This window comes from Gopherus flavomarginatus, chromosome 4, assembly GCF_025201925.1.
Source record: "Gopherus flavomarginatus isolate rGopFla2 chromosome 4, rGopFla2.mat.asm, whole genome shotgun sequence".
Taxonomy (NCBI): Eukaryota; Metazoa; Chordata; order Testudines; family Testudinidae; genus Gopherus; species Gopherus flavomarginatus.
This window is the reverse complement of record NC_066620.1, coordinates 213,814,383-213,882,815: the sequence shown is the minus strand read 5'-3', so window position 1 is coordinate 213,882,815 and position 68,433 is coordinate 213,814,383. Positions and strand designations below refer to the sequence as shown.

At 54.3% G+C, this 68,433-nt stretch overlaps 3 protein-coding genes across 8 annotated transcripts; 2 read left to right on the top strand and 1 right to left on the bottom strand.

Moving 5' to 3' along the window:
* The first annotated feature begins 13,266 nt into the window (after positions 1-13,266).
* On the top strand, positions 13,267-29,302 carry SLC35F6 (solute carrier family 35 member F6). 3 transcript variants are annotated; one of them, XM_050948888.1, is made up of 7 exons: positions 13,267-13,429; positions 19,263-19,344; positions 23,974-24,072; positions 24,616-24,787; positions 26,675-26,887; positions 27,123-27,233; positions 27,944-29,302. In XM_050948888.1, exons 1-7 carry the CDS (start codon positions 13,353-13,355, stop codon positions 28,423-28,425), a joined length of 1,236 nt encoding a protein of 411 aa, XP_050804845.1. In that variant the 5' UTR covers positions 13,267-13,352; the 3' UTR covers positions 28,426-29,302. The 3 variants fall into 3 exon arrangements, with proteins under 3 accessions (XP_050804845.1, XP_050804846.1, XP_050804847.1); XM_050948889.1 differs by lacking the exon at positions 19,263-19,344 and having other exon boundaries at positions 13,268-13,429; positions 24,000-24,072; XM_050948890.1 differs by lacking the exon at positions 13,267-13,429 and having other exon boundaries at positions 24,000-24,072.
* A 5,104-nt stretch (positions 29,303-34,406) lies between these two features.
* On the top strand, positions 34,407-43,746 carry LOC127048847 (uncharacterized). Of its 3 annotated transcripts, none has more exons than XM_050948903.1 (5): positions 34,412-34,970; positions 39,303-39,386; positions 40,950-41,187; positions 42,262-42,468; positions 43,224-43,360. In XM_050948903.1, the coding sequence occupies exons 1-5, from the start codon at positions 34,584-34,586 to the stop codon at positions 43,259-43,261; spliced, it is 954 nt and encodes a 317-aa protein (XP_050804860.1). In that variant the 5' UTR covers positions 34,412-34,583; the 3' UTR covers positions 43,262-43,360. The 3 variants fall into 3 exon arrangements, with proteins under 3 accessions (XP_050804861.1, XP_050804860.1, XP_050804859.1); XM_050948902.1 differs by having other exon boundaries at positions 34,423-34,970; positions 43,247-43,746; XM_050948904.1 differs by lacking the exon at positions 42,262-42,468 and having other exon boundaries at positions 34,407-34,970; positions 43,247-43,746.
* Positions 43,747-44,747: 1,001 nt separating this feature from the next.
* CLU (clusterin) lies at positions 44,748-63,961 on the bottom strand. 2 transcript variants are annotated; one of them, XM_050948859.1, is made up of 9 exons: positions 63,957-63,961; positions 55,474-55,597; positions 53,945-54,093; positions 53,399-53,569; positions 52,401-52,854; positions 48,849-48,962; positions 47,717-47,943; positions 46,559-46,740; positions 44,748-44,983 (listed from the first exon to the last, which is right to left on the bottom strand). In XM_050948859.1, exons 2-9 carry the CDS (start codon positions 55,553-55,555, stop codon positions 44,977-44,979), a joined length of 1,386 nt encoding a protein of 461 aa, XP_050804816.1. In that variant the 5' UTR covers positions 55,556-55,597; positions 63,957-63,961; the 3' UTR covers positions 44,748-44,976. The 2 variants fall into 2 exon arrangements, with proteins under 2 accessions (XP_050804816.1, XP_050804815.1); XM_050948858.1 differs by lacking the exon at positions 63,957-63,961 and adding an exon at positions 61,136-61,224 and having other exon boundaries at positions 55,474-55,595.
* Between the last annotated feature and the right edge of the window lie 4,472 nt (positions 63,962-68,433).

Sequence of the window (68,433 nt, the reverse complement as noted above, 5' to 3'; positions counted from 1 at the left end):
GGGAGATCACAGTGCAGATCCCTCTCAGGACACGGACTCAGTGGTGAGGCTGCACCCAACTGTGATGCAGCACAAGGACCGGGCCTGCCCCAGAAACACCCTAGGGCCTTGTCCCTCCATGCCAGGTGCACCAGGTGTGGGCAGGATCCAAATATGGAGGGGCTTAGTGTGGGTTGATAGGGTTCTGTATCAGGCAATCTGGGTGTGAGCAGCTCAGTGGGGAATCCGGGGGGGATATGGATGCACAAGGGTATGTTGGGAGGTTCTGGATGTAACAGTAATGAGACTCTGCAAGGGGGGTCGAGGTGAAAGTGGGTGGGGGTCTGGATGTGGGGAGCTCAGTGGGGGGTCCAGATATTGGGGGAGTGGGACTCAGTGGGGTGGGGATCCAGGTGAAGCTGGTTGGGGCTTGGTGGGGTGGGGATCCTGGTGTGGGTGGCTTGGAGTGGTCCAGTTTCAGGGGGTGTGGGGCTCATTAGGGGGGTTCTGAGTGCGGAGGCAGGAGGTGAGGCTTGGCAGGAGGATCTGGGGATGAGGGGGTCTGGATGCATGGGGGTTGGTCAGATGTGGGAGCAGCTTCCTGTACAGGGATCCCTTCCCCTGCAGCTGAGGAGTGATGGGTGCAGGAAGTGGGCAGGGGAGTTTGCAGAGCTACCTGCAGCCGGGGGAGAAATCTGGGTGTGGGTCTGACCCAGCCCCGGATGCCGTGCAGGGGAAGAGGAAATTGTGTCCTTCCCAGCCCAGCTGGGACTAACAGCTAAGCCCAGCGCAGGGTAGGAGCCACCAGTTGGGTCTTCCCCAGTCCTGCCCCTGCTCCACAGTGATTTACCTCTCTGCCAGCTGCCCTGGGCACCCAAAACATACTGCTGGGGAGGGTCGCATGACTGCTCTTGTGGCTTCCCTTTGCTTCCCCATCTGAAAGTCATTTTTCTGCGGGGAAGCAAAGAAATCTGCGGGGGACATAAACTCTGTCCATGCACAGTGGCACAGCATTCCCCCAGGAGTACAATATGGGGTACAGCTGTTGTAAGTGAGAGGAATTCAGGCAGCTGCTGACAAGCATTCAATAAAGTCTAAACACTAAAAACATTTTTATATTTCTACCACTTGTTTTAAGACAAGTGAGCCAGACTGACTCAGCTAGGTATCTGTCAGTGCTCCACTGAGCTTGTGGCATGAGCTGGCACCTGGTCTGTCAGCATCACAGCTACCAACAGTCAGAGATGTTAAGGTAAGCGACAGTGTTGACAAAGCCTAAGACTCAGTTGTCACTTTTTTGTCCCCTACTGTTGCCCCTTTGAACTTTCAGGCAGCAGCAGGGACCAGATCTTGCATCCTCCTGCCCCCAAAGCACATAGTTTAGCTCAAGGGAAATCTCTGTTAGCAGTATAGGGCATATGACACACAGCCGAGCAGTGCCGAATCTCTGTAGTAGAAGGAAGTGGTAACACACACGCAGGGGCCAGTTCATCAGGGTATTTTTAGCAGCTGCTTTCCCTCACAGATGGCTGCTCTGTATTTTTATAGCTCGCGCAAGACAAACAGTGGAAGCTATAAATAAACACTAGCTGCCCGGGTTGCTGGAAAGCTGCTAACCATGTGGCGCAACTGCACACACATTCCTGTAGCTAACAAAACCATTGACCTTTCTGCCTCTCATTCCGGTCTGGCCCACCGGCTTCTTGCAAGAGACCATCCCCACGGGAGCGCCCTGCTCTGTTTTCTCCAGCTCAGCTGGTGCTGACTGAGGCAGGAATCTGTACAGGTGCCACAGTATGTGGCTAGGATACCAAAACCCAGGCTGGACGGCTCGGCTACCTAAGGTCTCCTACCTGGCACTGCCAATGGATCCTCAGTGCCTATCAACCCCTAGTGGCTAGGGCCAAAGGTTTACATCACCGAGCTAGAACATAGCATCTAAGCATTGTGTCGGTTCTCCTACCCAGCCCCTATCCCCCCCGAGCTTTAGAAGAAGCAAAGCTGAGCGCACCAGGTGGCAGAGCACCCCACTCAGCGCTAGAACGGCAGCTTCTGGGTTCCTATATCATCCTCTGTTTATGCATTTTCTAAATAGAGCCACGCTGCCACTTCTGGGCTATAAAAACCAGGGCTTATGCAGTGCTTTCCACACTCAAAGCACCTTGCAACCATCAACATGACCCGCCTCCCGTCCCGGAGCCAGTCGTAATTAATTAACGCATTCACATTTTCATACGTGGTGAAAATTCACCCCAACCTAAGAAAATCCATCTCCTGTTACGGTGAACGTCCTCCACTACCTAGTCTCTAGCCAGACTGTGTGGAATAAACTGAGGCGAGTGTGTGTTACTATTGGAATAAATCAAATCTGCCCAGCTGTGTTTCATATGCCCTGTACTGCTGATCCCAAGTCAGACCCTGAAGAAGGCTCCGGACTTGGAGACTGGGATTCAGCTCTTGGCTTTGCCACTGACTGTGCGTGTGGGATCAAGGGTAAGGCCAGGCCTGGGTTTTCCCTCTGCAAAAGAGAGATGCGAGCACCAACCTCCCTCAGCGGGGTGCTCTGCGGCTCGGTTCGTTAATGTTTTTGAGGAATTCAGACACTGCGGTGGCAGAGAGATGGATGCCCACGTGCCAGCAGGGTCTGTGCTTCTGGGACAGGGGGGCCTGATCTCTCACTGTGAAGTTCCACACACAGCAACGTGACAGCCGTGAAACCCCACAGGCCACAGCTTTGGGATTTCCCCTGCCTTTCCCAGAGAAGACGAACCGGGGGACCCAAGTCAGGCGACTCATGCCCCCTTGGACATCGATCGGGTCCAGCATCGGCTCCACCCCAGCTGCACGAAATCCCATCCCTCTCGCTATCTGAGAAGCAGGTTTTAATCAAGTTGGAGCTAATGAAATCCCTGTGCAAACATGTAGCTAGCTCCACCTGACACAGAGCAAACAGCCATGCTTTGCCTACCAGACCTTCCCTCTCCCTGAGTGCTTCATCTGCGGCTGGCTCCCCCCACCCCCCTATGGATAGCGGAGGGACCAGGGCTGATCTTATCAGCCTGTTATTTTCCACTGGTTATAAATCTCTAAACCCGCTTGTCTGTGTGTTTGTCTTTCTGTCTCGAGTGAGGGATTATGAAAAATGAGTGTGCACTCGGTGTCACCAAAGAAGGAGAAATCAATGAGGCTACAGGGCCAGGGAGCAGCCGCGAGCTGGAGTGGGGGGGAGGACACCATGCATTTTGACTGGTTTTTATTTCATTTTCACTTTCCTTTAATCCACACACTGGGATGCGGCTGGCTCTGGGGGCAACTGTCAGAGCCCCATGTCTCGAGGGAAGCACAGGGTCAGCAGCTGGGCCTCAGAGCACCCCAGGGGCCTTGTAGATTGGATAGAGACTTGAGAAAGGAGCGGAGAACGACCCAGTTCAGCAGGAGAAAGGGGAACAGGTTCGTAGGGTTTGCCTAGAACGCCCCCACCCTGTTAGCAAAGGGTTTAGCCCAGTGGAAAAGGGTTAAATGGGTTTTGTTGACTCCCTGAGGCAAGTGGCCTGGAGGGAGGGGGAGTGGGTCTCTGAGGGAGAGAGGATCTAGGGTGTGGGCTGAGCCAGCCCGAGTGAGGAGCAGTGCAACCCAAGGAGACAGTTTCAGCTGAACTTTATGCGATTGCTACTTTCTTGGTTAATAAAACCAAACCCCAAGACCTGAGCACAAAGTTGGGCCCTACCTAGCACCTGGCTGCAGAGCAAACAGAAGAAAGGGCACCACTCAAACCAAAGCCAGGCCACTCCCGTGTGATGTCATGGCGCTGGCCCAGCAGAGCTCCATGGCTTCCCCCACAGCACTGGGGCTGGCCCATAAGAACCACGACCACGGCGGCTCTCTGCTGCTCACACAGCTCCCTTGTTTAGTAGCATGACACCTGCCGGGGCTCTCGTTTCGGAAGGCACCTCTGCTTGGCTTGAGAGCTGGAGCTCCTGGCATATTGGAAAAGGCAGCCAGGGCATGTAAGTAGGGCTGTGCAGTAGGGCCATTTAGCCTGTGAGTCCCCGGAGGCATAGTTTCCTGTGAGTTTTGTACAGCACTGAGCACCCTGCAATAAGTGGTGACTGGATGGCCGTGTGGGAACGTGTTGGTTCCGCATTGCACACACAGGATCTTGGGGTCAAGCCAGGTCCAGACGGCAGCAGTACTGTGCCACTAAGGGCTGGGGTCACTGCAAACCCTGGAAGTGGAGAGAGAGTCCTCCAATGAAAACCCAGGTGCTGCACTGGAGAGCCAGCAGGGGGTGCTCTTCACTCTGAACCAATGCCCCATCCTGATGGTAGGGGGCGCTGTGGTGTTGGAGGTGAGACATGAAACCAAAGCTGTGACTCTCTGCAGTTGTTAAACAATAATCGTATTATTTAACATTCGGATTGCAGTGGCAGCTACAGGGCCACAGCCAGGCTGGGCCCTGTTGTGCTAGGGGCTGTACAATGAAACTTGGGGCTTTTATCAAGGCGTTAGCCCTGCATCCTGGCTCACGTCTGGTGTGGCCATTGCATGCTGCCTACCAAACCTTTGCTTTCAGGTTCACCTGTATACAGTATCCTTTTTCACGTCCTGTCTTAGCCTCTTAGCCAGCGTTACTGTATGCAGGTAAACAGCTGCCGTGCTCCACCCTAGAGGTGGCCACATTTCAGTGGCAGGCAAAGCGATCCGTGTAAGTGAGCAAAGCCCGTTGGGTGATTACATTCTGCTTCCCTAAAATCTCCCCTTCACTTTCTGTCCTACACAGTCGCTGTGAGACAGCTGAGGCGCCGGTGTCCCAGCCCAGAGGTGCCAGATCCCCAGGGCCGAAGCACGGCAGGCAGAGGGGGAATACTGTGTCTCACTCGTGGGCCCGAACACGCCTACTGCAGCAGGGACCCTCACTCAGAACCTGCCATGCTGCCCTGCCAATTGCTCCTTTCGCCGCTGATGGAAGCCAGGGAATGAAAATAACCTTGGCAAAGGCTTTTTAGTGTTTTTTCCATGTTTTTCCCCCTGGCCTCCTGCAGGTCATGGCCCAGGGAGGCTGACGTCGGATGGAAAAACAATTTATCTCTGGGCTGGTGCTGTGGGGGGAGGTTGGGGGGGGGGGAGTGTAAGACAGCAGCACAGTTCCAGGGGGTTAGCTGCTTGGCTGGAAAAATCCACACCAGGTGCAAACGCAGCTTTCCCAGGCCCCGGCACATGAAATACTCTGGATCCCAGCTCCAGGGGAGTCTAGCTGGAAGCCAGGGGATGAGACTGAGCAGAGGAGAAATCTACATGGACTCGGAGCAAATGTTTCCTGGCAATGAAATCTGCTGGGGGCAGGATGCTGTCCCAGGGCGAGGGGTGAGAGCCCCAGTGCACGGGTCCTATAGAACCACACTGGGGGAGGATGAGCCGAGGGGGAACTTGGCTGTAAAAAGTAATCATGCCCCCCCCTCAGGGGAATGGGCTGGAGGGAGTGATCCTGTCCTCCCAAGGGAATAGGCTGGAGGGGGTGATCCTGACCCCCCAAGGGAATAGGCTGGAGGCGGTGACCCTGTCCCCCCAGGGGAATAGGCTGGAGGGAGTGATCCTGTCCCCACAAGGGAATAAGCTGGAGGGGGTGATTCTGACCCCCCTCATGGGAATAGGCTGGAGGGGGTGATCCTGCCCCCCAGGGGAATAGGCTGGAGGAGGTGATCCTGCCCCCACCCCAGTGGAATAGGCTGGAGGGGGCTGTTCCCCCTGCTGGCATGGATGGCAGGGGACCGGGCTGTCCTCTGCAGGCAGAAATTCTCATGCCGCCGTTTGGTAGCTTGGGGCGTACAGGTGGGCTCATTGGGGGTGTGATCCCAGCTTGCAGATGCCAGACCCAGCAGCATGGGTCAGTGTTCGGATAGGAAACCACGGAGAGAGATGCTGGTGATGCCATGGGGAGGGGCATTCCTGGCCGCTCTGAATTGACACCCGGGATGGTGCCATGTTGCAGAGATTAGTCCCGAAGGGGCCAACCTCAGATCTGGCATTAGAGCGCCGTGATTCTCCCTCTCTGGAGAACTCCTCCCCGCCCACTGAAACAGCATGCTCTTTGGCATCTGTGGAGCCCAGCAGAGCACGATGCAGCGGTGCTGTTTTATCGCAAGCCTCCTGTATCCAGTGCATTTCTTAAAATCCCAGCTTCTGGAGGCCTGGGATCAGGGCTGGCGCTACCATTTAGGCAGCCTAGGCAATCGCCTAGGGCGCCAGGATTATTGAGGGGGCAGCATTTTGCCGGGAGGGCGGCAGGCGGCTACGGTGGAGATGCTGCAGTCGTGCCTGAGGATGGTCAGCTGCTCCCGCGGCTCCGGTGGACCTCCCGCAGGCAGCACTGCGGCAGCTCCACCGGAACCGCGGGATCAGCGCGGGGGACGGCGAAATGGCCATGCGCCTAGGGCGCGAGAAACCCTGGCGCCGGTCCTGCCTGGGATTATGGTAGAATCTCAGCTTTCATTTTAAAGCAAATTCCTAACCCTCCTGGTTGCATGGGGAAAACCTAGAAAAACACACACACACACACACACACAAAGGCAGAAACAAGAAAGCAAATAAATAGAACCTATGGTTATTCTTTAAAAAAAAAATCTCACGATTTTTAAGCCAATCTCACAATATTTTGGCAGAGGCAGGGAGAGGGGATGGGTTGATTTGTGGTTTGCGAATGCGATACTCATTACTCCTTTTCCTGGCAGCCCAGATCCTGAGCAGCCAGCTCTACAAAGCAAAAGGGGCTTTGCTGCTGTCTTCTCTCCAGCCAGCAAGCAAGGAAATAATGATTTCACAGCAGCAGGAGAAAGAGATCAGCTCTGGACCGCAGGGCCGGCTGCTCCCAAAGCCACTGCAGCAGTGCCATCTGCTGGGGTAGAGAACCCCAGAGAGCAGAGAGCACAGGGGTGGAGGAGAAGCCAGCCAGGGCCTTAAAAACCTCCATGGATGGAGATTCGACTACCTCTCTAGGTAACCCATTCCAGTGCTTCACCACCCTGCTAGTGAAATAGTGTTTCCTAATATCCAACCTAGACCTCCCCCACTGCAACTTGAGACCATTGCTCCTTGTTCTGTCATCTGCCACCACTGAGAACAGCCGAGCTCCATCCTCTTTGGAACCCCCCTTCACGTAGTTGAAGGCTGCTATCAAATCCCCCCTCATTCTTCTCTTCTGCAGACTAAACAAGCCCGGTCCCCTCAGCCTCTCCTCATAAGTCATGTGCTCCAGCCCCCTGATCATTTTTGTTGCCCTCCGCTGGACTCTCTCCAATTTGTACACATCCTTCTGTAGTGCGGGGCCCAAAACTGGACTCAGTGCTCCAGATGTGGCCTCACCAGTGTTGAATAGAGGAGAATAATCACTTCCTTCAATCTGCTGGCAACGCTCCTGCTAATGCAGCCCAATGTGCTGTTCGCCTTCTTGGAAACAAGGGCACTCTCCATCCAGATGCCCCTGCATTAAGCCCAAAGGGAGGCTCAGGCCAAGCTGTGTGTCACAGGCAGATGAGGGAGGTGACCAAGCGGGTACCAACACCCCGGTCCCCTGCAAGGGCAGGTGAGACATGCTGGGATCAGGCGATCCATGCTCCGTGTTGTAGAGGAAGATGAACCCCCTCCAGCACTCCTGCCAGTCTGGCCTGAAGAAAATTTCCTTCCTAGCTGCATGTGTGTTTTTAGCCCTGGAGCAGGTGAGCGAGATCCACCAGCCAGGCATTGAGAACTAGTGCCCAGCACACGGCACAGAACAAGCCGCTGACCAGGAGGGCAAATTGAGGATGAGATAACTGGCTCTGTGGATATGGGGAAAGCGGTGGATGTGATATATCTTGACTTTAGCAAAGCTTTTGATCTGGTCTGCCACAGTATTCTTGCCAGCAAGTTAAAAAAGTATGGGCTGGATGAATGGACTATAACAATTGTCGGCAACCTTTCAGAAGTGCTGTGCTGAGTCTTCATTTATTCACTCTAATTTAAGGTTTCATGTGCCGGTCATACATTTTAACATTTTTAGAAGGTCTCTTTCTCTAAGTCTATAATATAGAACTAAACTATTGTTGTATGTAAAGTAAATAAGGGTTTTAAAATGTTTAAAAAGCTTCATTTAAAATTAAATTAAAATGCAGAGACTCCAGACCGGTGGCCAGGACCTGGGCAATGTGAGTTCCACTGAAAACCAGCTCGCATGCTGCCTTTGGCACACGTGTCAGGGGTTGCCTATCCCTGGACTATAAGGTGGATAGAAATCTGGCTAGATCGTCAGGCTCAGCGGGTAGTGATCAACAGCTCCATGTCTAGTTGGTAGCCGGTATCAAGCGGAGTGTCCCAAGGGTCGGTCCTGGGGCCAGTTTTGTTCACTATCTTCATTAGTGATCTGGAGGATGGGATGGACTGCACCCTCAGCAAGCTCACGGGTGACACTAAGCTGGGGAGAGAGGTAGAAGCTGCACGGTGCGGTTAGCAGGGGGTTGAGATCTGGGGCTGTGTCCTGGAGTTGGTTCCCAAGAACTTCCTTTTGGAGCCAGTTCATACAGTGAAACTTGAGTCCTGCTTAGCTTTACCTTAACCCATCTTTTTGCTAAAATATTACTCAACAATTTTTTAACCAGTCCTAACATATTGTAAAGCAATTCTTTAACCAATCCGACCCCACCACCTTAATTAATTTACACCTAACAAAACTAAACTAATTATGTAACAGACAGAAACAATCGAAGAACCAGACAGAGACCAAACAGATAAACAATAGAGAAGTGGGGACCATACAGACAAAGCAAGAAAGAAATGAGGATGTCACAACCATTGAGAAGTGATTCCTTGCCAGACTGGATGCCATCAAACTAAGTTTTCTTTAACCATCATAAGATCAGTTTCTTTATCTGGTGAGGGTGGGGTGACAAGGCACCTTCTCAGTCTCACCAGCCTACACAGCATTTAGCCCTGGTGAGACAGGTTTGGGTAAAACAGTCCCTCCTGGTTGCACAGGTGAAGTCCGTCCCTTCTCTCCACCAGTCTTGTGGACTTGTTTTTCTCCCTTATGGGAAGGAATGTGGCCTCCCCTCCTGGTGAGGCTCACTGCTCCTAGCCTACTGGCAGCATGACTCCTTCCTTCCTTCCTTCCTTCCTTCCTTTTTTTTTCTTTTTTTTTTCTTTCTTTCTTTCTCTCTCTCTCTCTCTCTCTCTCTCTCTTTCCCCCCCCCCTTCACCCAGTAGGGGAGGGTTTAAAAAGGTCTCAGGCAGCCCTTAGTTGGAATCAGCTGATCCTAAGTGACCTCAGGTAACTACCTCTCAGCTGATCCTAATTGATTCTCTGGTAACCTCTTCTCAGCTGAACCTGATTGACCTGCAGTTACCCCTCCTCAGGTTTGTTTTGTTTTCACAAGTTCATGTATTTAAATATACCAAAGCTCTATACATGAGGGTGTAACATAAAAACTAGCTGAGGGTGAAGGACACAGAAGTGGGGCTAGGGAGTAATCAGTCAGTCTGTTTTCAAGTAACAAGGATTTGAGGCAAGACTGTGGAGGGTGTAATCCTTGAGGAGCAGTCAGGGGAGATGGGGGTGGCTTCAGAAATCCACACAGGGCAGAGAGATGACCAGCTCCCCGCGCTGTGTTCTGGGTCTAAAGGCAAAGGAGCACATGGATTTTTGGCACTTGAGGTCTTCGGCTTCGTGTAACTTAGATGGAAGGGGAAGTTCTCACCACATCACACCTCTGCCTTTCGATAAGGCTGGGATGTTTAGAAAAGGTCACCAAGACAGTAACTAAGGGCGCCTCTGGGCTGATGTGTATGTTCCATTCAGAGGTGGATCATTTGATCCAAGACACAGATCTCTGGAGAGCTGACAGCTCACAGAAGTGCTCTGCTTGGCTGCCCCTCTTTGGTTAATCGGGAGAACGCCCATTTGACCTTCTGGGACTGTTTCCTACCCCCTCCCTCCCACCCTTGCAGCTATTTGTTCTGAGTTCATCACAGTGGGTACCAGCAGGACAGGAGAGTCTCCATCATGGCCCAACATTACATTGTTTGAATGCAATTTAGATGGAATCTGAGGATGTAACTTTCTGCTTCTTGCCTGATAGCTGCTGCTCTCTAATGGCTGCAGACAAAGGTCTCAGGCCTTACAATATGGCTGCAGGAAAAGGCCTTACCCTTCCAGCACCCCATTGTGCTAGGCACTGTACAAGCACAGGACAAAAGGACAATCCCTGGCCCCAAAGAGCTGGCAGTGACAGTATAAGATGAGGCATCAGGTGGAGACAGACAGATGGAGGAGTACAAGGAAGCAATGAGACACTATCAATCCCACGACAGGCCGTGATCTGGGCCCAGCAGCGGGCTGTCAAGACGTTTTCTGCAGGTATTGCAGCCCAGGAGAGTTCTGCGGTGGAGGAGTAGAGTGAGGTCATTTTGTGGGTGTTTGTGGGGAGCTTGTCCCAAAGGCGAGGAGCGGCAGGGGAGAACACACAAAAGTGCTCGTATGAAAACTGAACAAGTGGGCAGTGGACCCTGGCATCATGGGCTAATTGGAGGTAAGAACATAAGAACGGCCACACCAATGGTCCACCCAGCCAATGCCACGCCAAAGGTCCAGCCAGCCCAGTAGCCTGTCTTCCAACAGCAGCCAATGCCCAGTGCTTCAGAGGAAATGAACAGAACAGACAATCATCAAGTGATCCATCCCCTGTCGTCCAGTCCCAGCTTCTGGTGAACAGAGGCTCGGGACACAGAGCATGGGGCTGCATCTCTGCCCATCCTGTCTAATAGCCATTGATGTTCCTATCCTCCGTGAACTGATCTAGTTCTTTTTTTAATCCTGTTATAGTCTTGGCCTTTACAAAATCCTCTGGCAAGGAGTTCCACAGGTTGACTGTGCGTTGTGTGAAGAAATACTTCCTTTTGTTTGTTTTAAACTTGCTGCCTATTCATTTCATTAGGTGACCCCTAGTTCTTGTGTTATGAGAAGGAGTAAATAACACTTCCCTATTCACTTTCTCCACCCCAGTCACGATTTTATAGACCTCTGGCATATCCTCCCTTAGTTGTCTCTTTTCCAAGCTGAAAAGTTCCAGTCTTATGACCTCCTCAGATGGAAACTGTTCCATAACTCTAATCGTTTTTGTGGCCCTTTTCTGAATCTAGCTGGGAGTCAATATCTCAGCAGTGAATGAGAAAAGAGGTAGGTGAGGATTGACTGTGAAGATATGCTAGAGAAAGGGGAGCCAATGGAGGGCTGCAGAGCGATGGGCTGGGGGGAAATGATTTTGGCAGCAGTATTCTGAATGGACCTCAGTAGGGCAAGCTCGTCTGTCAAGACCGGAGAGGAGGATGTTGCAGCAATCTAGGTGCAAGAGGATGATCTGGGATGAGAGCAGTAGCTGTGGGCATGGATAGGAAAGGCCAAACCTTAGAGATGTAATGCACAAAAAAACCCAGCAAGATTTAGAGATAGTCTGGCTGAGGACCTACAGAAAGATAGGAGCCAAAGATGGCAGCCAGGTTACAGGACCATGATGGTCATTGGAACACACAAAGGAAGTTTGATGTCTTCATATCAAGACTGAATGCCTTTCTGGAAGTTATTTCCGGATAAATTGCTTCCAAGAGTTTTCAGAGAGCTGGCTGAGGAGCTCACTAGGCCATGAATGATGATTTCCAGTAAGTCCTGGAACACTGGGAAAGTTCCAGAAGACTGCGAGGAAGCTAATGTTGTGCCAATATTTTATAAGGGTAAATAGGATGACTCAGGTAGTTACAGTTTGGGTGTGTCAGCCTGACACTGATCCTAGACAAGACAATGGACCAGCTGATATGGAACTCAGTTGCTAAATAATTAAAGGCGGGTGATGTAATTAACGACAATCAATATGGGTTTATGGAAAATAGATTCTGTTAAACTAATGGGAGATCCTTCTGATGAGATTACGAGTTGATAAGGCTGATGTAATATACTTGGACTTCTGTAAGGCATTGGACTTGGTACCACACAACATTTTGATTAAAAAACTAGAATGATACCAAATTCACATGGTGCACATTACATGGATTAGAACTGGCCAAGCAATAGGTGTCAAAATACAATTGTAAATAGGTAATCATCATTGAGCTGGTGTGTTTCTAGAGGGGTCCTGCAGGGATCAGTTCTTGACCCTGTAACATTTAGCATTTTTATCAATGAATGGGAAGAAAGCGTGAAATCATCACTAGTAAAGTCTGCAGATGACACAAAGATTGGGAAAGTGGTAAATAATGAAGAGAAGAGGTCGCTGATACAGCGAGATCTGGATCATTTGGTAAGCTGCTAAATGTAAACATGTACATCTGGGAACAAAGACTGCAGGCCGCACTTACAGGATTGGGGACTCGATCCTGGGAAGCAGGGACTGAAAAAGATTGGGGGGGGTCATGGTCAGATTTAGGATAGTCAGCTAAACCTGAGTTTCCAGTGTGAGGCTGTGACCAAAAGAGCTAATGAGATCCCGGGAAGCATTAACAGTGGGATCTTGAACAGAGAGGTTATTCTGTCTGTGTTTGGCACTGGTGCAACTGCTGCTGGAATCCTGTGTCCAGTGCTGGATGTCCATAATTCAAGAAGGCCGTTTATTAATTGGAGACAGTTCAGAGAACAGCCCTGAGAATGATTAAAGGACTGGAAAACCTGCCTTGTAATGACAGCATCAAGGAGCTTAGCAAAGAGGTTACAGAGTGACTCGCTCTCTGTCCGTATTTACCTACATGGGGAACATGTATTTGTGCTAAGAAAGCTCAAGCTCTTCAGTCTAGCAGAGAAATGGCTACCACGAGCCAATGGCTGCAGCTGGCCAAATTCAGAGGCAAATCCTGCAAGGTGTAAGTTTGTCAGAGGGGGAGTATTTACCCACTGGAACATGTTAGAGTCTCCACCACTGGCAAGTTTTAGAATCAAGACTGGCTGTTTTCCTAAAAGATCAGCTGCTGTAGGGATTATTCGGGGGAAAGTTTCTGGCCTGCGTTGGCCCCCAGTGGGGCCTCGCTCCTCGGCTCAGGGCCCCCCAGGCTCTGCCTGCTGTCCTGCCCCCCAGAGAGCAGCCAGGAGGCGAGCCTGCCCCGGCGCAGCCCAGGGCCCATGGCTGGGTACCCCCAGCCCCGCTGCTCTGGGGGTCCGGGCGCGGCAGCCGGATCGGGGCCCTGGGGGTGGGGAGTGCGGGCTGGGCGGGGTCTCTCAGCTGACTGCGGTCATGTGACCTCCCTTCGTCCTCCTCCTCTTCCTGCAGCCCGGGGCTCGCTCCTCCCTCCCTCCCGAGCGCTGCGGCCGGGCCCGGTGGGTGCAGAGCGAGCCCGGCCCCGGGGCAGCGAGCCCGGCCCCGAGCATGGCCTGGACCAAGTACCAGCTCTTCCTGGCCGGCCTGATGCTGCTCACCGGCTCCATCAACACCCTCTCGGCCAAGTCAGTCGGCTGGGGGGCTGCACCCGGGGAGCAACGCGGGGGGCGCTGCTGGGAGGGGGGGCTGCACCCGGGTCCCGGGGAGCAACGCGGGGGGCGCTGCTGGGAGGGGGGGCTGCACCCGGGTCCCGGGGAGCAACGCGGGGGGCGCTGCTGGGAGGGGGGGCTGCACCCGGGTCCCGGGGAGCAACGCGGGGGGCGCTGCTGGTGGGGGGGGCTGCACCCGGGGGTCCCGGGGAGCAACGCGGGGGCGCTGCTGCTGTGGGGGCTGCACCTGGATCCAGGGGAGCAACGCGGGGGGCGCTGCTGGAGGGGGGGCTGCACCCGGGTCCCGGGGAGCAACGCGGGGGGCTCTGTTGGGAGGGGGGGCTGCACCCGGGTCCTGGGGAGCAACGTGGGGCGCGCTGCTGGTGGGGGGGGGGGCTGCACCTGGATCCCGGGGAGTAACGCGGGGGGCGCTGCTGGAGGGGGGGCTGCATCCTGGCGGCAATGTGGGGGGCGCTGCTGGGGGGGTCTGCACCCGGGTCCCGGGGAGCAACGCAGGGGGCGCTGCTGGAGGGGGGGCTGCATCCTGGCGGCAATGTGGGGGGCGCTGCTGGGGGGGTCTGCACCCGGGTCCCGGGGAACAACGTGGCGGCGTTGCTGGAGGCGGGGGGGGGCTGCACCCAGATTCTGGGGAACAACGCGGGGTGATAAGCGCTGGGGGGTGCTTCCTGTGGGCTGCCTCCCCCTGGGTCTGGTGACTGGGGGTGGGGGTTAGGAGATGGGCTCTGATCTGGGCCCTCTGTCTCCTTCCAGCCCTCAGTGAATGGCGGGGGGAGGCTGGATGTCGAAGGGACCCTATTTCTCCTGGGAACAGAGTTGGGGGAGCTGGAGGAATGGCCCTCCCTTCCCATGGGGGGGGCTGCGGTGGGATGGGCCCTTTTCTCCATGTTGAGGGGGGATTGTGCCCCTGTAATTACCCTGGCTGCCATGCGTGTGGACACGGCCCCTTCCGTGCCTCAGTTCTCCACCTGCTGCACCATGTCTGGCCGGTGCTTAGCCCGCTGGCATGTGTGTGGTGTGTTCAGCTCCACAGCCAGAAGGCTTGGGGGCGGGGGGCGGGGATGGTTCTGGGCCTGGAGAAACCTGCCTGCACTTAGCCATGCCTTTGATGCGGAGATAATGCTCCAAAGGTCGGCCCAGAACAGCCCCCTGCCAGGCACAGCAAAGTGAGTTAACCGGTTGCTGAGTTCGAATCCTGACTGGGTTGGGGTTCTCCTTGCGTAAGAAGGCTCGACGTGAGGAGTAGCACCCGCAAACAGAACAGTCCCTCCTCTGAGGGTGGCTGATGCCCTGGTCTGCAAGGGAAGCGGTGCTATCCCAGGAGGGGAGATTTCTTCTAGCCATTTCTCTGCCTGCCCCCAAAATGCCAGGCCACTGCTAATCAGGTGTGCGCTGAGATCTCCCAGCCCGGGCTGCACACCTCCTCCTGTTCGACTCTACAGCTACGACTTACGCAGAAAAGCAGGAGACTGAAAGAGCCTCGTCTGTCCGTGGGCTGGTCCCAGCTGTGGGGTTTGACTCTTCACCAAGCCGGAGTTCATTCCCGCCGTGGCGCCGTGTGTAAACTCGCTGTTAAGTCGATTCTGGTCCCTAGGCCTTGCAAAGGGTGCAGTGCTCTAAAGCCAAGGATATGCAGTAGGTTGGAAATGGGACTTCCTTTCCCTCTGCAGCTAGTGACAGAGCTGAGAGTGGGGACTCGACCACTTCCCTTCCTGCAAAGCCTGCATGCGGAGGGAGATAGGAAGCCAGCTCTGATCTCCCGGCTTCTTTTGCCCTCATGCAAGCAGGGGGGCGGAGCGCTAGCTCTGAGCGTCGTCTAGCTGCTCATCTTTGCCCCATCTTGTTGTATCCGAGCTCTTTGCCACAATTAATGAAATATCAGATGGGGAAACTGAGTCACAGGGAAATTAAAGCAACTTGCCCAAGGGGGCCCAGGAAGCAACCTGAGTCCCTGCCTTGGCAAAGGTCTCAACAGAAACCACTGATTAGCCCCTTTTTTTTTTAAATGCCTCTTGCAAAATGCAGAGCTGAGTCAGTGTGGTGGTCAGCTGGGCTGGGTTGTTGGTGTGTCTAGTCACGTGGCAGGTGAGGTCAGGCTCTGCCCTGACTTGTGCAGAAATTCTGCTGACTTAGCGTGAAAGACACGAGCAAATTCAAGAAAGCAGCTTCTGCTCTGTGACGTATCGGGATGCCTTCGGTCGCATGCCCCCTGCCCTACTTCAGGACTGTCTGGGCTGTGACCTCCGCTCCCTCTAGGTTTTCTTGCTGAGCTTTGAGGCTGAATTTTACATGTTCCCAACACATCCTTCCTGGTGCCCAAAGCACGAAGCAGATCCTACCTACTTTCATGGTGCAAGATGCAACCGCTGCTCTCTGCTTCTCCCACAAAACATCTTTGCCTCTCCTGATTTCCCTGCCCTGGTTAGAAGTGACCTCAAATCCAAGGGCAATTTAATTTGCATGGTAGATTTTTAAATTCAGGTTGGTGGCACACACATCCTGCACAATGGGAATTCCAAAATATTTCCACATGGGAGCAGTGAAACCCGCTTTGGATCACTTTCACTTTCATATAAAACTATAAGAGAAAGCCTCAAATATCGAGACTGTCCCTATAAAATCAGGACATCTGGTCACCCTAAACAGGTTTGACTTTTTCCTGTTTGGGAAACTTAGTTGAAATCCCCCTGTTTCTGTGCTGTACAGCGGATGCTGGTTAGTTGCCACAGCTCCGTTCCCAGCAAAGCATTGTTAGCCGGAGGTTGCCAAGGAGTGAAAGGCCCCTACCTGGGACAGCAGATTGGGGTGACAGGGGGCCTGCCACCTGCACGGGAGGTAACGCAGGAGTCCTGTCACTACGGAGTGGGAGGGGAGGCCAGGGGCGTGGGGGGCTGCAGCCTTGATACTGGGGCTTTCTACTGGGGACAGGGGTGCTGGGGAACGTGGGACTGCATGGTACCTCTGTCATAACCTATTCCCAGATTTGGACCTTAGCATCCAAAATATGGGTGTTAGCATGAAAACCTCCAAGCTTAGTTACCAGCTTGGACCTGGTAAAGCTGCCACCACCCAAAAAATTATAGTGTTTTGGGGCACTCTGGTCCCCCCAACAACCTTCCCTGGGGACCCCAAGACCCAAATTCCTTGAGTCTTATAACAAAGGGTAATAAACCATTTCCCTTCCCTTCTCCCCTCCAGGTGTTCCCTCCCTGGGTTCCTGGAGAGATACACAGAAGCAAGCTCCGTGAATCTAAACAGAGGGACTCCGCCCTCCCCGTTCCCAGTCCTGGAGAACAGAATTACTGAGAGCTAATCTCTCTTCCCCCCTCACCCAGAGGGAATGCAAAGTCAGGCTAGTAAATCTAACACACCCAGATTTCCCCCTGACTTCTTCCTCCCACCAATTCCCTGGTGAGCACAGACTCAATTCCCTGGAGTTCCCCACTAAAGAAAAACTCCAACAGGTCTTAAAAAGAAAGCTTTATGTAAAAAGAAAGAAAAAGTACATAAAAATGGTCTTTCTGTATTAAGGTGACAAATACAGGGTCAGTTGCTTAAAAGAAATATGAATAAACAGCCTTATTCAAAAAGAATACAATTCAAAACACTCCAGCAACTACACCATGTAAATACAAAAGAAAAAACAATAACCTCTATTGTTTTATGATCTCTGTACTCACAACTTGGAAACAGAAGATTAGAAAAGCAGGAAACAGAAATCCTCCCATAGCCGAGAGAGAGACAAGCAGAAGACAAGAACAAAGGACTCACACACAAACTTCCCTCCACCCAGACCTGGAAAAGTCTGGTGTCCTGATTGGTCCTCTGGTCAGGTGTTTCAGGTACTTCTTTCCAGGTGAAAGAGACGTTAACCCTTAGCTATCTGTTCATGACACCCTCTCCTTGTTATCTCTGGGCTGTGCCCTGCCCTGGCACCTGGCTGCCTGGGCTTGGCCTGTTCCAGAGCTTCCTTCCCTGCCTGCAGCCCTACAAACCTGCCTGCAGCTGGGGCTTTCAGTGGGGAAGGGGGCCCGCGGCCCTGCATGGCACCTCTCCCTGCTCCAAACCGGTGCTAATATCTGACTCCTGTTAAAGTCCGTGGGACGGGATCAGTTGCTACTAGCAGAAAGCTGTCTTCATCAGCATTGCCAGCGTAAGGCTGGCACATCAGGTGCCCACTCATGGCAAAGCCCCAGGCCTCACTGAACGCTGACAAATGCAGAGCTGGAGGCCAGGTTGATTTACTTGTCTGTTACCCAAAGTGACTGTGTTTGGTTTATAAAGTTCCTGAAAACTAGCGGGATGTTAGCTGTGTTCATAGGCGCCAACTTCCTCTCTACCCAGGGAGTGCTCCCCCTCTTCCCGCCACCTCCCTACACACCACAGAACAGCTGATTGCAGCAGGTGCGGTAGGGGAGGTGGGGAGCTTGGCTGCTGGGGGGTGTTAAGCCCCTGCTTATTTTTGTGTGCGGGGGGGTGTGTAACAGTGACAGAACCTGGTCGTCGGCAGGTGAGATCGAACCTGGGACTTTTGGAGCTAAATGCGTGAACCTCTACTGCGTGAGCTAAAAGCCCCCTGGCTCTTAGCTAAGGCTGTAGCAGACTCATTAACCTCTCTCTAAGTCGTCTCGGTGCCACCAGTTGGGACAGGACACCACACCCAGCAGGTGTGTGGGTTGCTGGTGCTCAGAGTCAGTGCCTATGCCGGTGTTGTTTTCACGTCTCTCTCTCCCGTTATAATGGCGCAGCAAACATTTCCACGGAAGGTACCCCTGTCACTAAGGCTGTGTCTACACTGGCAATTGAACAACCAAACTCTTGTCTTTCAGAGGTGTTAAACCCCCGAAAGACAAAAGTTTTGCCACGACAAATGCCAGTGTGAACAGCGTGTGGTCGGCAAGAGAGCCGACAAACACCGGCTCCGTTGCATGAGTGGCTCGACCACAGCCATCTCCGTGTCGCAAAAAGCTGTGTAGTGTGGACATCCTCTGAATCTCTCAAAGGAGAGAGAAACCTTGAGATGCAAATGAAGAACTTTAATGGAAATGTCACTTTCAAAGCACGTGGCCATTGTGTGTGATGATTGGAGATAAGACGCTAGATGCATTTCTCACTCTCCTTCCTCAGAGCCCACCTGTCTGGCGGCTTATTTTCTGGGAGAAGTGTGTATCAGGGAAAGATCCTTGTCTCTGGGCTGTTTGGATTCTAAGGGACGGCTGGAGAAGTGGGAAATTCCCAGAGTTATTCTGGGTAGCTCTGAGAGGCTTTTGGGGAATGGGCAGATTGCTACAGGTCCACTACCATTTGGAATGATAGACTCTGACTAACCTGTGCATGTATTGTACCTGCTTTAACCCCTCAGTAACTCACCTTTTCTTTGCTAATAAGCCATTAGTTAGTTAACACTGGGAGCCCGTTCTCAGGTAGTCTTTGGTGTAAGATCTGTGGTACCAAATGATGGGGGTAAGTGCCTGGTCTCTTCGGACTGGGAGCAACCTGCTGGGGTGTGGGTTTTGGTGTAAGTGACCATTGATCACGAAGGCCAGTTTGTCTGGGTGGTGAGATGGACTGGAGAGGCCGAGGGGCGTGTCTGTGACTCTGTGGTGAGACCAGTCTAGTGACCCAGGAGTTCAGATTTCCCCACACCAGTAACTAATGTGATTACAGACCACCCCACCCGTTTGGGGTGTCTGCCCTGTTTTCCGACAGTCTGCCCAGAGGTAGGCACTCGGCCGCTCCAGATAGCACGTAACCGGCATCCACTGCATGAGACAGCACGTGTTTTCCACAGAAACGTTTCAAGCGGCTCTGCCCCTAAAAGGGTGAAAACGTGTGTGGCGAACCTTGGGGAAGATGGGGAGGCTGGAAGCAAGGTACGGAGTGTTTGCCCTGCCACTAGCTACTACCCTTGTTTTGTGGATAAAAGGGCCTTGGTGTCTCAGGCTGGTAACTTAGCTCTTCTCAGCAGCTCAGTGATCTAAGAACAAAGCCCTGGAAATATCTCCTTTCCCCACATATCAAACCTTCCTTCCCCAGTTCAGCACTCCAGCAGGCAATGGATCCCTGAACCTCCCTGCCTCTGTGTAATAACCTGGGGGTTGACCTTGTGAAATCCTCAGCTAAACTAGCTGGGTTTATCTTGGCTCTCTGAAGTGTGAGTGTCTTGGGGGTGGAGGGGGGCTGTTAGGCGCATGTGAGAACTAATTAAACTGCTGGAAAGACAGATCCATCCCTAGACCCATCACCCACCTCTCCTGGTCTCTATAGTCTAGGAACAGACTGGGAGTCCCGCAGAGGCAGGCCCTAAAGCACATCAGATCACAGGATAGAAAGTTAGTTGCTGAGACTTGGGTCTGAATTGCAGCCACCTCTGGGGTGGAGGTGGTTGTGCCAGTGTTGGAGGGGCAAGGGAGACCATCAGCTTGAAGCAGCCTCCTCCACGGAACAGGTAGAGCCTCAAACATAAGACCGGCTCAGCCCTGCATCTTTCCAAGGCAGAGACGTCGCAGCAGCCAGGATTCTGATCTGTCGCATGGGGCATGGCTGAAATCCAGAGCTGGTGCCTAGATCCCATACCTGTTCCCTCTCTAGTTTGGTGTAACTGGATGCTGGGCCGGCAGCTCCCACTGAGCAGCGCCTGCTGGCAAGGGAGGCTGCAGCTGAGTGTGGACGTGGCATAGAATGAACGTGCTCGGGGAAGGAAGCTAATCATGGGCCCTTGTCTCTCCCTGCTCGGCATCTGTGTAACATGGGTGTGACCGCGCAGGGCAGGGGGAATCGGGCCCAGAATCAGCCTCCACCCATCTCGCATCCCGCGGCAGAGGCAGTGCTGTTTCATAGGGGAAGAACGCTCTCCCCTTCCTGGTCCCTGCCCGCAGCTGATGCAAACCTCCCGGGCAGCCGATGGTGCGGTTCTGAAAGCTGCCCTTGGGCAAGCAGTGCTGGGCTGGGGCTGGCCACCCCAGGGCAGAGGAGTGGCCCCTCGAGCTCTCTAGCCTGTCTCTGCTGGATGCAGAAACCTGCCTCCAGATGGGTTAATGTTTGGGGGGAAGGGGTGGGGAGGTGGTGGCACCCCCTTCACCTCCCAAAGGGCAACCCTGCCATTCCTGCTCCCCCATCTCTGTGTGCACAGGATCGCCTGTCTGCAAAGGGGGTGCTGCTCCCTGATTCGCGGGCTCCCCCGGCTCTCACTCAACATCTCTCTTTCCCGCAACCACGACTGATCTAGTGAAGATTAATGCCGGGCTGACATCTGAGTCCCAGGAGTCGAGGCTCCCTAACTCTGTCTGTTACATAGAGGTGTCAGGTTCGCCTCACTGTCACTCCCGGCCAGGGAGGGGCTGGAATCGGTGCCAAGAAACCGAAAGCTTTGTGCTCACCACTGGGCTTGCAGGCAAGTCTGTGCAGCGACTGGCCAAGTGACAGCACTTGTGTCTGCAGGGCCCTTTGAAAGCAGCCTTTTCCTTCCTGGGAAGTATCTGCTGCTGGGGTGGTCTCCAAAGAGCACTTTACCTTGGCTGCATGTCAGGAGTTTTGTAAACTGTAACACTGCCTGGGAAATCTTTGACAAATCCCTTTTTGTCCCAAAAAAATGCTAATTTATCAAAGCAGAAAAGGTTCACAAGACGGGGCCAGTTTGGACAAATCTCCCAACTTGGGAAAAAAGTTGCAGAAAAGTTTGGGAATTGTTCCTTTCGGTGGCAACAAGTTTCCCAGTTCAAAGTGACTGTTTCAAAACGTAAGCTCGGTAGGCTGAAAAGAAAAAAGAGGGACGATCAAAATGAAACACTTGGCTTGACCCAAACAAAAATCTTCTGATGATTCGTTCGGCCACAGACGTTGTCAAGATTTTTGTTTCGGTTCCAATTCGGGATGGTAAAGAAAATTAAAGCTCTTGAAAATATTCCCGGGGTGGGGAAAGCGTTCCCTGCTGAGTGTGAACTGTGAGACACCTGCTCCCTAAGGCAATGGCTGCAAATCAGCAGCCCCTCTGCCAGCTTGCCCCAAGGGAGGGCTGGAGTGGACAGCCCAGCTGTGGTCAGTCTCAAAAGCACCAACAGCAGCATAGGAACTTGGGGCACTGTGTTGCCCACTGCTGGGAGGTGGCCCTGTTATTGGGTGTCACGGCCGTGGGGGATTTGAACCCGTGACTCTGCTCAAACAGTGTGCTGTGGCTCATCTCCACTGCTAGAGCTTGGACAGCGTCTCAGAACAAGGCTCTTCCCTTCTTTCCCCACCGGACTGAGCACACTGCTGCTCCTAACCGCTTCCCCAAATCTGCAAGCCCCTGCAGCTTGCCCAAGGGCTCCCATTGAAGAGAGCTCTGAGCGTCACTGGCCCAGACTAACTAGAACAGAAATCTGGGCAGCCAAGGTGGCTGGAGTGAGACAAACGCAGTCCCATTCTGTTCTGATTCATTGTCCGTCTAGTCCCGGTGACGTACTAGGCTAGATAAAGCAGCAGTATGTGTCCAGTAGCCCAGGCCCTGTGTATTCTGCGGCAAACTCCTCAGTTGCAAAATCTATCCTTTGCTCCAGAATTGCGAGTGGCTGGTATTTATAGCTGTCAAGTAAACCTTCCAAATGCAAATAGATGCAGTGTCATCTTGCTGGGGTGGCAGCCAGGCTGAAACACCCCCTAAGGGAGGGGTGGATTGCCCCCTTCAGCTGGATGTGTTAACTCTGAAACCTAATGATGACAGTGCCACTTAGATTGCCGACTGTTTCACTGCTGATTGCTTAAAAGCCATCCAGCTGATGGGTTTATCTTACACTCTCAAGCCACTAAAAGCCCCAGCTGTTCCCTCCAAAAACCTCTAGCCTTCCCTCTTGCAATCTAATCTTCAGCAATGTGAGTTTTATGTTGTCAGTGCACGAACACGTAACGCACGGAGAACTTGAGTGCAGCTTAAAACACATAATGTCAAAACACCTAGTGTAAAGGACATGCACAGATTGGATTAATCCCTTTAAATTCAGTCCAAAAAAGCCCTCCCTAAAGCTGCTAGAGAACTTGCAGTGTGCTTACACCAGACTGCCGAGTGCTGGGCCTGGGACCTTGATGGCAGGCCATGATTTTGCATTTGAAGAGAGCTGGACTTGACCTGAAACACACTCCACCTGTCAGTTCTATGGGTCAGGCTGCTCAGGGTCAAGGCCGGGTTGGGTGACAGGAAGACGGCGCTTTCCCTGTCCCGGATATACCGTGATCTGTCTGGGGTGTTCGTTTATGAAATGCTGTGAAACAATCCATGACCTCAAGCACTTGTCTAAAGGGCCGTGGGTTGGGGGTAGCCCACGTGCTTGTCCAAACCTTTACAAATCTAAGAGAAGGGGTGGCAGGGGGAAGAATTCCTCCTGTCTTTCAACCAGCCCTAGGTAACCATGAATAGACAGTGAGCCAGTACAGAGCAAAGACAGTATCACTGCAGAGATCAGCCAGTGCTCTCCCTAGCTCCTGTCATCCACAGATCTCCAAATCGATAATCTCCCCTCCCAGCATCCCGGGAGGCAAATATTCCCCATCCAGCCATGAAACGGGGAATCACGGCTCTGGCTGACGGAGCAAGCTGGAACCCAGGAGTCCTGGGCCCCAGGCCCTTGCTCTAATAGCTGGACCATGCTCCCAGTAAGAAGTGGGCCGAGGTGATGCAGCTGTGCAGACAGCTGTTCGTTTTTAAAACGCAGCACTCCATTGGCGCAGTTTGCTCTGCACCTGCCCGATGGGAAAGTGTCCTCGCCTGAGTCGTGTTCCTCGGTAAATACCAGAGATTCCTCTGCTTCCGACTGCAGTACTTAGAGACTACTTTTCCTTGCGGGCCGTGGAAGAACCTCGCCCCGTTACAGCTGCGCGCCAGTTTCCCCCGCAGGCTAAAGGAATGGGGCCTGCCCATCTGCTCTGAAAAGTGACCATTCAGTAGCGCCGCTCTGGGGGATGCACGAGCGGAGTAGAATCCAGCTCGCACTGCCAGCACTGCTCTGGGCTGTTGGGAGTGAGTGTTGCTAGACTCGGAGCGGACCTGGTCGCGCAGAAGGGCCTGTCTCCCGATTGTAGCTACACGCAAGAGCCTCCGGCTGCAGCCTTCCCGCTGTTAACCCTCAGAACGCTGGTGTTTTCCAGCCCGCCAGCCAAAGCAGGACTTAGCCCAGAGGTCCCCAGTCGGGGAGGGAGGCATCTCTATGGAGGAACATTTGAAAGGCCGCAGCTGGAGCCTAGGCCAGCCCCCCACGGGTGCAGGGAGGGAGCACTCCTAGCTCCAATCCTGGACCCGGTCCCTGCTGCTGGCCCCATGCCCAAGATCTCGGCTGCCGGCCTCAGTCCCTCTAGCTATGACCCTTGCCCCTGTCTGTGTCCCCCTACTCCTGGCCCTGGCTTGGGGGGGCGTGAGGTAAAAGCTGGGGGACCCTGGCTTAGCGGTAGCTGGGGTCACTAGCACGTCCCCGGTTCTTTGAAGAAAGGCGAAGAGTCGGGTTTCACTGTCTGCTGGTTTCCTATTCTAACAGCAACCCCCACTCTGTCTCGGTTCCAGATGGGCTGACAACTTCACCGCGGGGGGCTGCGGCGGGAGTGCAGAGCACAGCTTCCAGCATCCCTTCCTCCAGGTACAGCCGGCGCCCAGCGGGGCTGTGGGTGGGAATGGGATCAGAGAGTGCATGCACCCCCCTCTCGTGGCGGATCTCTCCTCCCGGCCCCCTGCCGGGGGGAAGGCAGATGAACCCAGCTCTACAGAGCCCCAGGCCAGCGTGTTGCCCATACTTCCTTCCTGGCATGCCCTGACGGCAGTGCCTTTTGGGGAGCAGAGGGGATTATTCTGGGGAAGAGGGGTGTCGTGTCCTCTCCCCATCTCTCCACCCTTCCCGGATCAGCAGGTTTGCATAGCAGATTGTATAAGATTTTACGCTCTGGCCTGTCCTGCCTTCCAGCGGCTCTGGGATCCACTGGCCCAGCTGGAGGGGAGGCTACAGTTTGGAACTGAGGGGCGCAGCTGGAGCTGTGGGGTGGCAGAGCTTCCTGGGTCTGCCTCGCTCCAGGGAACAGACACTGGGTGAGGAGCTGCGGTTGCCCCCTGAGATACCAGCACCCAGCCTCTACCGAGCTGCCTCCCCAAGCACTGTCGTTACAGAGCGGCTGTGTCCGTGTTTCAGGCTGTGGGAATGTTCCTGGGCGAATTCTCCTGCCTGGCTGCCTTCTACATCCTGGTCTGCAGGGACCGGCAGAGAGCAGAGCCCAGCCTGGCCCCCGCACAGCCCTTCAACCCGCTGCTCTTCCTGCCCCCGGCGCTGTGTGACATGACCGGGACCAGCATCATGTATGTGGGTAAGTGCTGGGGGCTCTGATGCAGCTCCAGGCTTGGGGGGCGAATGGGGGCACCTGATACACAAGGGGCAAGTGGAGTTGTCTTTAAAACTGTGAAACGTCACAACTTTTTTTGCAGGTGGTCCTTCCTGGGGGGTTAACCCCCCACAGTTTGGTTTTTTAAAGAGGCAAAGAAAACCCCAGCTTTGAACACAGGTTAAAAGTGACCCTTTTCATTTGGAAACTGCCCCCTGTTACTGAGCCAACCAAACAAAATTGGCAAGGAGGGAGGGGAGGAGAAAACCCCTATTTCCTCCCCCCTGTATTGCTCATCTGTTTTGCAAAGAGAACAAACCAACAGGCCACCAAGCAATGTATGTTCCCCTGTCAACTCTCCCGGGATTGTGCCTTCTTTCGGAGTGAGGCCTGCTGCCTGTAAGGGGCGCCCTCTCCTGGTGGGCAGAAACCGAAGTTATCTTAAGTACGTATCTGACCCCTTTACTGTAGTGTCTGAGCACCTCACACTCTGGAATGCAGCTTTTCTTGCAACCCCTCTGTGAGGCAGAGCTAGTCGCTCTAGTGTACAGAGGGAAACTGAGGCACAGAAGGGCAGCGACTTGCTCACAGTCCCACAGGGAATCTAGTGGAGCTAGGATTTGAACCCTGGCCTCCGGATTCCCAGGGTAACCTCTTAACTTTGTCACAGTCCTTCCTCTAAGCTAGCCATCCCCCGAATCATCTGCTTTGACCATTTCCTTCCTCCAACCAGTCCAGGGGAGGCCGGAAGCCCTGTGTCCGCAAATGGCTAAGAAGCTCTGAGGTTCCAATGTCCTTTATGTTAATAATCAGTTTTAATAACCCCCCTAGAAACTCAGGGCCCGATTCCTCACTGCCCGGCACCTTGGTCATCCTCATTCACCGCCAGGCAGAGTGGGTGGGAAATGCCGTGAGGTGTGCTCGCTTTGCCCAGCTGTAGATAACACAAGGGGCAACGTGGTGGAGGAGGGGGCCACGAATCTCTTTCTGGCTACTCCTGGACCGAGTGGCGTGAGGAGATTTTTGGCCAGTGGCACTGCCCCACAGCCGCGAGAGAAGGCTGTGAAAGGGGTTCTCAATCAGCTGGTGCGGTCATGTTTTATTTCTTGATTTTCACCATCCACCACAAAATGTGAGTTGTCCTGTCCACAAGCAGAAGGGGAGGAGGGGCCCTTTCCACAAGGTCTCAGCACAGAGCTCACAGCTCCAATTAAAGTCACCCCCAAAAACTCCCTGACTGGGAGCGGCGTGGAGCCGGGGACCCCCCGTGCGCGATGGATGAACCTCAATTAATTGTGAGCACATCAGAGGAGATGTCACTCAGACTGACACTGATTAAACCCTATTTAATGACCGGTCATTGCGTTCTCTGGCCGCATTGTCCCGCAGGAGGGAGGGGGAGCGCGGGAAGCTTTGAACGCAGGCTGGGAAGGATGCCATGGCTGAAATATTCTGCCTGGGCACAGTCGCTGCCTCTATGCCTCCCAGATTTAAAATGCCTCATTGTGTTTTTCGGGGGGGGGGGGTGGAGGGGGCTAGAACCGGGACCCTCAGCTGTGATAAAGCAGAGCTCTAGTGCCTGAGTAGGAGGAGACACTCTGCAGGCTGTGCTGGTATAAAGGCTTTTACCCTCTGGTGGCTGGAAGTCCAGAAGATGAAGTAGTCACCCACCCACAAGCTACTCTGCAGGGGTACAAGTCCCTTGCTTACTGGGCTCCTAAAATGGTCGGGTCTGGAGATAGCTGGTGGGACAGGAATAGCGGGGGGCTGGGGTGCGTCTAGGGGGGAGGGGAGGAATGGACTAGCTGGGGGTCAGGACTGAGGCACATCTGGCCCGGCAGCTGCACTCACAAACACGTTATCTTGCTGTAGCCCTGAACATGACCAGTGCCTCCAGCTTCCAGATGCTGCGTGGGGCGGTGATCATCTTCACCGGGCTGCTCTCGGTCGCCTTCCTGGGCCGCAAACTGGTGCCAAGCCAGTGGCTGGGGATCCTGGTCACCATGGCCGGGCTGGTGGTGGTGGGGCTGGCGGACATGCTCGGCACCCACGATGAGACGCACAAGCTGAGCGAGGTCATTACAGGTACATGGGGGTGTCCCGGAGTAAGGCTGGGGGGAGGGGACGTCCTGGGAGGGCCACGAAGGAATCTGAGAAGGGGCCATCACTGGGATAGATTTTCCACGTGGGACTGACTGCGGGGACGCCGGTCCTGAATGCAATGGATTCCTGCTCCAGTTACGCCGCCCGGTGGGTGAGGGGTCTGGGATGGGGCTGTGTCTGGAGACCCCCACATTCTCTCTTCCCCGCCCCCCTCCAGGTGACCTGCTGATCATCATGGCCCAGGTGATCGTCGCCATTCAGATGGTGCTGGAGGAGAAGTTCATCTACAAACACGATGTGCACCCGCTGCGAGCCGTCGGCACGGAGGGTAGGTGGCAGCAGGGGGCTGGGGCTGGGTGGGGGGAACCCCATACTGGGTGCAAGGATGGGGAGGGGGAAGTGTCTCTGATGCCCTGTGGGCAACTCTGGGCTACTGACTCCGAGCAGGGAGCCTGTGGCGGCGTCACTCACGCTGGGAGATGCAGTGGGCAGCGTCCTGCATGCCAGCCTCCGAGGCTGGCGCTAGGCTGCGGGGGCTGAAGACATGGGGTCTGGGGTCTGCGCCCAGGCAGCAAGGGCAAACTGGCAGCTGGCGGGAGGGGAGCCAGGGTCTCTCTGCTGGGCACCCACCCCTCCAGTCCACGTGAATGGGGCTGGGGTTGCTGGGAAGAGCTGTCTTTAGCCAGGCTGCTTTCCGTGTGTGTGAAACAGCGTCAGGGGCGGATACTGCGGCAAGGGAGCAGAACACAGCGGCTCGAGGGGAGGCCTCCTTAAAACTCCGGGGTTCATTGCCCACCCCTGCGGCTCACTTGTGCCTGGCGGGAGGGGCGGCTGGATCCTCATGAGCCTCTGAAAAACTGCACCTTTCTCCCAAAATCCGTCCCCCAGCAAAACCCAGTTCCAGTGTTCAGGGGTCTGGAGCAGGAAATGCCACATGTTGGGGTGGGGATGGAGAACCACCTTCTGGGGAATGAGCCCCACCCAACCAGTAGCACCTGGCTTTTCTGCACCGCCACCCCCTGCCTTGTTCCCTCCCAGGTTTCTTTGGCTTCGTCATCCTGTCTCTCCTGTTGATCCCCATGTACTACATCCCGGTGGGCAGCTTCAGCAGCGGCCCGCGGCAGGTGCTGGAGGACACACTGGATGCCTTCTGCCAGATCGGCCGCCAGCCCCTCATTGCCCTGGCCCTGGCGGGCAACATCAGCAGCATTGCCTTCTTCAACTTCGCCGGCATCAGCGTCACCAAGGAGATCAGCGCCACCACCCGCATGGTGCTGGACAGCCTGCGCACCGTGGTCATCTGGGCCGTCAGCCTGGCCGTGGGCTGGGAGACCTTCCACGGCCTGGAGATCCTGGGCTTCCTCATCCTTCTGACCGGCGCTGCCCTCTACAACGGCCTGCACCAGCCCCTGCTCGCCAGGCTGCCCTGGCGCCGGCCCCCAGCAGCTGCCCTGGGCTCTGAGGCTGAGAGGGAGAATCTGCTGGGAGGGGGAAGGGCACCCATCAATGCAGACAGCTGAGGAGCCGGACCCCATGGGGCATGGACGCCAGATCCCAGCACCCCCTCATCCCCTGGCCCGGGCTGGGACACCGGAGCCCGCCTCTCTGTACTTACTGGGCCTCAGACGTTCTGGGCATGGCTCCTCTGGGATGGGAGGTGGGATCTGGAGAATGAAGGTCACTAGAGGTGCCCCCCCTCCTGATTAAAATGCCTCTGCACATCCCCAGAGGAGGCCCTGCTATGCCACCGGTGCACACGGGTTATCCACCCCTTTCTCCCAGGGGGTTGCAGTGACATCCTGTTCTGTGGGTCCCCCGTTCCCCTCCACCACCCCCCCGCTACCTGCCTGGCTGCATGACCCAGGGCTGTGCCAGGATGGGTTTCTGGACCAGCACCGATGAATGCACATCAGACCGATGCTGGGAGCTGCTGCTTCTGAAGGAGACACCTGGGCTCAGGGCCGTGCATGCAGTTCTTGGTGACTTTCATCAGGGGGCATCTTTACCTTCTCTCCTGCCCCCCAAGGAGGAGGACTTGCTCTACCCACCTAGTTCCTGCTCCACCTGCAGCGTCCAATGGTGTAACGAGGAAACCATTCTTCCAGGCTGGTGGGACAGGCCCACAACCCCTCTTCTGTCTTGCGTGCAGATGGAGCCTGGAGGAGCACTGGTTACGGCCGTAAACCCTGGAAGCTCTTTGCCTCGGCTGTCTCCTTGTGCAGAGCTGAAGCCGTCTGCAGGGTGGGGCCCTGTTTGCTGCACCCAGGGTGGCATTGGGGATTTTAATGCTGCCTGTAGCCTCCAGTGGCCCCTGGGTGCTGGGCTGCTGGGGGCTAGTGGTGCAAAGGTGGGGGGCAGGGGCGTGCTGTATCATGCGCAGCGAAGTGTGCAATTCCACACCTACATGCAAGGCCTGACCTTGTACAAACAGCGTGTGCAAGGTCACACTGGGCGCAGGGTGGAATCAGCCACAGGGCTGGGGCACGCAGTGTGCGCATAGGTGGCTGGTTCACTCCCTGCTCCCTCTGTTGATGGGACGGCCATGGGCTGTCACGCCCAGCGGGGAGCAATGGAAGCTGGTGGACCTGCATTAGCCAAGGCGGGTAAGGCAGCAACCACCCTGCAGCGGGAGATACACGGGCCTGGCCTGGCTGGGGTGGGGGTGGGGGGGCACGTGCTGCCACTCTTGCCTTGGAGCACTAAGCAGCGTCTCTTGTAACCAGTGAAGCACAGTCCCCTGGGTGCGCGTCTGCAGCAGCTGCCTGGGGTCGGGGGAGAAGCCTGGGCCTTGTCTCCCTCTTACCTGAATCGATCACCCTCCTGCTGGGGCTTCCTCGGCCTGCTGCAGCCAGGGCTGTTCTCTGTTCCCAGCCGTGCCTGGGCCTGCTGGCCAGCTTCTCCCTCCTGTCTCCTCCCAGGCAGAGATGAGCTTTACAGGGGCTCCCCGGTCCCTCCATGTGCTTGAACTGGCCCAGGGCCTTGCCTCGAGGCTCCTCCCTGTGCCCGTCCCCATTGCTTTCCCTGCCCCTTCCAGCGCAAGAGGGAGGTGGTCCCGTATCAGAGCCACGGTGCCTGTCTCCCCCCTTTGGCGAGGACACCTGCTCTCAGCCCCCGGCTCCCCAGGCTGCTGCCGCTCTGGGCTGGAGACCCCTCTCCCTCCCTGCTGGGCAGGGTTCCCTGGGTTGTACCCAGTGTGTCCAGGCTGCCCGGGCAGGCCTGCTTGCTTTCCCCTCTGAGCCAGTTCCCAGGGACTGGCATAGGTCTGGCAGCCCTACGGCAGTTCCTCTGCCGGCCTATTCTATGGTTCAGATACAGGCACCGCAGAGGAAACCATGACAAGACCCTGCATGCACAGCTCACCCCACCCCTCACATGGGCTCTGGGTCCTTCACCCCCACACTCCAGGGGTTTCCATGGGGGGTCCAGCTCGTCACAGCTTCAGCTCACACCAAGCCCCCCATCTTATGGGGCCTGGTCCTCCCACCCCTTCCCTGAGGATGGGGCTGCTGTGGACCAGAGGTCCTGTCCATGCTGACTCAGGAGGAAGGCCCCGCGTGCCTTTAAAACCAGGCTGTTTATCCAGAAAGCCTTTCTCTGGCCCCTGGAGGGTGGGGGTTGAACTTGTGTTTCTCCCCAGGGGCTGACTTCAAAGGGCTGATAACCAGAGGAACTAGGGAGCATCCCCCCTCCAGCTGCACAATTGCGCGTTTAACACAATGGACCCCATGGCATTAACCCTCCTTCGCTACTGTTTGACTCACTTCAGTAACGTGAATCTGACTGCCCCAAGGCTTGTCCAGGATACTGCAGAAGAGGGTCAGGCTGGAGGGAGCTGAACGGGTGGTGAGCCTGGGTTCTCTCTCTGCATTTCTCCTCCCAGCTCGCTAGTTCCCTCCTTCCCATGCACCCTCCCAACCTCCAATAAAATTGAGAACTTTTCTCCCTTACACAAAAGAGTAAAAGCAGCCCTCTGTCCGCTGGCATGGGCCCCTTCAGCCCATCTGCTTTCCTGTTCTGTTTGCAGGGCTCAGGCCAAGTGTGCACCACCTGGCTTCTGCCACCAGCCGAGCTGGTTGACCCTGTTGCAGTGCGTGCAGGGTGGGATCCACCACCCCCAGGCCCCAGTCAGCTCTGGCAGCTGATTTCCTTCCAGGGATCCAGCTGTGTGCAATCCCCTATGTACACCCACCAGCCCCTGCATGACAGCAGCATGGCAAGCACTGGTACCGAGATGGCTATGCCCATGTTTGGGGCTCCTATGATGGATGTTACATCCCCCAAACCTTCCATCTTCATGGACGTGCACTTCCAGCCCATCCCCAGGGCAAGGAGGGGGGTGAGCGACCTGGGACAGGAGGGGTAGAGAAGCTGCATGCAGGGCCTGCTGGGCTCCTCTGATGTGGAACTGCAGCCTGGAGAAACTAGCATCCTTGGAGCCAATGCTGAGGTAAAGCACCTTCTGGCTGGGTTGGCAGAGATGCCCCTGTTAGCCTGCAGAGGTGCCATGCCCTGCCCTGTGTATCATGGCTGGGCAGGGCAGTGGTGCTGTGGCCCCATGCCACGGCCTGGGAGTTGGCAGAGATGCCCCCCGTTAGCCTGCAGAGGTGCCATGCCCTGCCCTGTGTATCATGGCTGGGCAGGGCAGTGGTGCTGTGGCCCTATGCCACCACCTGGGAGCACTGCACATGGGGCCTGCAGCAGGCACTCAGATGTCAGGGTGATGGGCGGCTGTTGAAGATCTTAGGATAGAGGAGGCTGCAGCAGAGGATCCTGGAATGTCCCTTGCAATGCAATGCTCTGCACAGCAGTGTCTGGGCCCTTTCCCTGTAACAGGGATGCCCCTGCCCCCAATCTCCTGCAGGCGGTGCTCCCAATCCGACACCACTTTTCTCCCAGTAAGAAGCATGAGGAGGGCAGGGAGGAGGTCATGACGGAGCTGAGGGCTTGGGCTTCCTTGCAGACCTGTGGGGGAATGCACCCCTGTGTGCAATGTCTCATGTGGGGGGGGGGATTTGGCCCTGAGGAGAGGGCCAAAGGAAGGCAGATGCACAAATTAAGTCCTGCTTAGGGGGCTGCCTTGGCCTTGCACTGGCCCTCAACCCAGGGTTGAATTCCTCCCCTTCCCCACGGAGGAACCCCCGTGGCTAGGTGTAGGGGGAACTGCCCCTGCCATGCCACATGGCCCCCTTCTAGGAACGCCCTCTGCAGTGTCTGAAACTCAACAGTTCACACGTGCAGGCAGTGCAGCTTACTGGGATGGAGCTTGGAGCGTCTATCAGGATTGTGGCCTTGTTACGCTAGGTGCTGTACAGATCCTTAGGGAGAGAAAGACCCTGGCCTGAAGTGCTCATGCACTAAGTATAAGGTACGAGGCAGCAGGTGAATACAACGATCAGGATGAGCAAGGAACCCATAAGCTACTTGTGAGAGGAAGGCTGGCTGAGTGGTTTGGAAGACAGGAGTTCAAGTCCACTCTGACATAGATTCCCTGCAGACACTTGAGCTATTCTGTGCCTCAGTTTCCCCTTTGCAAAATAGGCGTGATCGCGCTCTGCATTTCAGTACAGCAAAGATTGTGCACGTGTGCTCTGGTTTAATGATCATGAGATACTCAGGTGCCATGGTGGTGGGAGCCTTATAAAATAGGTTTGGAAGGGTTAGTTTATGTCAGCAAACATCAGTTTCACCAGACTCACACAAACTGAGCAAGCAGTGTTTTCATCAATCATCAAAATTTACCCACAGTCAAAGTAAGGAAAATGCTGTTTGAAAACGTTCAATGAGAGTGAAAATCCAGTGCTGCAGAGTTTGAATTAGGCTGGTTAGGAGTGGCCATGTGAACGAACAATAAACCCAGATTTGCTTTGTTGATTTAAGGGTAGTTTTGATGTGTATTTTGACCTGTGACATTGACAGTTTGGGTTTGGAACAGTTTATACAGTTTTCACTCCTTGAATCTTGCTGTTAACTGACATTAAATAATTGCCAGCCCCTCCCCTCCCCCAATGATTTCCCACAACTATGAACATTTAAATTGATAAACATCAGAAAATAAAACAGAGATTAGCCACTGAAAATAAAAGTCTTGCTATGCCTAAGAATGTTTGTGGCATAGATGTAGCTGTGTTGGTCCCAGGATATGAGAGAGAGAAGTAGAGAGAAAATCTTTTGTTGGGCCATATATTGGGAAGTACGAGCGTCTGGCCTTCCCAGAGCTTTTGTACAGGTCTGGGGAAGGGAACAGGCGGGTCTAAGCTAAATCCAAACTGCGACAGATCGTTGGATCACACACGCTATAGGACAGGGTTCTCAACCAGGAGCCCATGACCCCCTGGAGTGGGGGTGTATGAGCTGGTTTCACAGGTCCATGGGGACTCATGGCTGAAACCTGAGCCCCAGCACCCCCATGGGGCTGAAACTGAGAGCCTTGGTGTCCCTCAGAGGGCTGAAGCCACAAGCCCTGGAGTCCCCCGTGGGGCAGAAAGCTCGAGCCCTGGTGCCCCTGTGGGTCTCAAGCCTGGAGCCATGGAGCTGAAATGAGACTCTCCGCTTCATAAGTCTAAAGCTGGGGACCCAGAGCCCTGGTGCCCTGCGAGGCAGAAACCTGGAGACCCTTTCCCCTCCGCCCCAGAAGCTGAAGCCCTGAGCCTCCAGTCCTGCAGGGCTAAAGGCCTAAGCCCGCCACCTGCTCCACAGCAGGAGTTTTTACAGCATGTTGGGAGGGTCTCAGACAGAAAACGGAGAACCCCTGCTGTAGGAGAACACAAAATTAAGTGGACAATTAAGGGTTAGATTGTGAAGATCTGGGTCCATTCGATATAGGGTCAGTCCAATGGTCCATCTAGCCCAGTCTCCTGTCTTCTGACTGTGGCCAGGCCCAGAAAATACTCAGAGGGAATGAACAAAACAGGGCAATTTCAAATGAATCATTCCCAGTCAGCCAGTCCAAGCTTCTAGCAATCAGAGGCTCTGGACAACCAGAACATGGGATTGCTCTCTGACCATCTTGGCTAACAGCCATGGACGGACTTGTCCTCCAGGAACTTCTCTAGTTCTTTTTTGAAGCTCAGTGGTTTGAGCATTGGCCTGCTAAACCCAGAGTTGTGAGTTCAATGCTTGAGGGGGCCACCTAGGGATTGGGGCCAAAAATCTGTCCAGATTGGTCCTGCTTTGAGCAGGAGGTTGGACTAAATACCTTCTGAGGTCCCTTCCAACCCTGATATTCTAGTCTATGATACTTTTGACCTTCACAACATCCCCTGGCAATGAGTTCCTCAGGTTAACTGGGTGGCAAGTGGGTGTGAAGAGCTCCCTGGTGAGATTACAATAAGCTAAACTGTCACAGTCTGGTAAAGGCTCAAACGTTTACTATCACAGGGCGACAGCTCCAGCGTCAAGCCAGGGGCGGCTCCAGGCCCAAGAATGCCAAGCGGATGCTTGGGGCGGCATGCCACGGGGGGCGCTCTGCCATGGACCACTGGAGCCGTGGGACCGGCGACCGGCAGAGCGCCCCCCGCGACAGGCGGCCCCGCTTGAGACAGCGAAATGTCGAGAGCCGCCCCTGCGCCAAGCACACCTCCGGCCTCGCAGGACTCCAGGAGCAGGCGCCTGCTGGTCTCTGCCTGAGGCTTTGCCCAGCGGAGTTTGCAGGGCGCATGGAGGGGCGGCTCTACGCGAAATGCCCGGCCGGGGGAGGAGCCGGCGGGCTGCGGAGAGCGGGGCTGGGCGCGCCGGCCCGGCTGCTTTCGCTTTCGGCTCGCAGGAAATGGCTGAGAGCGGCGACGGGGCGCGCTGCACCCCGGCGGGGGGACGGGAGGGCGCAGCGGAGTCTCCCGGCGGCGGGGCGAGCTCCGAGCCTGGGCAGCGCGCAGGGGCCAAGCTTGGGAGGGGCCGAGCGGGCCGCCGCGGGCCGGAGCTGGCGCAGGGGAGAAGCGCTGATCCGAGCCCCGCCGAGTGGAGGGGACCCGCCCTACTGGCCTGGTTACTCTCCTTAATTGCGAAGGGCCCCGAGGTGTCCAGCGGCAGGGACCGGCCCGCCGGGGAGCCGGACACCCCGAGGCCTCAGGTGAGGACACGCAGCGTGGCCCTGCCCCAGGCCCTGGTGGTGGGGCTGGAGGGGAGGGGGGACAGTGTTCGTTTCTTGTCTAAATAACTTCTGGGGATCTCCCCCACCGCTGACGCTGCCCCCTTCTAGACGATATTTGCAGTGAACGCCCATTGCTCCTGGGTTTAGTGCAGTCTGTGGCTAACCGGCAGTTGCGCTCTACCCCAGAGCTGGGTGCATTGCAGGGCGGGCTGGGAAGGCAGAGTTCGGGGACCAACCTAGCCCAAGGGTGGTGGTTCCTCTGCCAGCAGCGCTGAGATTCTATGATTCTAAGATGCTTTGTGTGATCACTGCAGCCCTGGGGCAAGAGCCCTGGAAATAGCACCGGGGTGGGGCGACCTGTTATTTGAGAGGTGGCGAGTCTGAGCTGGGAGACAGGAATAACATGAGAATGGGCTCTCCCCATCAACCCCCACCTTTCTCCTTAGTTGACTAGAACTTTAAAAAAAAAATAGCCAAGTTTAGGTACTAAGGCCCAGATCCTGGAAGATTCATAGATTCTAGGACTGGAAGGGACCTCGAGAGGTCATAGAGTCCAGTCCCCTGCCCTCATGGCAGGGCCGAATACTGTCTAGACCATCCCAGATAGACATGTATCTAACCTACTCTTAAATATCTCCAGAGATGGAGATTCCACAACCTCCCTAGGCAATTTATTCCAGTGTTTAACTACCCTGACACTTAGGAATTTTTTCCTAATGTCCAACCTAAATCTCCCTTGCTGCAGTTTAAGCCCATTGCTTCTTGTTCTATCATTAGAGGCTAAGGTGAACAGGTTTTCTCCTTCCTCCTGATGGCACCCTTTTAGATACCTGAAAACTGCTATCATGTCCCCTCTTAGTCTTCTCTTTTCCAAACTAAACAAACCCAATTCCTTCAGCCTTCCTTCATAGGTCATGTTCTCAAGACCTTTAATCATTCTCGTTGCTCTTCTCTGGACCCTCTCCAATTTCTCCACATCTTTCTTGAAATGCGGTGCCCAGAACTGGACACAATACTCCAGCTGAGGCCTAACCAGCGCAGAGTAGAGCAGAAGGACTTCTTGTGTCTTGTTTACAACACACCTGTTAATGCATCCCAGAATCACGTTTGCTTTTTTTGCAACAGTATCACACTGTTGACTCATATTAAGCTTGTGGTCCACTATAACCCCTAGATCCCTTTCTGCCGTACTCCTTCCTAGACAGTCTCTTCCCATTCTGTATGTGTGAAACTGATTGTTCCTTCCTAAGTGGAGCACTTTGCATTTGTCTTTATTAAACTTCATCCCGTTTACCTCAGACCATTTCTCCAATTTGTCCAGATCATTTTGAATTTTGACCCTGTCCTCCAAAGCAGTTGCAATCCCTCCCAGTTTGGTATCGTCTGCAAATTTAATAAGCGTACTTTCTATGCCAACATCTAAATTGTTGATGAAGATATTGAACAGAGCCGGTCCCAGAACAGACCCCTGCGGAACCCCACTTGTTATACCTTTCCAGCAGAATTGGGAGCCATTAATAACTACTCTCTGAGTACAGTTCTCCAGCCAGTTATGCATCCACCTTATAGTAGCCCCAGCTAAATTGTATTTGCCTAGTTTATCGATAAGAATATCATGTGAGACCGTATCAAATGCCTTACTAAAGTCTAGGTATACCACATCCACTGCTTCTCCCTTATCCACAAGGCTTGTTATCGTATCAAAGAAAGCTATCAGATTGGTTTGACACGATTTGTTCTTTACAAATCCATGCTGGCTGTTCCCTATCACCTTACCACCTTCCAAGTGTTTGCAGATGATTTCCTTAATTACTTGCTCCATTATCTTCCCTGACACAGAAGTTAAACTAACTGGTCTGTAGTTTCCTGGGTTGTTTTTATTTCCCTTTTTATAGATGGGCACTATATTTGCCCTTTTCCAGTCTTCCGGAATCTTTCCTGTCTCCCATGATTTTCCAAAGATAATAGCTAGAGGCTCAGATACCTCCTCTGTTAGCTCCTTGAGTATTCTAGGATGTATTTCATCAGGCCCTGGTGACTTGCAGGCCTCTAACTTTTCTAAGTGATTTTTAACTTGTTCTTTTTTAATTTTCTCTTCTAAACCTACCCCCTTCCCATTAGCATTCACTATGTTAGGCATTCCTTCAGACTTCTCGGTGAAGACCGAAACAAAGAAGTCATTAAGCATCTCTGCCATTTCCAAGTTTCCTGTTACTGTGTCTCCCTCCTCACTGAGCAGTGGGCCTACCCTGTCCTTGGTCTTCCTCTTCTAATGTATTGATTTTAGGCTCTTCCCCTCTGTTGATTTTGATGGAAGGGAGGAGCCTAAATACTTTTGAGGATTTGGGCCTAATTCCCTTGTCGTCCAGAAATCTCAAAGAACATTATTTAATTCCAAGGCCAGAAGAGCCCATTGTGATCATCTAGTCTGACACTTCCCCCTCCCCCATACCACTGGCCAGAGACCTGCCTCCAGAATAATTCCTAGAGCAGAAATTGTTGCTAATTACTCTTACCATTAAAAACTGATGCCTTATTTCCAGTATGAATTTGTCTAGTTTTAATTTCCAGGCATTGGATCATGTTACACTTTTCTCTGTGAGATTGAAGAGCCTATTATTAAATATTTGTTTCCAACGTAGGTACTTGTAGATCATGATCCAGTCACCCCATCTCCCAAAAGATACTTTGGAATTGTAACGAGTACAGAAAAGGGCAGCAAAAATGAGGGGTATGGAGCAGCTTCCAGATGAGGAGAGATTAATAAGGCTGGGACTTTCCAGCTTGGAAAAGAGACGACTAAGGGGGATATGACAGAGGTCGGTATAGTCATGCCTGGTGTAGAGGACGTAGATAAGGAAGTGTTATTTACCCCTTCTCATAACACAAGAACCAAGGGTCACCAAATGAAATGAATAGGCAGCAGGTTTAAAACAAACAAAATGAAGTATTTCTTCACACAGCGCACAGTCAACCTGTGGAACTCATTGCAGGAGGATGTTGTGAAGGCCAAGACTATAACGGGGTTCAAAAAAGAACTAAGTAAGTTCATGGAGGATAGCTCCATCAATGGCTATTAGCCAGGATGGGCAGGGATGGTGTCCCTAGCCTGTTTGCCAGAAGCTGGGAAGGGGCAACAGGGGATGGATCACTTGATGATTCCCTGTTCTGTTCATTCCCTCTGGGGCACCTGGCCTTGGCCACTGTTGGAAGACAGGACGCTGGGCTAGGTGGACCTTTGGTCTGACAGAGTATGGCCGTTCTTCTGTTTTCTTTGCTAAGATAAATAGACTCAGGGAGCTCAATCTATCACTACAAGGCAGGTTTTCTAATCCTTTAATCATTGTTGTGGCTCTTCTCTGACCCCTCTCCAGTGTATCAACATCCTTGAATTATGGGCACCAGCACTGGACCCAGTGTTCCAGCAGCGGTCGCACTAGGGCCAAATAGTGAGGTCAAATAACCTCTCTGCTCCTACTCAAGGTTCTCTGTTTATACATCCCAGGATCACTTTAGCTCTTTTGGCCACATCACACTGCGAGTTCATGGTGAGCCAAGTATCCACCACGAGCCCCAAATCTTTGTCAGAGTCGCTGCTTTCTAGGATAGAATCCCCCATCCTATAACTATGGCCTGAATGTACGTTTATACTGGGCCCGATTAAAATGCAGATTGTTTGCTTGCACCTGTCCTCTTCGTTATTTACCACTCCCCCAATTTTGGGGTCAGTTTAGGCATGTGAATTCATCGAGGATTGCCGGGAGGCAAAGGAAGTACCATAGTCCCCTGTTATAGATGGGGAAACTGAGGCAGAAAGAAGGGATGTCCACCAGTGGCAGAACCAGGAATAGGACCCTGGAGTCGTGACTCTCAGTTCTGTTCCTTAACCAGTAAATAGGCTCCCTCCTTATTCACAATAGTTAGAGACAGAAAAGATGCATTAGGTCCCTCTTGCACACCCCCGTCACTGCAGCTGTGTTCCAGGGCTGTGGGTCGTTCAGATATCTGCCCAGTGGGAGACTGTTCCACAGGTTGATTCATTGGTGCTGGAACAGTTTGTACAGTGGGGGTGCTGAGAGCCATTGAACCAGCCTGTAAATCCTGGATATGATAGAAACCACTTCAAGCCCGGGGGTGCGGCAGCCCCCCAGCACCCCTAGGTCCAACACGTGTGGGTTGACTGAGCCCTTGATTTGAAGCAATCCGCCGATGTCCCCTGAAACTCATGTGATGGCAAAGGACAAAGAGATTGAAACGAGGCCAAAACACTGGGCATTACCGCTACTGTTCAATTGTCTCTTTGTCTTTAAGCTCAACGCTAACAGTGCCCAGAGTGCAGCTGGAACAGCACACGAGCTCCGGAACACAGCGGAGAGGCTGCAGACTCAGCTGGAGGTGAGGGACTTTCTGACCATTCAGATTCACTGAGACTTCGTCGTCATGATCAAACCTACACGTGACAGCACATATTAGAGACAAACCACGGTGCACCTCTCAGAGTAAGAGACACCCAGGGTAAAGCTACATGCTGTGTCTGGGGCTCGAGCCTGTGTCCATTTGTCACTGATCCAGTGATGAGGATGACTAATAATGAGTAAATACATCTATCGTTTATTTATAATATGGTAGAGCCTGGATTGTGTTAGGTGCTGTACAAAACGGTGGTCCCTGTCCCAAAGAGCTGGTGATCGAAGGACCAGGTTGCTGGGTAGTGCGAGATCCCGTTTCTTTCCTCATCGCTGTCTGACGATTCCCGATGGTTTGTGGGATCACTTTCTCCCACTAGCCTGCACTTGGGACGCTCGGCTCAGGAAGCGTTTCTGTGTCTCATGTCTTGTCCGAGGCATATAGGAGTTGTACCACATTAACTGCTCCGGTCTGGTTCGAGTGGTACAGCGCCCCCTAGTGTGGACACAGTTATGCTTATACCGGTATAGCTAGCTCTGTTCCAGAAGGGGTTCATAGATTCCAAGGCCAGAATGGACCACTGTGATCATAGAAGCTCAGGGTTGGAAGGGACCTCTGGAGGTATCTAGTCCAACCCCCTGCTCAAAGCAGGACCAACACCAACTAAATCATCCCAGCCAGGGCTTTCTCAAGCCGGGCCTTAAAAACCTCTAAGGAAGGAGATTCCACCACCTCCCTAGGGAAGCCATTCGGGTGATCATCTTGTCTGTCCTAACACTGGCTGCAGGACTTCCTGGGATGAATTCCTGCTTGGACTGGAGCACTGCTCTGAGAAACACGTAGGCTCATAGAAATGTAGAACTGGAAGGGCCCTCGGCAGATCCTCTAGGCCAGGCCCCTGCACTGAGCCAGGACTAACTGTTATCCAGCCCAGCCCTGACAGGCGTTTGTCTGACCTTGACTTTAAATTCCCAGGGAATGAGCTCTACTGATATCTGGCACCTTTATTCCAGGTTAAGTGGGTCCACACTGGGGCTTTTATCAGCATGACTTAGTAAAGAATCAGCTCTGTGTCCCCCATAGTTCTACAGGTACAAAACCCATATGTAGGGCAGGCCTCAGTTGCTCCTGTCACATTGGTTGCCCCGTGGCTCCCCTCTGGTTTTAGACAGTACTTGCTGCCTTCCAGTTTTCATGTACCTGAGCTGCTTACCTGGCTGTGGTCCCTGAGCACCTCACAGTGTTTGATGTATTTATCCTCCCAACACCCAGCGGTTGGGACGTGCTATGATCCACATTGTACAGCTGGGGAAACTGAGGCACAGAGACACCACGGCACTGGGAGTTAGGTGCCTAAACACCTTGGAGGATCTGGGCCTGCCTGAGTGACTTGCCCTAGGTCACGCAGCGAGTCAGGGATGGAACCCAGGAGTCCTGGTCCCCAGTCCCATGGTCAGATTGGGATATTGCACCGTCTCCCTGTGTCTCTGGCTGGTAGCTGCCCCTGTGCTGGGATGTTGAATAGCAATGAGCCCCTTCCACTCCCCACAGGCTCTGAAAGGCTCCTCAGACCCCGAGACACTGGAATTCCTGCAGGCACTAGAAGCGCCCGTTAGAATCGCCAGCCGTGTGCTCACTGAGAACCAGAGGCTACGGCGGGAGTTGGAGGAGTTGAAGGGCAGGTTGGCAGCCCCACCACCCCTGGAACCAGCCAGCCAGCCTCCAGCTCACTGGGCATCATCCCCCTGGACCTCCCAGACATCGCCCCCATGGGCCACCCGGAGCACAGGTAGGCCCCGGCGCGCCCTGGGCAGGCACCTCCCCTGACCGGGTTAACATGGGGGAGCCTGGGTAGGGCTGGAATGGGGGTTCCTTTCCCTTGTGAGGAGCAGGGACCAGAGCCAGGCAAGCCGAGGGAGCAGTGGGGCTGGAGTCGCCCCATTGATTGGGGCAGCAGTGCTCCACCTTGATTGGGCTGCGGCCCCCAAAATGGCTGAAAGACCCTCCTGCAGCCCATCCTCCCCCCATGACTGTCTTTACCCACAGTCCTGTGGGGCTGAGGCAGCAGGACGACTTTCCAGCCATTGCAGGAGCTGCAGGTGGAGCAGGGGAGGGTTGGCACTGTTGGGGGGGGAGGTTGGGAGGGGATTGGTGCTGCTGGGTATGTAGGGGGGCAGGGAAGGGCTGGCGCTGCTGGGCGTGGTGGAGGAGGGCAGGTGCTGCTGGGTGTGTATGGGGGGCGGGGGAGGGCTGGCACTGCTGGGTGTGGTGGGGGGAGGGCTGGTGCTGCTGGGGGTGTATAGGGGTGGGCTGGTAGGGGGTTGGTGCTGCTGGGTGTGGGAGGGGACTGGGGGGAAAGCTGGTGCTGCTGGGCGTGGTGGGTGAGGGCTGCCACTGATGGGTGTGTATGGGGGGTGGGCTGGTGCTGGGTGTGTATGGGGGTGGGCTGGGAGGAGGTTGGTGCTGCTGGGTGTGGGAGGGGCCTGGGTGGAAGGCTAGTGCTGCTGGGTGTGATGGGGGAGGGCTGGCGCTGATGAGTGTGAATGGGGGTTGGGGGAGGGCTGGTGCTGCTGGGTGTGGGAGGGGGATGGGAGCAAACTCCTATCATAGCCCCAGCTTTCCCCACTGAACCAAACTGATACTTGAGAACAGCTGGATCGATTTGGCAGGGTTAAAACAGGCAGGCCCCCTTGGGTACCAGTCTGTGTGGCATGGGGGATTTGCCCTTACCAATAGCAGTATTAGGGCATATCCCCCTCTGGGTTTGCAGCCACTAGGGGGCAGAGTGCCCTGCACAGGACCAGGGCTGGGACTCCATCCCGCTGGCTGAGCCGTGTCTCTAACCAGCCCCGTTCCCTGCCAGCCTTGCCCCTGCAGGTCCGTGTGAGCGGGAAGACGGCTGGCTGCGAGAGGCAGTTCTTGGACCAGGTGGCCCAGCTCCTCATGGCCCAGGGCATCTCCCTGCAGGCCGGGGCGTACGAGCCACACTCCAGCCACCTGCTGCTGCTCTTCTGCCCGATCTCGTCCCGCTCAGGCACAGACATCAGCAACGCCCTGGAGGGGATCCCCGGTGAGTGGCCCTTTCACCAGCATGGGCTGAGCTGTTCTCCAGCCAGTGGCCCCTGCCACCTCCACTTCCCTTAAACTAAGTGCAAAGCCCGTTAAATGAGTGGACCCAAAGTGCCTGCCTGGTGCAGGCAACGAACGGCCAGGGACTTGCCTGGCTCGTGCACCTCAATCCCGACCCGCAGCCCCAGACTCCCCACCCCAGCTGTCCATCCTCAACCCTGCTCGTCCCTTTGTGCTCCACCTCCTAACTTAGCCACTGGGCTCACAGGCCCATGCATGGGGGGTCCAACTGTGGGGGCACCCCAGAAAAAATCCACCACGGCTAGTGGATGCCTGGAGCACTGGCTGCCAGGGCAGAGGGAGTCCCTGTACTTTGACTCCACTCTGCAGCAGCAACCAGCTCGGGTTGGGGAAAGCCCCTTCCCATGGCCTCTGGACCCTGTGCTGCAGCCACTGCTGCTGGGCTGAGGAAGCTCCCCCTCCCTGATCCCTGCCTCCAGCAGAATCACCAGGCAGGAGAAGCCCCAGTGCCCTGACCCTGCTCCCCACAGAAGCACTGGGTGGGGCAGGGGAAGCCCCAGCACCCAGACCCCCACTGCAGCTTGGGGCTGGAGATTCTCTGGTCTTGCAGCTGCAGGGGGTGGGGGAGGAATGTGGGGGACTCTGCATGGAAGAGGGGCAGAGCTGTGGGAGGGGCTGTAGGCAAAAGGGGTAGGGAGGGCCCTAGGAACCCTTAATCTGCCTCTGCCCTGACAGCTGTTCTCTCCCCTCCGGCCCAGCGGCGAGGAAGATGATCCTGGTGGTGCTGCATCACCAGCCCAACGAGCAGGCCGAGCTCTACGCCAGCAGCAAGCGGGAGGCCCAGCACCCGGGGCTCCTGCACACCGTGGACAGCTGCTTCTCCACCCGTTCCGGCTTCTACCCGTGCCAGGCCAACGCCGCTGCCGTGGCCTCCGTGTCTGCCGCCCTCCAGCAACTGGCCCTGGCTGGCCACTAGGGGGCATCCCCTGCAGGAGGCAGCAGGATCTGTGAGCTGGGACGTGGCATGTCCGTGGGGCTGCGTTATGCCCTGGTGACTGTACTGTCCTGACCTGTCCTAGCTGGGACTGCCTGGGGGGCCAGTGCTGTAGCATGTTGGACTGTTACCTGTGGGAATGATCGTCTCTGGGCTGGAGCTGTTCTTACCAACCTCTGGTCCCTCCCCTCCCGTCCCCCATCACATTTAGGGCAATGCTGTGCAGCTGCATTAGTTCCTGCCACGTTATACAGCTACCCCCCCTCCGTGCTATCTCCCCACTGCCCCCAGCCTGCCCGTGAACACTGATCAGTCCCCACAGGGATCTCGTGCGAGCAGCATGATGAGACGAGCTCTGGCTCCCTTGAGTTCTGTTACAGCTGCTTCCCCTCCCTGTGGCAGGGGCCTGGTGAGCATGGAAGCGCTTTGGGCTGGACCTGGGGGGGGCAGGGCAGTCATTATGCTGGGCACACATCACTCCTCGTGCAGTCAGGGCTGCAGCCGGAGACCAAGGGAGGCTCTGTGGCCTGGCGAACAAGCGTTATGCTCTGGTGAAGGTGCTGTCTTGGCCTGTTCTTGGCAATGGGCCGCTCCCCAGCCACAGGCCCCTCATCTTTCAGACTCCAACCTGAGCTAGCTGCCTGGACCCCAGCGGGCTGGGGGTGAGGGTGGTGTATGGCCAGATCGGTTGCAGGTTGGGGGGGGGGGGGGGGGGGGTTGGATAATTTTGATTTTCCCCTGGGGAGTTGACAACCCCTGGCTGGAGCCAGCCCCAGAGGGTGTTCAGGTGGCTAAGGGGGGGGAATTTTAGAGAGCTATCCTAGCCAGCACTCCACCCACCCCCAGCAGGGCTGCTGCAGTGCCCATGAATATGCTACTTCAAGGCTTCTCTGCCACAGGGGGGCTCCTAACTCAGCCCTAGAGGGCCCACATCTGATGATGCTGCCTGTGGTTGGAGGAGCTCTGGCACTGCAGGCTTGTGCTTTTCAAATGCACAGGCCCCATGCTGGGTTCCTGTCTGCGAGCCACCTCCAGGGAGTGCTGCATGTGGAAGATGTGATAGACCTGGGCAGAAAGCATGGCCCATATGTTGGAATATGGACCATACTGATATGGACCAGGGGGTTGGAATGCCCTCTAGAGCCCACCTCACCTGCAGCCTCCTTCAGCCACTACGGAATCACAGTGTTTCCCTCACCCACCTGCTCCTTGTGCCTTTTTGGTCACCGAGGCCAAGCCAATAAACCACACCAAGCCAGGCAGGCTTCTGTATCGGATCTAATTTTATTTCCCCTTTTGGGTCCCTACAACCCAGCAAAGTGCAGGCAGTACAGTGTTTAACCTACTAGTGCAGACAGCGAATCAGGGCTGCGTGCCAGGCCGAGGGCTCCTCCGCAGCGCTAGGGGGTCTATGCAGCATGGAGAAGGGCGGTGCTGAAGGCTATGGCTTCTCTCTTCCGAAGACGAGACCGAGGATCAGGGCAGACGAGGGCATCACTCGCTGGTGGCAAGAAGAGATGGTGCATGGAGTTTAGCACAGCACAGGTTATGGGGCAGCGGAGCGGGCTAAGGAAATCAGATGGCTGCCCTGAGGAGATCCTCCTCAGAGGAGAGCTGGCCTGGTGATAAAGGCCCTAGTCTGGGGCTCAGCCCTAAGTTTACATCCCAGTTCTGCTACAAGCTTCCTAGCTAAGCACTGAAATCAATTGCCCAGGAATAAATTGTAAAATCTCAGTCATTGGAGGGTTTTAAGAGCAGGTGCGACAGACACCTGTCAGGGACAGTCTGATAAAGCTTAGTCCTGCCATGAGTGCAGGGGGACGGGACTAGATGACGTCTCAAGGTCCCATGACTATGGGCAAGTCATTAAGTCTGCCTCAGTTTCCTCAGCTGCAAAGCAGAGTATTTCCTTCCCCCCCCTTCCCAATCTTGTGTCTGGTCTGTTCAGAGCATGAGCTCTTTAGGGTGGGGATGGTCTTAGTGGGTTTGTGCAGTGCTGAATACAAATATAAGCTAGCCTGGTACAAGTGAGTAATGGGGGAGAGTGGATCAGAGCACTTCAGGGGATGAGCAGGGTTCCTTTTGATGGCGATTGGTCATTTCTCTGGCCCTTTCCATCCCACGGTCATTTAAGAGTGTCATGGAGTCCCCGGGTGATCCTCTGGAACTGCTCCCCACAAAGCCAGTCAGGACTTTGGGGAGCCTCCTCTCCCTCAGAGCGGACTGTTTACAGGGCAAGAAGCTCCCACGGCTTCACCTCCTGGGTCTCCCCTTGGAGCATTCAGCATCCTCTGCCCCTCCGTGCGCTTTCCCCCAGCGAGCCCGCCCCAGCAGGGTCCTGGGGAAGCACTGGGTCCTGCACCCCCACTTTGCAGTCAGAAGAGACTCTCAGCCAGCCAGTAAAATGGAGGTTTATTCGATGACAGGAACAGGGTCTAAAACAGAGCTTGTAGGTACAGAGAACCAGACCCCTCAGCTGGGTCCATTCTGGGGGACAGTGAGCCAGACCCCCACGTCTGCACTTCACTCCTCATCCCCAGCCAGCTCCAGACTAACAACCCCCTCCAGCCCCTCCTCCTCTGCTCAGCTCCTTTCCCAGGCCAGGAGGTCACCTGATCTCTTTGTCTCCAACACCTTCAGTTGGCACCTTTGCAGAGGAGGGGCCCAGGCCATCAGTTACTAGGAAACAGAGTGCCAGGCCTTTATGTTCACTGGCCCTTTGCTCTGTAGCAATCAATCACACACCCTTATTCCACCACCTAGATACTTAACTGCATAGGGGACACTGAGGCACCAACACAGTATTCAGAGAAAACATTAAGAACATTCTCAGTTCGTCATAATGAACCTAACGGTTGCAAACCTCTGCCCACCTGCCACTGAAATGCAGCCATTTCTGGAGTGGAGCACAGCACTATACAACATAGGGTAGGAATGGGAGAAGCAGCTGCCTATAGCTGTTGAGACTGGGGAAAGGAGTTCAGGGGAGAGGCAGTCTGACCCTGCTTAGCTTATGAGCTCTGATGAGCCAACACCCCAAAGTGCCATGGCCTATGTGCCACGACTGCAAACTCACATGGTATTCTGCTTGTAGCGCTTCAGAGCCTCATCTGCCACCACCTCCATGAACTTGGGGTCATCCCAGGGGATCTCGCCCGGCACAGTCAGGGACAGCGGATCTGAGTCGAAGAGCTGCACAGTCACCTGAGTGTCAGAAGGTCTGGAGGAATCCTTGCGGTTGGGGGTCTTGGAAAGCACCTAGGAGAGGAAGTGGAAAGGAGCCCGTTAGCACAGACCTGGGCTTTAGGCATCCAGCACCAGGGGATGGGCAACTTGGGAGCTCTGCTGGTGCCCTTGAATCCCATCCCTGCCAGTCCAGCCCGAGCTCCACCACATCTACCAGGACCCCTCACTCCTGACCTGCAGCCTCCCTGCTTCTAGTCCAGCCTGGAGCCCCTGACGCACGGTGGGCTGTTCAGCCCCAAGTGACCCAGCTGTGCCCCTGCCCACAGCTGCTCCGTACGGCTCAAAGGCTTGTGTGAGGCTGTCAGGGCAGAGAAGCACTTTTGTCCCAGAGACAATCGCCCAATTGTACACATCCTGCTCCTGACCCACTTTGCCTCTTTCCAGCTCTCTGCTATTCTGGGGAGAAGTGGAGGGGGGGAAGCAAACGTTTGCAGCTGAGCTGAACTCAGGAGCTCCATGCCCAGCTGGATGCATGAGCATCGTGACACAGGATCCATGGGATGGGGCTGTGGGGAATGGGCCAGTCTTGGCAGCAGAGCCACTCAGATGTCTGTTTCCCAACAGGCTTTGATGCCTCATTCATTTGGGTGGCACCTGCTGGTACCATTTGGGTGGCACCCAATGCCAGGCTCCAATGAGCCACCCTGACCTTAGTCCAGAGCATGCTCCCACCCTACTCCTCCCCAGCCCATGCTGCCCCATTCCTCTCTCCCCCCTGCTCCTCTGGGCAAAGTCTCCCAGCCCCCTGCTCTGCCCCACAGCTGGTCCCTTCTGGCCATCAGCTGCCTCCAGTTCAGGCTCTTTCTGACAAAGAGCAAGTGTCACATGCCCACCAGCTCTCTGGAAACCAACAGGAAGTGCCCTATGGACCAGTGGAGGGAAATCAGTGGACAGAGTGAGAATCAGATCTTAGTAGCCCATGGCTCCATCTTGGTGCCTGCTTCCCAGGTGCCCCCCAGGCAGCGCAGGAAGGGCAGTGAGGACCCACCGTGGTGACCTGCAGCATGCCATCGCCTTTCTGCGTGAGGTTGGCCAGGCGGGACACCCAGCCGAACTGCTTGTTGAGCTGGTCCAGGAGGCTGGAGGTGTTGAGCATCTCCTCCTGGAAGGTCCTCAGCAGCTCGTCATACTTGCGAGTGAAGCGCTCTGCCAGGCGCAGGGCGTCCTCAAACTGCTCCCGCAGCTGGGCCTGGGCCGGGTCTGTCTGGGAGCAGTCTTCAACCAGGGGGAGGAGGGCATTATAAACACAATAAGGGATCCCCAAAAGCAGGAGGGCAGGACACCTGGGTCCCTGCCCACTGCCCTGACAGTGAATCTAAACCCTGTGGAGACCCCCTACAAATCCCCAAGGGATTGAGTGGGCCTCTGGTGCCTTGGCTTTGTCAGCCCTCAGTTTCTCCACCAGCAAAGCCAAACCAACTGGTGCCACTGTTGGTGTTAGGACATGAGAACATCTCCCCTACCACCACCAAGCCCTCCAGCCCTGCTGACTAGCTCGGGGTGGGGAGGTTAACAGCATGCGGTCACCTCCCAAGTCCACTCACACCTCCCTGCCCCACCACTAAACCTGTAGCCAGCCAGCCACCACCTGCTCTGAGAACCACAGGCTGCTCAGCTGATCGAGGCCTGAGAGCCTGGTGCAGGTGGTCTCCCCTTCCATTCCCCTCCATGTAACACGTGGGCGGTAACTGAGCTCTATGGCCAGCTCTGAGGTGTTATCAATTGGCCTGATTCCCATGGAGCTGTGCCAGTTTACCCCACCGAGAACCTGGTCCCGGATCCATGTGGGCCTAAATGCTGGTTACACATTGGAGCCGAAGATACTGGAGCGGTACTGAAACGTGGGATATTCTGCACCGAATCTGCCTAATCTAGGACCACAAAATACGTATTGGGGGGATGCAACACTGCCCCCTGCTGGGGGAAAAGGGGAAATCACATCTAGAGAAGACCTCATTTGTCTCACCCAAGAGGAGTGAGAAGCCCCAGTGCCAGTGAAAGGCGTTCAGCAGGCAGGGATGGAACTAGAGGACGCAGGTTCTACTCCCCCTCTGGTGTGTTTATCTATGAAACTACAGGCTGTTACCAGCCCCTGGTTATACTGGGTCTCCTTCGCTCACCTACAGACAGAATTTCCTGGCATTTTTCACACTTATCCTTCATCTTCAGGCAGCCAGCAGAATTGCGGCGGATTTCTCGGCACACCATGCGGTCGTCGCTGGAGTTGCGAGTCTCTAAGGGGTGGGGGAGGGAGGAGCATAGCTTTACTTCTCTGCACAGGCAAAACCACCCGACACTGCCAGATGCACCACCTCTCGCATTTGTACAGCACCTTGTACTCCAATACTCTTTACAAAGTACAAGTCATGTAGACAGTAAAGCCTTCCCGCCCCACTGAAATGCAGCTGCTTCTGGGGTGGAGTGTGGCAGCTGTTTGATAGAGCACAGCAAATCTGCACAACAGCTCAGGATGGGAAACAGAATTCTGCAGCCATTCAGAACCAGGCAAATATAGCAATTAACCAGACCCTGGAGTCTTAACTACCAGCTATCCCTAAGACACCTGCACAAGAATTTAAGGTTATATAGTCTGTCCTGTTATTCCTATTAAGCCTGGCAAATGATTCAAGAACTTGTCAATCACCGACTGAGGAGTGCAAATAAGCTTCATGTTCCTTTTGCCATAATTCCCTGGCTCTGACATGTATTTATTCTACAAGGCTTGAAAGTGCTCCTGCAATTGCTTTCAAGCCAAGCTGGGATGAGGCAACACGTCACCGCCTGGCTCCTGGAGGGAAAGACATATACACAATTCCAGTGGGATTGTTAATAGTCTGAAAATGAAAAGTGTTAATACATTAACTAATCAAGTCTCGCCCACTCGTGTGAGGGAGGTGAGACGACCAGCACTGCCCTCTACTGGGCAGAATTAGAACTGCCCATCTGTGTGTCCCAGGCCTTGCACTGCTACAAGTGTCCCCTTTAGCTCCAATGACCAGGGCCTGGGTTTTATCCGGAGCGTGAGGCTCTGGGTTCCAGCTTTGCTGCAAACTTCCCGAGTGCAGCATAGAGAATCTCGGAGCCCTACGCAGCCATGGATTTCTCAGAGTCAGACCCACTCTATGGCTAGGGAACATGAGGCAGAGACAAAGCGACTCGCCCAGTGCTGGAGCAGAAGCCAATGTTCTCCCCCCGCCCCCTTGCCACCCTGTGCTCGGATCACAAGAGCAAACCTCCGTCATGGAATCCGGGGGCAGCTCGTGCGGTTTCCCCGCGTGGCGCTTTGAACCAGAACGGCCACTCCACTGCTCAGCAGGAAGCTGACCAGTGTCCTTTTCATTCCATGAGAGCTGCTGCCTTGCAAAATAAATCCAGGGATCAGAGCAAGGGGGCGGGGGAGGAAAGACGGCTTCCCCCTCCTTCGTTAACAGCAGATGGGAGCTAACTTGGATGCTGCAGCTCCCCCTGCAGTTTCAGGCTGCTTTGACTATTGCTGAAAGTATAACAGGATCAGGGGGGCAAGTGACAGAAACAGGATTGGGGTCGGGGGGACTCAGTCTTGGGCTCGCTCAGTCCAGAGACTAGAGCTGAGTAGAAACCAGACATTCCATATTGCGGGAAATTCCAGGATTTCAACATTTCTTGGTTTTCCTCCAACCTGAGACAAAAACAACCCCCCTCCAACCAAAACAAAAAGAAAAAACAAACCTTTGTTTGAAGTTTCCCCTTGAAATGGAAATTTTCCAAAATAAAATTAGCTTGGGGTCAATTTAGACTTTTTGGGGTGGGGGGGGAAGACAGAATACAGAATAAACACAAATTTCAAGATGACAAGTCAAAACATCCCAACCAGAAAGCGTCAGGATGGAATGTTTCAACCAACTGCGGCAAAACTCTTCCTTGAATCTCTTCCCCCTCCCCCCACATAGTTTTTAAACAAAAAACTTTGCTGAAATCAACACAGAAAGTCCCCCCCTTGCTGAACCCAAATATTTAGTTGGAAAAGTTTACCACTAGCTCTACCTCAGGCTGTGCCAAGGCAGCCAACTGGGAGGCCAGCTATGAGAATCAGACTGTTAGTCCCCAGGGAGGAGGCCTTCTCGGGGGTGTGGGGGCCAGAGGGGGAAAGACACCACAGGTTAAGGCCAGGAAGAACCACTGTTATCACTTGTATACACAGGCCATGGGAATGCCCCGATTCATAGACTCTAGGACTGGAAGAGACCTTGAGAGGTCATCACATCCAGTCCCCTGCCCTTACAGCAGGACCAAATACTGTCTAGACCATCCCTGATAGACATTTATCTAACCTACTCTTAAATATCTCCAGAGATGGAGATTCCACAGCCTCCCTAGGCAATTTATTCCAGTATTTAACCACCCTGTTAGGAACTTTTTCCTAATGTCCAACCTAAATCTCCCTTGCTGCAGTTTAAGCCCATTGCTTCTTCTATCCTTAGAGGCTAAGGTGAACAAGTTTTCTCCCTCCTCCTGATGACACCCTTTTAGATACCTGAAAACTGCTATCATGTCCCCTCTCAGGTCTTCTCTTTCAAAACTAAAGAACCCCAATTCTTTCAGCCTTCCTTCATAGGTCATGGTCTCAAGACCTTTAATCATTCCTGTTGCTCTTCTCTGGACCCTCTCCAATTTCTCCACATCTTTCTTGAAATGCAGTGCCCAGAACTGGACACAATACTCCAGTTGAGGCCTAACCAGCGCAGAGTAGAGCGGAAGAAGGACTTCTCATGTCTTGCTCACAACACACCTGTTAATGCATCCCAGAATCACGTTTGCTTTTTTTTTTGCAACAGCATCACACTGTTGACTCATATTTAGCTTGTGGTCCACTATAACCCCTAGATCCCTTTCTGCCGTACTCCTTCCTAGACAGTCTCTTCCCATTCTGTGTGTGTGAAACTGATTGTTCCTTCCTAAGTGGAGCACTTTGCATTTGTCTTTATTAAACTTCATCCAGTTTACCTCAGACCATTTCTCCAATTTGTCCAGGTCATTTTGAATTATGATCCAGTCCTCCAAAGCAGTTGCAATCCCTCTCAGTTTGGTATCATTTGCAAACTTAATAAGCGTACTCTATGCCAATATCTAAGTCGTTGATGAAGATATTGAACAGAGCTGGTCCCAAACAGACCCCTGCAGAACCCCACTTGTTATACCTTTCCAGCAGGATTGGGAACCATTAACAACTACTCTGAGTAGTGTTCTCCAGCCAGTTATGCACCCACCTTATAGTAGCCCCATCTAAGTTGTATTTGCCTAGTTTATCGAGAAGAATACCATGCAAGACCATATCAAATGCCTTACTAAAGTCTAGGTATACCACGTCCACCGCATCTCCCTTACCCACAAGGCTCGTTATCCTATCAAAGATTTAGTTAGTTGAGTTAGTTCTGGTCTGAACTAGAGCAGATCTTTTAGAAGAACATCCCATCTTGATTTAAAAATGGCCAGTGGCGAAGAATCAGCCTGCCCCCACCCTCCTTGTTTAAAAAAATGTCTTGGGCACAAGGATAGTGCTGAATAAGTGATCTCAATTCCTTCCAGACTCCCCCTGGTGACCAGAGCCAGGGCCCAGCCCCCAGGCACATGCTAGTTATTACCACCCACCAGCTCTGCTGAATCTGCCCCAGAGGCCCCTGAATATCCCCCACCTGTGGTGAACCCTCCCAGCAGAGGGTCTTGGCTGCCTTCGAACCACTGGCCATTCTGCTCCATGGCCTTCTGGGCTCTCTCGAACATGCGCTGGGTCATCTCGAAGAGTGGCTCGAAGAGACGGTGGAAGCCATGGTGATGGGGTGGGGAGAAGAAGGGGTGCGTGTCCCGGACCACCCTGGCATTTGAGTAGGGGAAGCGGAAGCGAAAGGGGGCATGCATGGCCCTGCGGGAGCCCCCTGCGAAGGGCGAGCGGAAGAAAGGGGCCATGTGGCCATAGGCCCGCGTGCTCTCCTGGAACAGGTCATCCACGCTGTCCTCCACCAGGCTGTAGCGCTCCTCCAGGTCCTCCAGCCAGCGGCCCTGCTGCTGGTCCTCCTCCAGCAGGGAGTCGATGCGCTCGCCGTTCACCCAGATGGAGACGGGGGAGGAGCGGTTCAGGAACTCCTCCAGCTACCAGAGCAAGGCAGGGACAGGACCTGGTGAGCTGGGCAGGCTGATGCAGACCCACCCCGCCACCCACCCTACACAGAGCTGGGGCCCACGCCACTGAATCACAGGGAGATCCGCTCCCTACTGGCCTCAACTGGGCCAAGTCGGCGACTGCTATGGGCCAGAGGGAACATGTGCTGCAGACCCACGCTCCATATGGACGATGTGGTGGACAATGGTGGTCAGCTAATTCCTGCTGGCTTTCCAGCAGCTGGCAGACTATCAAGGCTAGAGCCCTCCCCCGCCCAGTGCCTTCTGTCCATCTCAGAGTTGGACCACTGAAGAAATCTACCAAGAAAGCACTGGCACATGGGTCTCCTGGTGCCACGGAGCCCTACAGGCTCCGTCCTCAGCCACATCACCTAATTCACATGCTAGCCCACTCTCCCACACAAGCCCTGCTGATCTTTCACAGCATCCCACACCCTGGCGGAAAGAGGTCCTGGCTCTCCTATACCACGATGCTGAGCACCAGTGACGGACCTAGACCAAACAGCTCACTCACCTGTCGGCCAACCAGACCTGAGCCACTCCTGCACGTCCTGGAATAGAACCTCATGCAGGTCTGCTTCAGGCAAGGCTTGCATTCCTCCCACAGGGCCAGCATGGTCTCATTGCACACATCCGGCTTCTCGGTCAGCTTCTTCTCCGTTTCCTTGGCTAGTTGCATGGCTTGCTGGAAGCGAATGCATTAAAACCAGGACTGTGAGGGGCTGGGCCACTAATGGGGATTCTCCCTTAGCTCGAAAAGCAGGAGCCTGGGTCTTTAGAGTAGGAGAATCAGAGTTCTAGCCTCATTCTTGATAGGAAGTTGCTGCTGGCTAGCATGGGAAGCCCACCACCATCACCTAGGAAACCTCAGGGGGGCTGTGGATTCATTAGAGATTTTCCCCAAGCTCCCAACGCAGAGAGGATAAATGACACAGCCATTTTGCATTGTTCCACATGAGCATCAGACCCCCCGGCCCAAATCGTGAAGAGATTCAGCAAAAAGCTTTGCAGGGACGTTCTTCCGTTGGTTCCCCGGCCTGCGTTCCTGCCATTTACTCACCTCTTTCTTCTGCTTGGTCTTCTCCAGCGTGGTCAGGATCTCCTGGTGGTCTTTGCTGGTTTTGTCCATGAGGCTTTTCATCTGCTTCACCCCGTTGATGGCATTCTCAATCTCAGTGTCTATGTATTTGCTCCCGGCTACAGACATTTCTGAAGGAGGGTGTGAGGAGGGAGGGAAGAAGTTAATTGCCTCAGGAGAGCTATGCTAAGATGGCCTTCAGCTGAGGACACCTCTTTCAAGATGGCACTCAGACTCCACAAACACCATCTTCCCCACCCAAATACTTGTGTGTCTCCAAAGCCTATTTGCCCAAAAAAAAGGGTCAAATCCAATTCAGCTGAAATTTCACACAAACTTCTTATTTGCCCAGCTCCATTCTCAGGCCTTTGAGGCCTGAACCTTGCTTAGATTTGGGCTGGGACCATGCCAGAGGGAGGCAGCCAACAACAACTGAATTTTGGTGCCAAAGATTTAGAGTAGAGTAAAGACTGATCCCACCCAGTCCCCCTGAACCCACTCCCCTCTGAGCTGCAACTTCCGCTACTCGGTGCGCCATTTTCCACAGGACTTTACCTAGCAAACCCTTAAGAGTCGATACTTTGCAGTGTCACCATGTGGGAGAAATGATCTCGTGATGCAAGCACCTGGCTTGGACCCATGACACTCCTGATGCCAGGAACTTAGGGGTGTGGGTAGTTTGTTTAGATGGGCCTGATCCGCACCACCCAGCCCCAGATCCAGATTTTCCCCACGGCTTGAGGTCCTGGCCTCAGGAGTTTGGACCACAGATTCCTAGATCCCCAGGCCAGAAGAGACCATTGTGATCTCCTATACAGCACAGGAGAGAGAACTGCCCCTCAATAATTCCCAGAGCAGAGCTTTAAGAAAAACATCCAGTCTTTTTTTTTTTTTAAATCAAATCACTGACAGAGAACCCACCACGGCTCTCAGTAAACTGACTAGGTCTGTCCCAGACCTTTTGTTTTGGTTTCTGGGGGCTCTTGAACCCGGCTTCTAAGCTCTTTCCAGCCTAATTCAAAGAGAAGCTCAGCCAAAAGCCTGGAGGTTCGCCACATTTCAGATCTAAACCCACATCAGCCTAGCTCCCTCCCCTGCTCGTCCCATACAAACACTGGGGCCCCACACCCCGATTTAGCCCCTCATACCTGCTGAGGGTACCTCCCCTCATACACATGCTGCTCCCCTGACTCTTACAGGCGGTCAGTACAATGGTGATGGAAGCCATAGACAAATAGATCTGCTTTTGAGGGAGGTCCTAGAAGCAACCCCTAGCAGCAAAGCCTGAGTAACAGTTGTGGTCAGTGGCTGGTGGGGCACCCGTCAGCTGGAGCACAGATCACAAATCAGATAAACTCATCCCTGTAACAGCCTGGCTGGCCCTGCAGCAGAGCTTCATGCAGTCCGTGGCACTGTGTAACCCGTATTACTCCGCATGTGCCGATCCCACCAGCCCCAGCCACCCGGGGAGTTTCCGCCCCGGCACACGGAGCCTCCCCAACACCACTTACGTTGCAATTCATTGGGAGGAACTAGGGCCTGGCCTTCCTCCCAGGACAGCAGGAGCCCCAGCAAGGAGAGCAGCAGCAGCATCTTCCTCACTCCGTAGCGAACTCCAAGGTCGTGTGCAGCCCTGAAAGACAGGGAGGAGGAGAAATCAGACACGTTCTCCCAGGCTGAGGGCACGTTGTACCCATGGGGCCTACAGATCTATCCACACAGGAGCTCAGGCTGTCACAAGTATGTGGACGCTCCTAGGATGTTACAATAGCCTCAAAGGACAAGTGGCGCTGGGCCAAGGAGACAGAGTGACTGAATCAATCTAAACAAAAAGGCAAGTTGATCTGATTCAAGGACAGTGTTGCAATTATGCTGGTTAGAAAACAGGACCTAGGGCCAGAAATCAGTATGTCAGAGATTAGGCCTAATTCATGGACAAAATAATGAGGGGGATGGGCTGTTCTGCTCATCACTCGCTTTTGGGGTCCTTAAAGCTTTTGTTCAGGCTTGACAAAGCCCTGGCTGGGATAGTTAGATGGGCTTGGTCCTGCTTTGAGCAGGGGGTTGGCTAGATACCTCCTGAGGTCCCTTCCAACCCTGATATTCTATGATTAAAAGAAAAATAGTTGAATGGGGAAAAGTATAAAAGAACAGACCGGCTATTCCAGCAAGCGTCCCCATCCCGACTGGCACCCCACCATCCCCTAGGCTGCCTTCAGCCTCACCCTGAGAGATGTCCTGGCCAGAACAGGCCAGAGAGAGCAACCCAGATGAGATCACCCCCTCCAGATGTGTCCCAACCACCATCTGCCATGGGAGCAATCAGCATCTGATATGGGCAAAGACTGCAGAACTGGGGGCTTTTCCATCTAAAAATGGTCTCCCGTGAAAAGGGACAAGGGACGTTGTTCATACGAAAGCCCAACTTGATACTTTATATTTCAAAGGCCTTAACGGCTTTTCTAGATCTTTAATAGAAGGTTACAAAAATACTGGTGGGTTTGCCAGGGTGTTAAGTGGGCTGACATCTCTGTATAGCAACCCCCCAGCCTGGTTTAACACTGGACGGTGACTAGTTCTGTTGACGGCTTCAGCCCCTGCGTTGCAGCTAAGTGAATACAACTGGCTGCTCCAGCCCAGCTGCCCGAGAGACAGAAACACAGTCAAGAAACAGGGCTAAAAATGGTCTGGGATTTAACAAGCGAGCCAAACTCCACCAGCCTGACCACAGGCCTGGGAGCCAGGAAGAGCTAAGCTCTAACTTCTGCTCTGACCCAGGCTCCCATCACGGCCATGGGCATGCCCCTTATCCCCACATGACAGTGGAAGGCAGAGAGTTCACCTCACACTGGTGTTTGGGAAGCACCGTGAAAGCCTCAGGCCTTTCCTAAGTGCTACACATTACAGCAGCGCATTTATCCCTCTAGTACCGTGGCTATGCCCAGCACTGACCCCGGATAAGTCCACAGATTGAAGTGATTGTTCAACCCACTGGTTCAGCATCTGATACCTCCAGGGCTGGTCCACACAGAGTCTAAGAGCCTACTACTGCTACAGCTCATGGAGTTACTCATTTAGCTCAAGGTCCACGTTTTTTGTGCTAAAGGTCCCAGGTTCTATCCTGCTAGTGACCCTTTGAGGAGGGATTTTGATACCAGCAAGCTGGAAAAATAGGATCTAGATTTGAGTGCTCAGCAGTTGAGGTGTCTGGATCCAGCGCCATCTCTAGCTTTATCTGAGCCACAGAGACTTGCTGGGGTGGGAGTCTGGACTGGGGACATGGAGTAATGCTTGGGGCTGGGGGAGCAGGGCTGTTCTGGGCTCAGGGGAGACTGCTCTTTGGCCATAGGCAGAGTAAGGTCTGCACCCCAGGAGTCCTGGATTCAAGTGAACCCACAGATCGCAAAGTTAGAGGACTGAATAAACGAGGACTGAACAGTGACTTCTCCAGCCACGAGCAAGCCATGCTGGAGCTCAGAATTAGGATGGCTTAGCAGAGCTTTGCCCCAAGAACCAAAACAAAAAACCACAGGAGAAAAAATGAGCTATGAGTCATTCTAATGACTCAGCCCCCACCAGGGTTATCTGCTTATTTATACATGCACAAGGCCCCAGTGTCCCTGCTATGACCCAAATGCCCATGAATTTCTGGCAAGGGGGCTACCGCAGCCCTGCATGCAGGCCAGGAGCGGATGCCAAGACTGGATGTCTGGGAACGTCTCTACTGTGCAGCAATCGGAAGATCTTACATAAGAGCCCCCAACCCATGTTGCGAGCAGCTAGAGGACAACCAGTTCCAGCACTGCTTTGGGTGCCAGGGGGGAGGAGGGGCTTCTTTCCCGACAGGTCAGTGAATCACAGAGCAGTTGGCATGGGCTTGGGGGAGCCTGGGGCCAGGCTGCCTCAGATTTCTCGCCCGCAGTGTTAGTGAGCAGCTCAGTCAAATCCTGCCAGAAGCTAGAGAATAAAGTAGGAGAAAAAACTGATGTGCAGAGGTCGATCTCTGCCGTCTCCAATTCACTACAGCAGTGCAGGATGAAAGCTCGGAGCATCGCTCAGCCCTCGCTTTGGTACACCCCAAATCCAGCTGGATTGCAAGCCCAGCAGCCCAGGGTGCATAACAGAACTCCTGGAGGCTAAGCAAAGCTTCCTGTGCTTTCCAGCCAGGAGAGAACATGAAATGTTTTCCTTCAGCAGCGAGAGCCCAGCTAGCGGGTTTGCCGGAACCAGGTGCCAGAAAGGTTTGCCTTCGAGAGTAGCGCCCGCTGCCGGATACAACAGGGGCAAGTGCGTCAGACACTGGAAGAGCAGAGACCGTCAGCAGAAATAAAGTGAATGGTCAGGACCCCTGATCAGCAGATCTCAAAGATGGGCTGGTAGCATGATCCCCATGCAGCTGCTGGGGAAACTGAGGCACTGGTCACCTAGCAGGTGGACAGCTGTGATAGCACAGGTCTCCTGCCTCCTAGCTCCGTGTTGTAGCCACTGAACAGCACTCGCAGGTCAGCAGGTAGCACGCACTTCACTGCGTTGTCATTGCCTCCCTGGGCTTCCCTTCCAGTCCTAGGCAGCAGGGGATGCTTTAAATTACGTCTTTGGCACAGGGGGCTTTTACAGGGGCTCGGGATTGTCACATCTGGCAACAGCTGGAATCAACACAGAGTCCCTCATCAAGCGAAATGCTGCACAGGCGACCCCATTCACCAGCAGCACTGGGGAAGGGGGGCCTAGGGTGATCAGACAGCAAGTATGAAAAATCAGGATGGGGGTGGGTGGGGTAATAGGAGCCTATATAAGAAAAAGACTCAAAAATCAGGACTGTCCCTATAAAATCAGGCCATCTGGTCACCCTAGGGGGGCAGCACCCAGACTGGGTTCAGCACCAGCTCTGCATTGGGGCTGGACCCAGCCCAAGCAAATGACGCCAAAGCGATAACAAGACACTGAATGACCTTGCCAGATCCCTCAGGCCAGAGGCAGCAGGATCGATTGGAGCTGAGCAGCAGGAGCCACATGGCAACTGAGGGGGAGGCAGAGGGAAGTGTAGGAGTCGGGGGTGAAGCTGGAAGTAGCAGCTCTCCCAGGGAAGGGGGACTGGACAGGAGGACAAGAAAAGAAACACAAAGCAAGCCAAGCAACCAGAACATGTCCGGTGCAATGGGCTCCAGGGTTATTTAGAGCTGTAGCAAGTGAAGGAATGAAGCTACCCCATTAATCCAGCCTGCAATCCCCACAGTGCTGCAGATGCCCCCCTAGTCCTGACCCACAGCCCCTCTACTCCTCCAGGCATGGCCTTCGCACACATAGCTGTGATGCTACAGTCCTGAGTGAAAGAGAGACCAACAACCCTGCTGAACTGGGAGGGGGTAGGTTTCATCTGACGTTGTCCAGCATCAAGTTGGGGTTAGGATACTCGCCTGTGATCTAAGCCCAGAGCACAACCTGACTGGAGCCCTGGGCATTACCCCGGCATTCCATGGGTCCCATGTAAATATCTTCAATATGGCTTAGGAGGGGGAACAATATTTCCTGTGGGCCCCTGTCCCCTCCCTACAGAGCAATCGCTTCACAGGCAGACAGTGGCATAGCCATACAGCATTGTGGTCAGAAAGCATTTTGCCATTACCTTGAACTCCCACTCCCCATCAGCCCAGGCTCCCCAAACCACCCGCTGCTATATGCATTCCCCACCCCCACACTAGGCAACTAGCCAGGTGCATTGTGGTTACTCCCCCCACACACATGCATTGCTCAATTGGTGAGGTGCATTGTGGTTATTTCCCCAATGTTTAAATACCATGAGTCAGAGCCCCAAGAGATTAGTTTAAAACAAAATCTGGAGATGAAAAACAACAACAAAAGCTGGATTTTTTTTTTAATTGGCCTTCCAGGCCTCTAGCAAAGGTCCCATTTTCAAGCTGCTCTGCACCTAGCAGAGCTAGAAGTGAACTCTGAAAAAAAAGCCAGGCTGTGACTTGCTGGGGTTTTGAAAGAAAACAGCAACTATCACAAGACCTGCAATAAAACAGTCAGTGGCAGCAACATGGTTTCCCTTACTGCATTGCACAAGTGGCCTAGTGCTCTATGGCTAATTTCGCCTTCCTTTGAAGCATCCAGCATTGGGAACTCCTGGAGGCCAAGTTCCCAGGCCAATGGTCTCATTACAAGGACCAACCAAATGCCAAGAGCCACTAACTGCATCACTCTCTCTGTCAGGCCTTCTCTCCCACACATTGTTTATTAGCACCTCACTTTCGTAATCAAGACATGTCAGTGAAAAACTGGAAATGGCCATGACATGGCAAATCACTAGGGCCTGTAGCCCAGTATGACATCTCCATGGGCAACCCATTCCCACCCAAGGCCCCAGAACTGGCCAAGATGTAGGAATTCCCTCCTGACCCCAGGTGGGGAGCCCTGAAGCATGAGGATTCAAAACCATTAAAGAATTCTCCTGGGTTACATACCTGCAGAGAAGGTGGAATTACAGGGGACACTGCTGCTTGCAGGGAGGCCATTGTGGGAGCTGGAAGGGGGACAGTTAAATGCCACCACCCACCAGACCAAGCTGTGCACACATCTTAGTTACCTGGGCCAACTTCATTCTTCAGCAGCAATTTGGCAGCTGGTCCTCCCCTCTGAGAGGGACTGAGGGACCCGCCACCGAATTGTCACCAAAGACCCAGACATGCCACCCCTCTCCATTGGCTGCTTCCTGCACTGGTACCTAGAGCCAGCCCTGCTAGTTACACCCACCCCTGTCAGAGAAAGCCCTTGCAAGCCCACCCCTGCTTTGAGCTGGAAATGGGGTGTGCCGGTCCTTTCCCCGGGAGGGCAGGGCTCCCTCTTTCCCTAGGGATCGCTGCATGGATCCACCCCAGGACGGATCAGGATCCCCCCCACCCCGTCTCTCTCCCCTCCCCAGGACCGCGCACTGCCCGGGACGCTGGAGAAGCGCAGAGCGCCCCTCACCCGGAGCCTCCCGCGCCAGCTTCGCGCCCCGCGGAGATCTGCGCAGCGGCCAGGGCGGCCCTTGCGGAGCCTGTGGCGCGCACACCCCTCGCTGCAGCCCATCGCCCCGGCGCACCGGCAGCTGCACCGATCCGCGCAGTCTGCGCAACTAAGGGGGTCAAACGAGCCCTCCCCAGCTTCCCCGAGCTCCGCTGCGCTCACCTCTGCAGCTCCGCGTCCTGCGCTGCGCAAGCGGGGACTGCAGCGCGGGGCACCCTATTTATACCCGCGCCGGGCTCTGAGTCACGCCCGCAGAACTGCCTGGAAAGGGGCTGGCCCGGCCCGGCCCGGCCCCTGCGTCTCAGCGGCAGCCAGTGGGCGCCCTTGTACCGCGCACGGCCGGGCTGCGTCCTCCCGGGGGCTCCGAGGCTGGAGGGGGCCGCTGGAGCGAGGCTGCGGTGAGGGGCGCTCCCCCATCCCCCCGCCACACACTCCCTGGCAGCGCCATAAATGCGCTTCTGGCTGGGTCCCAGCAAAGCCAGCGGCCAGGCGGGTGCCTTGGTCTGCTCCAGCTACAGGGTGCCCCTGAGGCCCTGCCCCCTCCATGCCACCCCAGCCCCGTCCCCTGGGGGTCACCCAGCCCAGCACGAGGCCAGCAGCGATCAGGGGGGCTCAAGGACCCCCTGTAACAACAGGCGCTGGGTCTGCTTGCAGCCCTGCCCCATACCCTGGTCTGGGAAACCCCAGCACTTCACTGCCCCTTTCCTCTCCCACCCTGCCCCTGGCAGGGAGCTAGGAGCTCAGATACCCCCTTCTGCCACAGGTGTCTTAGGAGAGATTACAGGGCCTGGTCATGCTCCCCTGCAGAGCTCAGCTTTGCCTGCCCATTCCCTGTCTCCGGCTGCCGGTCTCTGTCTAGATCTGGGGTCTCATGCAGTGACCTGGCCGGTTTGGCCATCTAGGGATATGTTACCGGGGATGATGCTGCACTGTGCTCCTTCTTCCAACCCCCTTCGCCCCCGACAGATGGGTCAGGAAGAGCATCCCCCTTTGGGAAAGGGGAAACTGAGGCCCAGAGTTAGTGGTAGAGCTGGATCTAGAACCCAGGAGTCCTGCCCATCCTCCATTAACCACAAACCCATTCAGGCCTCTCTCTACCATCTACATCTTTTCCCTTCCCCTCCCTTCTTTCTCTACCCACCGCCTCATCCCTTCTCCTCCATCCTCCCATAGCCTCTCCATACAATGTCCCCAATGGCTCCCCCAGCCTATCTCCCTGCTTGTGCAGCCAGATCCTAGCTCCTTGGGGCTAGCAGGTAAGTTGTGCTCCTCCCTCCCTGCTGCCTGCCCTTGTGTATTGAGAGACGGGGTGGGGGGATGACACACAGACACAAGGTGTGGGGGAGGGGGGAACAGGGACACAGAAGGGACGGCACAGCAGCCCTTAGGAGGTGGGTGGCTCATTCACAGGGATGTGAAGTCCTGGAACAGCCTTCCAAGGGGAGAGATGGGGGCAAACCCTAACTGGCTTCAAGACTCAGCTTGATAAGCCGATGGAGGGGAGGGGACGATGAGACTGCCTACAATGCACGTGGTCCATCAGCCACAGCTAGCAAAAATCCCCAGTGGCCGGAGATGGGCCCTTAGATGCGAAGGGCTCTTAGTTACTACAGAGGATTCTTTCCTAGGTGTCTGGCTGGTGGATCTTGCAGACTTGCCCAGGGACTGACCAATCGCCGTATTTGGAGTCAGATCGGCAGTGATTGGGTTGTTTTTTCTTTCCTCTGTGTGTGAGCAGGGGTCACTTGCAGGTTTAAATAAGTGTGAATGGTGGATTCTCTGGAAGTCTTGACCTCATGATTTGAGGACGTCAGTGACTCAGCCAGAGGTTCTGGGTCCATTGCAGGAGTGGGTGGGTGAGGTTCTCTGGCCTGCAATGTGCAGGAGGTCACACTAGATGATCATGATGGTCCCTTCTGGCCTTAAAATCTGAATCTGAGTCACAGTTCAGGGTAACTTCACCTGTACTTCACCCTGGTAGGCACCCACTGTTGGGCTTCTAATTCCCAGCCATCACCTCTCTTGGGTGGAGACCCACATCTCTCTCCCTCCTGGCGGTGGTTTTCCCAGGCTGCACACTCCCCTGCCTACACTGCGATATCCCCAGCAAGCCAGACTGCCTAAACAGCCCAGCATCTGCGCTTTGCACTCTCTTCAGAGGCCATAAAGAGTGTAATTGCCCCGTTAGAAGTGACCACCCTGTCCTTTCTAAGCAAGTGCCTTTATTCTTAAGGTGAAAGCATTGCCAAGAAAACATAGTAAAAAGACTCAAAAGAACCGACACTCGTGCTAACCGAAGATCACCCCAATTCCAACAGGGCTCCGGGAAGAGTCAGTCCTTCCAGCCCCACCACAGCGTTTTGCAAGTTTGCAACAGCCTCAACTCAGTTTAGCTGGGCTGCTCGGCCTGTTTCTTTATTATCACCTGGACCTTTGATCTTTAGGAAGAGATAATCCGCAGACAATCGCCCTGCTCAGGGGGTAGCTTCAAAGCCTGAGGTTTTGCGTAACCGGAGACGGAAATTTCCATTTGCATTGGTCTCCCGCTAGACTTTCCCCAGGCGTTTGATACCCTTTGTCCCCAGAGTCCCTTTCGTCACTGTCGAGCCCTTTGAAGTTCAGAATGTTTCCTAGAGTTCCTGTCCCATTGGTCCCCTGCAGCAGGGTTACATACGATCCTCGCCCACAGTAAAACACCCGCTTTGTATTTAGTACAATGGACTCCGAAGAAACGTAAACGTCGTTCAATAAAGTTTTCCAAGCAGATTGCAGGAAACTGCCCCTTCTGTCACTCTGGGCAGGGCTGCGGACGGGATGCTCCGCAGGTGCTTGGAGGCCGCACACAGGGCCGGCGCTTCCATTTAGGCAGCCTAGGCAATCGCCTAGGGTGCCAGGATTATTGATGGGTGGCATTTTGCCGGAGGGGGCAGCAGGCGGCTGCGGTGGAGCTGCCGCAGTCATGCCTGCGGACGGTCGGCTCCTCCTGCGGCTCCGGTGGACCGCCCGCAGGCACCACTGTGGCAGCTCCACCGGAGCCGCAGGACCAGGGCGCGGGGCGGCGAAATTGCCGTGCGCCTAGGGCGCTCAAACCCCTAGCACCGGTCCTGGCTGCACATGTGGTTTTTTAACCCTTCCCATCCCTCCGCTGCACCATGTATTTTTCCAGTCCTGCTGCCCTTTCTCTCTGTCCCACCCTCAGCCCTGCCTGCTTCAGGCACCTTCCCAGACCAAGAGGGCTCGCGGTGTTTGAGGCTGTTGGTAAATTTCATAATGTAACCCCCCACCCACAGGTAGACTTACATGAACTAGAGGGTGCCCTTAGGGGGCCTATACTTTGCCTGGCCTTGGGCTAGTGAACTGGGTTATAACCCAGCAGTGAAGTGACTGGGCCAAGAGAATATGTAGGCTCTAACAACATCCCTAATTAGTATAAATACCACATGTGAGTGGGGCTTTTGTTATAAAATGGGTGGGGCCTGATGGCACCTGTGTATAGGCCTGTGGCGTATAGTGGTGCTTTGCTGTACAGGATCAGGTCAAGTTCCGGCCAAACACTGCAGGAATCTGGGAACGCTTGGATGAAACCCTGCTGGTAAACTCCCCGGCTCAGGCCTAGAACTGGATCGATTCCTCCAGTGCTGCTCGCCTCCTCTGGCTCCTGAGGTAGCTGGGGTTGCATCTGGATCTCGGTCGTGGGATTGGCTAAGCGTACATCTCTTGGGAGATGGCTTCCTGGGCCATTAGGGGTAACATGCCCCTAAGTCATGGGTTCAAATCCAGTCCAGCTTGGGCATCATGCAGCAGCTATTGATCAGGCAAAATTAGTCAGTGGGCTCTTATTCAGGCCTAGGAGAGAGGTATCTGAGGCCATATCCTCAGCAGTATTTAGGTGCCTAATTTATAGAATCATAGGACTGGAAGGGACCTCGAGAGGTCGTCTAGTCCAGTCCCTGCACTCATGGCAGGACTAAGTATTATCTAGACCATCCCTGACAGGTGTTTGTCCAACATGCTCTTAAAATTCTTTAATGATGGAGCTTCCACAACCCACCTAGGTAATTTATTCGAGTGCTTAACCACCCTGACAGTTAGAAAGTTTTTCCTAAAATCCAACCTAACCCCACTTTGCTGCGATTTAAGCCCATTGCTGCTTGTCCTAGCCTCAGAGGTTAAGACGACCAATTTTTCTCTCTCCTCCTTGTAACAGGCTTTTATGTACTTGAAAACTGTTATCATGTCCCCTCTCAGTCTTCTCTTCTCCAGACTAAATAAACCAGATTTTTTCAATCTTCCCTCATGGATCATGTTTTCTAGACCTTTAATCATTTTTGTTGCTCTTCTCTGGACTTTCTCCAGTTTCTCCACATCTTTCCTGAAGTGTGGCACCCAGAACTGGACACAATACTCCAGTTGAGGCCTTATCAGTACAGAGTAGAGTGGACGAATGACTTCTTGTGTCTTGCCTACAACAATTCTGCTAATCCATCCCAGAAGGATGTTTGCTTTTTTTTGCAACGGTGTTACACTGTTGGCTCATATTTAGCTTGGGATCCACTATGATCCCCAGACCCCTTTCCGCAGTACTCCTTCCGAGGCAGCCATTTCCCATTTTGTATGTGTGCAACTGATTGTTCCTTCCTAAGTGGAGTGCTTTGCATTTCTCCTTATTGAATTTCATCCTGGTTACTTCAGATCATTTTCTCCAGTTTGTCCAGTTCATTTTGAATTTTAATCCTGTCCTCCAAAGCACTTGCAACCCCTCCCAGCTTGGTATCATCCACACACTTTACAAGTGTACTCTCTATGCCGTGATCTAAATCAGGGGTCAGCAACCTGTGGCACACATGCCAAAGGCGGCACGTGCTGATTTTTAGGGGCACGCTGCTGCTAGCCGGGGTCCCAGCCGCTGGCCCTGCTCAGCCTTCTGCCGGCCTGGATTATGGAACCACAGATCAGCAGTGAGATGAGCTGCTCAGCCCGCTGCCAGCCTGGGGTTCCATCTGCCGCCTGCGCTGCTGGTCTGGCACGTGAAACCTTTTACTGGCACCATAAACCTTAAATTAATGAAGACTTGGCACACCACTTCCCAAAGGTTGCCAACCCCTGATCTAAATCAATGGGAGTTAGGTGCCTAAATACCTTTGAGGATCATAGCTGAACTGCCCAGCCCCTTGCACCATCACAGGCATGGAGCATGCTCAGCCCTAGAGCAGGGTCCCTCCGGTGGGGAGGCCCGTCCTACCCGCGCTGCGTCAGGAGCCTTGAGTCTGAAGAGCCATCAAGGGAGCGCTGGACTTGAAAGGCTGCGTTCTGTGCTCTCGTGTCCCTTTCCCGCAGCAGAGGGCAGCACGGGGTCCCGCAGCCCTGCTCAGGTCTGGCTCCAAGGCTAGAGAGAAGCATGCAGCGAGAGCATCGGCCTCTTTGCCTGGCTCCCCCCCCCCCCCCGCTAGTGTGGCATTCCTCGTTGGCAGATGGGGTCAAGCATCCACTGGGACCCCGCCCAGAGCAAGGAGGGCTCGCTGTGCCCGAGGTGCAGGCCCAGAGACACCAGCGCCCCAAATCGGAAGTTTAGGGTTCCCTGACTGTGGAGTCCAGGCCAGGGCATAGGGAAACCCTGTGCGGTGACACCAGACAGCAGGTATCATGAGTCAGAGAGAGCCACCAGGTGCCTCTGTGCCCAGCGCCCCTGGCAGAGTCATTACAGCCCAGGCCTAGCTCTTCACCGTCATGGGGGATTGCTACCTGAGACACCCCCTGGAGTTCTCAGCCGGGTCACACCACGTCCCGCAAGCTGCCCAAGTCCCCATTGCCCAGAATCCCTTGCTGTTGCTGCAATACACCAGGAGCGCTGGTGCCTGTTGGTGGCTATGCCATCTGAGGTCAAAGTTACGGCCAGAGTGCCTCCAAATCCGACCATTTCCCATGGCCACGGTGCACTCGCCCGCTCAAGCTGTCGTCAACGGAGGGGTCAGACCAGCTCTGCCTCCTGAAGTGCACCGGGACATAACGTAGACCCCCGGGAAATAACCACATTACCCTGCATTCTTTCTGTGCTTTGTGCACTTATCACGACTGCTACAGACCCACAGGCTGTAATTACTGGGGGGAGGGGGTCCCTTTGCAACCAGAAGAGCCCATTTTTAGATGCACCCTTGGATTCCATCGCCATCCCCAGCAAGTATTGGCAGGGCCTCGTTGAGACACTCCAGATGGGGACTACTCAGAGCAGGGAATCCTAGAAACCTGGAACCACAGGGTTAGAAGGAACTGCAAGGGTCATGTAGTCAACCTCCCTGCCCCCTGAGATGCAGGGTTTGTTGCGTTGACAAGACACTGGGAACCACTTCCAAACCAGTTTGGGTGGAAGCTGCCCATTCCCAAAAAGCTGTTGCTAAACGCTGGTGACCATGCTCCACCGTGGAGAACAGCCCATGTGGGAGCCGCTCAGGAGGTGAGAAACTGCAGCTGCCCTTTCTCTGTGTGCCAGCCCCTCTGCTCACATGCTGACCAAACACTGTGTTAGGATATAGATATTCAGGCCTGTCTGCAAAGGCCTATACTTTAAGAATGTAGGTGGATTCTTATCACTTAGCTAGTTATAGAGGTATAAAAGAAAGAATCAAAGATCACTGTCTGTGGAGTGGCCTTCTCTTCCTGTGACAGGCTAAGGCCTTCAGCTAAGATGTAGTTAGGCAGCCATAAGCTGGGAAGTGTCTGGTTACATCCTCACATTCCAAACTAGTCACATTGAAATAAGGTGCTATTGGGCTATTAGGAAAACAATCCTGTCCTGATATTTCTGTCACCTCCAGAGAAAGGGAAGAGCCTAGAAGATGTAAAAGGAAACGTAGTTTGATCGCATCCTGTCTGGCAAGAACTCACTTATCAACAGACACAGCTGGAGAACCCTTATGTCTGTATAGATGTAGTTGTGAAATCCTCACTTCTGTATTGTTTTGTATGTTTATTTGCATGGTCTTTGTCTGGTTCTGTGATTGTTTCTGTCGCTGTATAATTAATTTTGTTGGGTGTTGTTGCCAGCAGATAACTGCCTGAGGCCAAGCACCAGCGGGGGGGTCCGTCGCCTGGTGTGCCGCGCCAATAAACACACCAGGCTGGAGAAGCAAACCAAGTTTATTTGAGATCTCAAAGCGGTGCAGGGAGATTGACTCAGATCAAGCACACCTAAAACAAGCAGTCTGTTCCTTTATATCCATGAGAACTTCTCTCACTGACTAGCAATCCCCCGTTTCCCCTCCCTCCTCCTCCTTCCTCCCCCTGTAGCAATTACGTAAGCGCAGGTGCATTAAGTAATCTTGGCCGCGGCAGCTCGTTAGTAAGTTTTCCTTCTGCAGGTTATCTTGTCCTTCTGCTAAAGGTGCACAGGCCTCATTATTTCTGCTTTAGACCAGTTAGAACTGTTGCAACTGATAACGGCTGTTACACCTGGCCTTTTAGGT

Excerpts from the sequence above, each read along its gene's own strand:
- LOC127048847 (XM_050948902.1), top strand. The coding sequence starts at position 34,584 with ATGCCCGGCCGGGGGAGGAGCCGGCGGGCTGCGGAGAGCGGGGCTGGG. Across the intron at positions 41,188-42,261 it reads ATGGGCCACCCGGAGCACAG|CCTTGCCCCTGCAGGTCCGT; the intron begins GTAGGCCCCGGC and ends GTTCCCTGCCAG. Across the intron at positions 42,469-43,246 it reads CGCCCTGGAGGGGATCCCCG|CGGCGAGGAAGATGATCCTG; the intron begins GTGAGTGGCCCT and ends CCTCCGGCCCAG.
- CLU (XM_050948859.1), bottom strand. The coding sequence starts at position 55,555 with ATGCTGCTGCTGCTCTCCTTGCTGGGGCTCCTGCTGTCCTGGGAGGAA. Across the intron at positions 52,855-53,398 it reads CAGGTCTGGTTGGCCGACAG|CTGGAGGAGTTCCTGAACCG; the intron begins GTGAGTGAGCTG and ends TTGCTCTGGTAG. Across the intron at positions 48,963-52,400 it reads GCTGGGAGGGTTCACCACAG|AGACTCGCAACTCCAGCGAC; the intron begins GTGGGGGATATT and ends CCCACCCCTTAG.
- SLC35F6 (XM_050948888.1), top strand. The coding sequence starts at position 13,353 with ATGGCCTGGACCAAGTACCAGCTCTTCCTGGCCGGCCTGATGCTGCTC. Across the intron at positions 24,073-24,615 it reads TCCAGCATCCCTTCCTCCAG|GCTGTGGGAATGTTCCTGGG; the intron begins GTACAGCCGGCG and ends TCCGTGTTTCAG. Across the intron at positions 26,888-27,122 it reads GCTGAGCGAGGTCATTACAG|GTGACCTGCTGATCATCATG; the intron begins GTACATGGGGGT and ends GCCCCCCTCCAG.